The sequence below is a fragment of the Patella vulgata genome, chromosome 6 (assembly GCF_932274485.2).
Source record: "Patella vulgata chromosome 6, xgPatVulg1.2, whole genome shotgun sequence".
Classification (NCBI taxonomy): Eukaryota; Metazoa; Mollusca; class Gastropoda; family Patellidae; genus Patella; species Patella vulgata.
In genome coordinates, this window is record NC_065884.2 from 5,766,224 (window position 1) to 5,838,312 (window position 72,089).

The window sequence follows — 72,089 nt, forward strand, 5'->3', positions numbered from 1 at the left end:
CCCGAAGAAACACCAATTTTAAAATCAAAGACGTTAAGCGATTGTTCCTGGAGGCCAAGGCTAGTGTGACAACTGGAGACTGGGCTAAGGTATGTCAACACGTCATAGACAAGGTGGAGGATCGGTTTTGGGAAGTGGGAAGATTGAATGAGGAAGTACCACCAGTCGTGATTTGGTTCGGGAGTAACAACGAGTAGGAGAGTGAGGATTAGGGCGACAATGTCAGTGGAGAGAGTGATAGTGAAAATGTTGCTGAGAATATGGATGGCGGTGGTGTTGCGAATGAAGATTCGAGTCGAGTGATGATGAAATAAACGTGCGTAGTGTATGTGATTGTGAGAACCCACCGGAAAGTGAATCGGATGCGATTGTGGATTGGATGGGCTGTGAGTTGTGTGAAAAGTGGATGCATGTGAAAGTACTGGGAAGGAGATTGATGTAAGCGCAAGTGTGGTGAAGTGTGTAGATTGTGTGCGTAAATTGTATGATAGATAGCCAATCTGAACGACAGACTCACCCTACATGCACCATTTAATTTTCGTACGTTAATTACGTATGATAGATAGCGTGAATGTAGGCCAGGCAACTTCTGTAATATATATTGTATATAGTCGGGGCATTTTCTGTGAATTTGTGTAAATAAATGATTTATATAAAACAGTTTATTTTCCGGTTTTTTTTGTTTAAAAGGTAGACTTGCAGAAATTGAATTATGTTCAAGACGAATCAATAAGAATAAATTAAATGTAAAAAAAAACCACCCATGGTCTGAACACAAAAACGCAATTACGTGCCCTTGATCTATCAGGAGTTGACCTTGTGGGGCTACTACGCCGTTCCGTTTTCTGTCATGTTATCACTTGCCTAGGGGCATTTCACAAAATTAAAAAAAATAAATCAAACAATAAATAGAGTAGGCTATCTATAAAAATATCTTAGGAGCGCCCTCTTTTGAATTGGATTAAAACTTTTGAAAAAGAAAAAAAAACAAGAAAACTCTATCAGTATATTGCCAATTATGGTGGCACGCGAAGGTAGATATCTTTCTAAAAAGTGCCACAAGACCACGATTTGGCAGTCTGAAAATAGTATTAAAAGTCGTACAAAGCCAAATAAAATCGACAGTTATATATCTATTATCCTAAAGCCAGATAGACAATTCGTTTGGATCGTAATTTAGCCTACTTCCAAATTTCTATGACGTGTCACTACAATATTGGGTCAAACTTTCTATATAGTTTATATCAATTTCCAAAAGCCACCGGACAGGGACCGCCAATTTAATATCTAAGGCAGTGGAGTAAACAACTGTGGTCTGAAACCAAATAGCAAATTTATATTACCTCCCGTAAATAGCTCATTAAATCAAGTTACATTCTACTGGACCAAAACAACTATTTAAACATGCGAGTAGGACGAAACGACCCAAAGTCAAATCAACACCCCTGTTCGATTTGAGTTATTCCAAATAACTAGGTCAAACATGGCTGTCTTCAATACCGCAAAGTAAATAAATAACGATTTCTTAAGAGAGAAAGTTTATATAGCTTGATCTGAAATTAGTTAACGTGCGGTAGAAAGTAAAGGGGTGACAATTTCAGGTAGATCGTTAAGTTTTAATCATTTTAATTAAAAAATCGAAGAAATAACATGGGGTTTAACGTCCTACGGCTCTGCTCCATAACTGGGCGTTTCGAAATGACCTAATATATGAGTATATATAGTGCAATATGAACTGCTATACGTAAAGTGGTTTATTTGTGTTTTATATAGGATACTGTTATTACCCTATTGGTCTGGTTTTGCACGTATTTCAATTTTATTCGCCTCAATAAAGAACCTATTGAAATAAAGAACAAAATATATTTCTGTGTGTTTTATAACGACCCTGTGACATATATACAATATTCCTATAGGCTTGGCAAGCTGAACCCTAGAGGCCCTCAAGATCTGGTGGGTCTCAGACCAATCTGATGAAAATACAGTGCTATATTTCGTTTCGCTTGTTTATACTTTTGATGGACTGCACTACATGAAGATCTGACCGGTTGTAGGGGAAGGTCGTGTCAGGGGTCATACGAGCGGCTTTTGACCCTATGACGTCAGGCATTGATTATTCAATCCGCGTTGATGTTTCTAGTGGGTTAGGCACAGTAGCGTGCACTGCCCGCCAAGAATTCACGGTAACAGACCATTTCATTGGCTATATAACGCGGATTATATAGCACCTCTTCCAGATCCTAGTGTAGTTAAGACAAACAAACCGAAATTTTGAACTATAAAAACAAAACGATATAGGATCTTTGTTTTAATTAGATTGATCTCTGAAAAGGTGTCAGTTCGCTATTGCTTAGAAGAAAATTTAACCCGCAGATGTATTATGCCATCTGTATAATTTTTAATCCAAACTCAACCTATATGGAAGTGATCTCATTTCAAGTCTCCATTACTAAGTACGGCACCTGATGTATGGTGGGGGGGGGGGTACAAAGTACACGATTCTGAATTGATGCGATTGACTGGAGTTTTCTCTATGGCCTGCTTAATGATTAATAGCCATTGTTTACTACTTTATTATGTCCACGATTGATAACAGCAACTTTACAGTACATTAACGACACTTATTAATAATATCCAATAATTAACTCCCATCATTGCTTTGTATTGTTAAATTGTTTAATTGTGTTTACTTTCTCTGATGTTGTAATGATATTAAAAGAGCTGTCAGGAGGCGTTTAGATAGTTCACGTCTGTTGCATAAATTCATCCATGAGTGGCATTGTCCACTTCAGATCTCTATTATTTCCCTAATGACTAACAGCCATCGTTCAGTACTTAAATATATTTATTAATATCTATTACTTAAATGCCATTACCACATGCTATTGTGTTTGTCGTTTCTATTATAAACAAGAAGGTTTTATGGAGATTTTAATTCTACCACACTTACATTCGTATCATGGGATTGTGTCTCCTATACGACTGCAAGAACGCGTTTTACCTCTAGCATTCTTGCCCACCTCTGGCTACAAATTATTAGGAAACGTGTAATTCGGAGATCCCTGGGTAGTGACCATATTGCACTACATATTGGCAACAATAGAGAACCGAACCATCGCAAATGGACATTCTGCGTGTCGTAGGCAGATTTGGATAGCTTCGAACGAAAGTGGAAAGAGAAGGACATTTAACAGTACACTGATCAGTTTTCCGGTAACATCACCAGGGCCACAATCAAGTGACCGTATGGACGTAGCGAAATAATCATAGTACGGATGGTCTGCGGAATTTCAAAGGGCAGTAGGTGATCAGAGACGAGTTTCTCCCCTGGCGGTGCAACCCCCACCCTTCCAATACAGTGAAGTTAAGAGATTTAAACCACGCCTACTGTGCGTCTTAAAGCACATCAATAGCCGAATATCTGGTGAAAACAGTCGCAAACGCAGTAAATAATACCACCGTACTCCCGAATCGTGTACAAGGAAGAACGACTACTTCCCCAATAAGCCGAATGACTGAATTGGTGGGACAGACGGGTTTGAATGTTCACTTTTTCCTGGGTGGGTATACACGCTTCCAGGTTAGGGAGAAACCGGATACCCCATACCCGACAGTATCTCCGAGAGTGTCTGTGATCATTCACACTTTTTCACATACCTAGTTTCTGTAAAAACACAAAACCGGACTTACCATATTCCTGCCGTCCCTTACACAAGCGTTATGCAAAATTCTACAGACCCTTGTGAATGATTGGAAAAGATAATAGTATACCCTCTTATAGACCAGCACTATAGTGGATTTCGCCGAGGCAGCTCTACTTTCGAGCACATCGTCAGACTACACCAAGCCATGTCATGAGCTCTGATTATCGTCATTTCCTGTGCATATTATTTGTAGGCCTGTCAAAAGCGTTCGATTTTGTCTGGACATCAGGATTGTTGTGCAAACTGTCCTTGGTACAAATTGATCAATAGTTGCTAATTGTCTAATAGGCAAATCGAAACCTTAATTGGCAATTATCTTAAAATGGGCGCTGCCTAAACAACAAAACTCCCCAAGGTTCGGACAAAAAAGTTTCACAATTATTTGTGAAGGACATGAACAATTAAATTAAGTAAACCGGGAACGCCATGACACTAGATACGTTTGCAGACGATAGGCACCCTTTGGAACACGGGGAAGTGTTGCTGGAGCGTATGCAAGAGGCTTCCAAGTATCCACTCCAACAGGTGCCGGTCAGTCGTCAGAACATTCCAACGATATGGAAAAATTTGACCGACAAATGACATCATGGACGTATATCAACGCTGTAATCGCACGCATCCAGGCGGCGATAAATAAGGCGAATCACAGGCAAGATATCGATCTTAAATAGAGAGAGAGAGAAATGGGGTTTCGGGTTCAATTTATTTCAATAATTCGCGGTGGGAGGAAACCGGAGGACTCGGAGAAATCCCAAGAGGTTGGACAGGCGACCCTACTCCTTGTCAGGTACATGCAGGGAATCGAGGGTCTCAAACACGATAGGTATTTAACTGTGGTTGCCTAATAAATTTACGTCATAAGCCTAGATACCATACAATACTTAACAACCATAATATTTGTATTTACACCAGTTGGGTTCGAAGCTCATTTACAGTTACATGAGGTATGGGCGTTTCGTTTCTATCAGCATTATTATACATGATGATTAGCATCGTTTAATTTTCCAGGAACCAGAGCCAACATTAAATCTTAAATTCTCCCTTTAATGTTAAGTTCAGTTCATGTTCGGGAAGATTAATTTTCTTATAAATTTCATTATTGACTTTCGCATATTACTATACTATTCAAAAAAAGTAGGGGATATTTGATTTTGGGGGCATAATACTAAAATATGCAAATGACTACGAAAAAAGTCACTATAGAACCTAACAGAAGAAACATTTCCAGTTACATGTGACGCCCAAACGCACCAATAGCTACCGCATGGAATGCAGGTGATGCTTGGGATCATCATGGGGGTCCAACCCAAGATTTGCACGACTCTGACTTTGAATGTTACAGTCATTGTGGCATTGAATTCCAGGGTGGAAACATCAGTTTAATTGTTTTAGTGACCAGAAAACAAATTTAGATATGCGTCGGCTTACCCAAAATGAAAGGTTACGTGCCCTTGGCATGCTACAGATCGGCACAACACAGGCGGTTGTGGCGCGGACGATGAATGTTTCTCAGTCTGTCATAAGCAGGCTATGGTCCAGATACCGTGATACACAATCTGTACAGGACAGACCACGCTCAGGTCGACCAAGGGCGACAACTCAAGCCCAGGATCGATTTATCCGTACCTTGGCCTTGAGAAATCGTGTCATCACAGCAAATCAGATCAGCGCTCGTCTTCAAACAGACACTGGTGTGAGAGTGAGTGGCTAGACGATTCGGAATCGACTGCATAGGGGTCACCTTCGCGCCCGACGTCCTCGCGTGATCCCTTGTTTGAGAGATCATCACATTCAGGCAAGACGTCGTTGGTGTAGGGATCGTCAACACTGGGATAATCGACGCTGGAGCAATGTGATGTTTTCAGATGAGTCAAGGTTCACTGTTGATTTTTTTGACAGACGTAGGAGGGTGTGGCGTCGTCGAAACGAGCGCTTCCAAGACGTTAACGTCATCAGACATGATCGATTTGGGGGTGGTTCTGTTATGGTGTGGGGAGGCATCACATGTTGTTGCAGGGCGTGTTACAGGCCAGTACTACCGGGACAACATCTTGGCAGTCCATGTTGTGCCGTTCGCACGACGTCATGGCCGCCGTTTCATCTTCCAGGATGACAACGCAAGATGTCACAGGGCCAGGATCGTTACAGGTTACCTCCAACAACAGAACATCACCACATTACCTTGACCAGCACTGAGTCCCGACCTCTCCCCCATCGAGCATGTCCGGGACATGCTTGGACAGAGGTTACGTCAACGTCAACAACGTCCTGCCAATGTCCAAGAACTTGCTGCTGCGTTGCAACAGGAATGGGACAATCTGGACCAAAATGACTTTAGACGTCTCATTAGGAGTATGCCACGTCGGATCAATGCTTGTTTGGCAAACAGAGGAGGATTTACCCGTTACTGACTTGGTTGTGATGCTGTGGTAACTTTGCTGTTTGACCCCGGGTATCATTTTACCCTTATAATGGTCAGTCTGTGCCTTACTTAGTCTAACGATCATTTGGAATAAATCGATGAATGTGAACTTCATTTCATTTTGTCATTTGTTTCTTCGTCAGTTTCATTAGGTGACTTTAATAACACTTAAAAATCAAATATCCCCTACTTTTTTTGAATAGTATATATCTATTTCATTGTCAAATAAATAACTATGTGTATAATTGACTGATAAAGATGTCTAGGCAACACACTAATCGCTTTTTGCTTCTGTGTAAAAAAAACAAAACGATCTATTTTGTTTTTCAACAGACCGTTATTTATATTTCATAAAACTTTAATATCATATTGGTTCTTTTGTCAAGTAAACTGTGGGTTTTAATTGACTGATACAGCAATCAATAAATTTCTTTGCACGTTTCGTCATTCGGATGAGAATCAAGATATTTAGTTTTCCTTACAGATTTTATATTAATGTTTTTCATGTGTCACAATTTCACATCTCTGTTGTCCATTTATCAAGTAAATTGTTTTCCAATTATAATAAGGATGCTTTAGCAGTAAAAAAAACCCTGTCTTTCCTGAATGATGAATCACGAAACAGCTTGTTCTTCGTAATTCGGTAAACAAGTTTAGACGAGTAGTAACAAACCAGGCGCCTGTTTCACGAAATTTTAACTAAGATAAAATCCAAATTTTAGTAATTTGATTGGATAATATTAGATTGATTTTAGTGCTAAGCCAGTCAAAATTGAAGTATCTACTAAAATTTGGATTTTTCCTTAGTTAAAATTTCGTGAAACAGGGCCCTGATCGTTATAAACCACATTTAAATGAAATGAAATGAAATGGGGTTTAACGTCCTATTGTGCTGGTCCGACTGGGATAATGAGGACGGGCATATGCCAAACAGTGTGTTATGTGGGAAATTTTGCCAGGGCAGTGGCACCTAACGATGCAGATATTTTAAATCAAAACATTGATGTAAATAACAGAAAAGATTTAGTTTTCGCTGGATGACAAACGAGAAGGTTCTCATTCTGTGACCGAAATGAACGCGGGGGAGTGTAAGGTGTAATAATTTCTTGAAGATATTTAGGAGAGTCAATATTATTCAACGTATTATGTGCAATAACATGTATCTTATATATTATCCTCTCTCTAACCGAGAGCTTGCATAGCTGTTTAAGCACAGGAGAAATATGTTCACATAGTTAAGTTTCAGTTACGATCCGAGCTGATTTGCAAGTCAGGTAAATTGAACAGAGTATTACAGTAATCCAAATTACAGTAAAACAAAGGCATTGATCAGGGTTTTAGCAGTGTCGATGTCAATAAATGGTCGTAGTTTTCCAATATTATATAAGTGATGATTTAATATGAGTATAAATATAAGTATTGAATTGAAAGTTACTGACAACCAAGACTCCTAAATTCTCTACAGGTTAAGTCAGTTTTACTTTAACAGCACCAATAGAAATATGATCAGTTTTGACGGACTCCCGAATTTTATTGTTGCCTTTGATTATGGCTTCTGTTTTGTCGTCATTCAATTTTAAACAATTAAATTTCATCCAATGTCGTATATTCACAACATATGACTCAATTCTTTCGATTTCAGTATTCACATTGGATTTACTTAATGCCAAATAAAGTTGTGTATCATCTGCGTATAACCGATAATTGCAGTGTAGAGACTGAAAATGCTTGGACGAGAATGCTTGACGCGAACAGAACAACGAGTGGGTTTATTTACAACTTCAAAATGATGTTTAATACGAATCATAATTTCCAGTACAACAACTGACTTCCACTTTTCAGCCATATTAAGGTCAACTAAATACGATGGACTTGTTTTTGTCGTTCCGTTTTTACCTGAAATTGATTGTTCCACAAAACGCTTATACGATTTGCTATCAGACGGCGCCATTAACTGGGGTTCATTGAAAAAGTGACTTAGATCGTTCTTCCCCGGGGCTCTTCATTTATTTTAACTGATTACGTACGGCCTGACAGGTAAAGATGTAAACCATTTGAGAGCAGAGCCTTGGATTCCAAATCTTCATACCAAACGGTTAATCAGAAGGGACTGGTCAATAGTATCGAAAGTTGCACTTAGATCGAGGAGTATTAGAACTGTCGACCGTTAGTATCTATAGTGGTAAACATGTCGTTGTGGACACGAAGCAATACTTTCTCTGTGCTATTAAAGGATTTAATTGCGGAATTCTGTATCTAAATTATTTACTGATAGGTGTTCGTTCTTTCAGGCGGGCATCAACCACTTTTTCGATGATCATAGAAAGAAACGATAAGTTAGACACAGGTCTAAAAAATTTAACATATTCCGATCAAGATTTCAGGAGGGGGTTGGCTTATGCAGACTTTAAGACAAATCGCCAAGTTTAAGAGATGTATTAGCAGTATTAGCAATCGCAGGCACAAGCTCACCAATACAGTGTTTAATTAACGAGGTCGGAATAGGATCAGTGAGGATTTTAGCATCAGATTTTTAATTTCTTTATATGATGCTAGGGGGGGGGGGGGGGTGTCATTTAGAGTAGTATCATTCAAGATGTTCTCATCCGAATGATTATTTGGTCTGTCCCTAAGAAGCCCAGATCGAATTTTTCTATTTAATATTTGAATTAAAATCTAAAAACCTTTCAGTAAGCTCGGCATTTGACAGTCGATTTTGGCAGATTTTCATCATTAGGGTTGCTCCTGTTTTCGAGCAGGCAACTTTTGTAGAAATCACGCTTACTGTTTCTAATAAGATTATTTGTCTTATTTCTAAGGCATTTGTACATCTGGCGATGGACCTCAAGCTTTGATCAGCGCCACTGTTTTTTCAGCTGACCGTTGTTCCTGTTTAGCTTCATGGATTTTATATTACTGAACCACTACTTGTTCGGTCGAATCATAATGTTTCTAGCTTGGGCTAGGTCATCTGATGATGGACATGAAGCTTTGATCAGCGCCACTGTTTTTCAGTTGACTGTTGTTCCTGTTTAGCTTCACGGATTTTATATTACTATGTTTCTTGTAACTGCTGGGGCTAGGCCATCTAGGACAGATATCAAAGTTTCATTGAAGATCATAATTTGATTATTTCGATATGAAACAAATCAATAAAATACTTTATTTCCTAGGGTAATTAAAATGTTATGAATTATCACATATTTAGAATTAATACATATTCTGAGTCCATTATTTCCATCATATTTTGTGCCCGCATCCAGTAGTGTCTCACCTACTATTTTTTAGATTTTTTTGAATATTTTGATCCCTTATTTCTCCAAGGTGAGAAAAGTTAGAAAATTCCGAATGACATAGTTCAAGTTGAATCGATTAAATATACTCGTCAAATTCGTCTCAACTTCCGGGACGAAATCATAGCGACTAATTTTCGGAATTCGAAAATCAGAAATTGCAGGTGGAATGAATTTGGCAGGGTACTCGAAGAAAAAAGTATTAGTAAAATAAGTAAAACAAAACAATGTTAAGACTATGAATTTTTAATTTTTTCGTTCGTTGGATTTGTAAAACGTTTTGAAAATATTTTTATTCCACAGACATCAGCCATTCTTGAGTGGGCGGGGCAAAGTTTCTGAGAAAATCCTATGGTTAGATTCTCAGATATAAGCATTATGGAAAAAGAACAAATACAACCTTTAACAAAAACAATAGGTTTTCATATGAAACCTTAATAACAATACTTCATCAGCTTCTTGCTCATTAGAAGTCTAACCCATGTTATTAACACTTCACTCGAAACTGATTTCCTTCCTGATAATTTATATTATCAGTTGTAGATTTTTCGTTCATTAAGCAAACTAATTTTGATCCTAACGAACTGATCAAATCTATCATACATTTCCAAATTTGGAGGGGGGGGGGGAGCGAATGGTTAGCGTGTTTGCGTTGTACTATAAGATCTGTCATTAAGTCAACTGGCGTGATTTCGATTCCTCGGCTGTAGTGACGAGTAGTAGGGTCGTCTGTCTAACCTCGTGGGTTTTCTCCGGGACTTCCGATTTCCTCCCACTGCTAAAGACCCTGTGCGCAAGCGAATTATTGAAATAAAATTGAAACATATGTTAGTCCCGAAATGGCATAGTTTGTGTCGAATGGACGTTAACACCCCAGTCCTCCCCACCACCAAATTAATGAAAAGGGTTGTTTCCGATAGGCTTAAAGGAAATGCTGTCCAGTACAGGGATCAGGGTTTGCAACCTGTTCTTCTTCCGTTTATGCAGAGACATGGGCCTGGACTAACGTTTCAACAAGACAATGCTCGACCCCATACAGCAATTGCTACCCAGAATTTTTTAAGAAATGCCGGTGTCCAAGTCCTGGATTGGCCGTCGCTTAGCCCCGACCTTAATCCTATTGAACACATCTGGCACGAACTGGGTCGACGTGTTCGTCAGCAAGTGAATCCACCACTGACGTTGCAGGACCTTCAACCAGCTCTTGCTGGGCAGTGGCGACGTCTTCCTCGGGTAGTGTTTACTAATGTTCTGAGATCCATGAGAAGATGTTGTGTGGCAGTACGAGACTCTAGAGGAGGCCACAACCGTTACTAAACACTTTATTCCGATTGTTCTCCAAGTCTGTGAATTTCATTTTGGGGGGTACTGTGACATCACGAACGTTATCAATGTCAAGGACTTTCGGCGAGACGTATTCTTGCTTTCTGTTGATGTAAAGGTCGTCTGTGCACAACATAACACTAAAATAGTTGCCTTAAACCAAATATTAAAAATCTAGTTCCAAAAATCCCGAGTGTCAAGTTTTTAATTTGGCTGAGTATATCTTTAAAGGGGATCATGTTCCTGAAGCAACGACTGCGAGTTTTACAACATCTGGACTTTGCTAGATTACTTCACAATTCCCGAACTTATAGCTACGTAATCTACAGACACGTGAACAGTAGCACCCAATCAGAGGTTGTGACATCGCGACCTCCACGGAAACCTTGACATCGAACGAACCTTGAACTTTGCAACTCGATTATCACACCTAGACATTTTAGTTTGAAAGCGCGAGACTTGGTATTCGCGGCGACCGAGGAAACTGATAGACTCACAGGCTGGGCGTGTACCCAATCGAAATTAGTGCCGAAATATGCAGGGTATTACGTGAAGGCCTTGATAAGATGTACGTTGTTAAAGCGAGATCATGCCTTCTATTTACGATGAAAGGGGATATGACCTACACTACATGAAGATATGATCGGTTGTACTGGAGGGTCGCATCAGGAGTCGTACGAGCGGCTTTTGACCTATGGCGTCAGACATTGATTAATCTAATCAATCAGCGTTGACGTTTCTAGTGGTTTACACGCAGTTCCTTGCATCGCACACCAAGAACTCGCCGTAACAGACTGTTTTATTGGCATATCCCTCAATTCAACCCGAACGCCGTTAATATAACAACTCTTCTAGATCCTAATGTAGTAAAGACAAGTTAAAACGAAACTTTGAACTATAAAAAACAAAACGAATTAGGACCTTTGTTTGTCGAAATATTTTATTGTTTTAAACTAGATTTGACATAAATTTTGTATTTTGGAAATGTTCTCTTTAATTGTTAAAACAATTGGAGGGTCGAGTTCCTTATACCGCATTTAGTAACTGAACATATGACATAAAACACAAATTTATATGGAAAACAATCACTGGGTTTATTTCACACTACGTTTCAACAAGTTCCTCTTGTCGTTCTCAAGTAAGTAATTAATTGGGATCACGTGGCTAACTGGGTAAGACGCTGGCTCGCTAGCCTTGAGGTCGGGTGTTCGATCCCTACATTGGCCGAGAAAGTTCATCCCGATTTTCCGGCGTGGTTTCCCCTTGTCAGTGATGCAGGACGGATTGTTTTCCATATAAATTTGTGTTTTATATCATATGGCCGAGTTGTTAAACACATACGCGTTAGATCATAAATGCTGTCATTGAGTCAAGTAGTGTGGTTTTGATTCGCCTCTTGTACGTGACAAGTAATATGAAGCCTGTGGGTTTTTTCCGGGTCGTCCGATTTCCACCTACTCCTAAATACCCTCTAAGCGCAAGCGAATTATCGAAATAAAATTTTATCATATCTTAGTTCTAAAATGACCACCTAGTTTGTGTCGAATGGATGTTAATTTAAAAGTCCCATAGAAAGGTAACATTTAAAAATAATGATTTTTAAATATTTTCGTATAGACGTTTAGGCAATTTGTTTTTCACGCTCTTGTTCTGGTTGTAATCTTTCATTAACCTCTGACAATGTGCGGTTGGACGTCTTCATTGTATTAAAGGTATCTTCGAGCGCCTCGCCACGTGTTTCCGGTAAGGTTAGAATAGAACACGTGTCTATCGCCATTAGAATGCAGATAATAATATACTGTACATAACCACCTTTAACAGCCTGTAAATATACAGAAACGGTGTATTAATACAAGTGTGATAATATAAGAAATGGTGTATTAATACAAGTATGATAATATACAGAAACGGTGTACTAATACAGGTATGATAATATACAGAATCGGTGTATTAATACAGGTATGATAATATACAGAAACGGTGTACTAATACAGGTATGATAATATACAGAAATGGTGTATTAATACAGGTATGATAATATACAGAAACGGTGTATTTATAGTATGATAATATACAGAATCCGTGTATTAATACAAGTATGATAATATACAGAAATGGTATATTAATACAAGTATGATAATATACAGAAATGATGTATTAATACAGATATGATGATATACACAAATGGTGTATTAATACAGGTATGATAATATACAGAAATGGTGTATTAATACAAGCATGGCAAGCCAATAGTGAGGTCGATGTCCTCAGCCGAAATCCCAAAATATTTTATGGTACAATAGAGAGAAATTATGTATTAATACCAGTTTGATAATAGTGGGATAAATGTGTGGTATAACTATTGAACCACCAACAAACAAAACTGATTATACTTTTCAGATACACCATCATAGCAGGATCTTTTTAGTAAATTAGTTCATGAAATGCAAAACTACAATTGCTATAATACTGGATTAGAGTATACTCGGAAATAGGACGATGGCAGTTTACGGAGTAAGATTGGTGTGGCAAAGCTACTTTCTTTGTGTTAGTATTGTTTTATTTATAGTCTGTAGACACATAAACACCTATAATTAGATTTAGGTCACTCTTGTTATATGGACACAGGTCACCAATTATTCCTACGCTGGTTACGAAACATGTGCCAAAACTATTCACCCCTCTCCCCCATTGTGCATGTGCATGGCGATCTTTATTGACTTTTTGTTGTAGAATCGAAGAAAAGGGTTTAATTATGCATTTTCTGCAGGTTTTGGTGAATTGTCATGATTTTGAGACGGAGGGATACGAGAGTTAATAGGTTAATTAGGGTTGAAATGTAAGGCGGAAAGTTGCATGTTTTCTGTCTCTACTTCCAGTTTGTGCTTCTCAAGTTTTCCATGATGAACCTCATACGTGCTTTTAAGGAAGAGGTTGCCACATGTTGCTCCATCTGTGGTAGAAAGCGTTCTACCCAACGAAAATTTGGGAAAAAGATACAGCCCGTCTAAATGACGAGAATTAAAGATACATTATGGGAGATTAGATAAAGAGCTGGCAGTTCTCACTATAATAGTTAAAAACTAGATAATGTAAAGGGAATTTGCTGAAAATTTCACTCAAATTAAATTGATCCAATCTGAACCAAGATTCTAGCGACTGAATTTTCGGCCTAGCCTCGATGAACATTACTACAGTCGGTACGATAAAAAAACATAGTCTCGATTATCCAACTCATGATTAAATTACTTGGTCATCATTACTAAAGTCAGTACGATAAACAGCATAGTCTCGATTATCCATTTAATCGTTAAATCATGAAGGAAAGTTATGCAGTAAATCGGCTCATAATCCAGTAAAGATCGCAGGCTAGCGATGCCATCTTGAGTTGATTATGGTCTGGATAGGTTAATTAATGTCTAATTAATAATTTAGATAACATTTCAGGCCTAAAAAAGACCTTTAAGGAATGACTGATGCTGGGACATTTCGCCTCTTTTTAAATAGTATAAAAGAGTTTTCATAGTCCATCTAAACGCACTTTGTTTAATGCATGGTAAAACTTCATATCTTTCTACAGTTTTGTTCTGTTTATCTAGTCTGTCCGCTCCTCTGAGGAAGCTCTACAAGAAGCTCTTGTGATAGGCCGATAGTTCACTAGTGGCAGAGAAATTACCGGGTGTGGGTCCTGAGAAACAAGTGCCGCAGGATTCCCCACTCTACCAAACCGCTACGCCATCTCGTGACGAAAAACAGTAGTGGCGACTGTAGTTCACGGGGTAAGGTATGGTGCTGTCAACTGTAGTTCACGGGGTAGCGTATGGTGGTGACGGCTATAGGTCAAGGGGTAAGGTATGCTGTTAGTATGCTGGTAAACATACGGGCCTCCTTCGTACCCCCATCCCCCCCGGACCCTACCCTTTTTCTTATTTACTCACCAATGCTATAACTTGTGAGCCGAAGATCATCCCCAACTTAGTAGCGGTCGATGCACTGCCATAACCAAGATTTCTACAATAAACAAAGATTCTCATTTGTTTAATGTTTAGTTTCATTAGTTTCATAGCACACTCTATGGCGTATGCCCGTCTTCAGTAGCCCAGTATAGAAGCAGAACAGTAGGACGTTAAACCCCATTTCATTCCATTATAAAAAAAATTGTATATATCAATACGGGAGAAATAAAACATAAACATGATAAGAGATAGAAAAAGGTACACCACTGAAATGTGGGTGTATACAACTGTGTATACCTGTCCACTGATCAGATAGATTACATCAATTATTAATAAAAAAAAGGGGTCTTATTCAATGAATCACCGTGGAATTTTAGGTACTGAGTAATTTTAGAGTATAAAATATGAAGGAGGATAATCGAGTCTACTAAGTATAAAATATGAAAGAGGATAATCGAGTCTACTAACCGTATAATTGTGGGATATAATTCAGCAGTAAATGGGGACAAACATGACCAACCACATGAGGAACAAAAATTGGCTATCATGGCACATATACTGACATAATACGCCCTGTTGTCCGGTGGTGCTGAAAGGAGAACAAACCTTTAATTTCTCTTTCGCTGGGCTAAAAGAAGTATAAATGCAAGATGTCCCAGTATGCATCATTCAAATTTACGACTATATACAACATCATTCAAATGATGCTTTTCTATATAAATATAAACTACAAGAATGTTTGAAATGATGCTTCTCTATATAAATATAAACTACAAGAATGTTAGAAATGATGCTTCTCTATATACATATCTATACTAATATTTGTAACTGTCGTTTTTCTGTCTGTTTGTCTGTCTGTCTGTCTGTCTGTTCGGGGTTGGCGGTTACACTAGGTCTGCCCCGAGTCTGAAATTAGGGGTATAGGGGTAGCTCGGACCGGGGAGTAACATAGGCCACTTCCGGTTTATAAAACTATAAATTTCAACTTCAAGATGATTTCACTCTGTAAAGATGAAGAATCACCACAGTGATAAAGTTACCTACAGAATCAAATAAGAGAGAGTGAAAGTGGGGTTTAACGTCCACTCAACACAGATTAGGTCATTTCGGAACTAACATATGGTTCAATTTTATTTTCATAATTCGCATGCGCGTAGGGGTCTTTAACATTGGGCGGAAACCGGGGAGCCCGGAGAATACACACGAGGTTAGACAGGCGAACCTACTCCTTGCAACGAACAGCCGGAGAATCGAAACCACACCAGTTGACTTATTGACAGACCTTATGATGCAATCCGCAAGCGCTATCCATTCGGCCATTCAACCCCCCCAGAATCAAATGAAATGTAAAAGTAGGACGAGAACTGTTCTACACATCTACTTACCGATCAAAGACGCCAAGATGGCCCCAAGCGCCCCTAGAGATACGCCCATATTACACATGGCTATTGACCATCTTCTTCCAAAACGTTTTCTAAATAAAAGAAAAAAATACAAATTTTGGGAATATGAACATGAAGGGTTACAGCATTGTGACGTGCGCCTAACAGAGCCGAAGACGCCAAACCTGAACATGGTCGGTTACAGCAGCGGGCCGTAAGTAGCTCTGAGGAACGAGGGGGCGGGGAGTGTTCTCAGGGGTGCTATAAAACTGACGGACAATGTATATCTATTGTTTTTATGGTCGACAATTTTTTCACGGGGGTGGGGTGGAGCGGAACTTTTTGCAGGGGGGGGGGGGGCTCCACCTCCCTAGTTACGGACCTGTTACATCATGGTAGTACACATCGTGGTTGTAAGGTTGAATACACTTTTCCCATCCCCGTAAATTGCAAATTAAGAATATTATATTTTCGATTATGTGCTAGGTTATTGTTTCTATTATTTGACATCCCGGTTCTACAATCGGGTGACTAAATGGAAGCATGAACTTGAAACTACCTAACCTGTTAACGAAGAGTAGAACTATTAAGGATGCTGGAATCTCCACGATAGATACTTGAAAAAAGTTGAGATAGAAATTGCCCGACATGTTTTGTATTCCTAGTATAAGGCACCAGTAACACACAGCGGCAGTAAACCTGTTCATTTAAAAAAAGATATACATATAAAACATTTCAATATATAGATGACGGAATTAAAGAAACCGATCATTTCACTATATAAATAGGACGGAATTAAAGAAACCGATCATTTCACTTTATAAATAGGACGGAATTAAAGAAACCGATCATTTCACTATATAAATAGGACGGAATTAAAAAAAACGATCATTTCACTATATAAATAGGACGGAATTAAAGAAACCGATCATTTCACTATATAAATAGGACGGAATTAAAAAAAAACGATCATTTCACTATATAAATAGGACGGAATTAAAGAAACCGATCATTTCACTATATAAATAGGTCGGAATTAACGAGATAGATCATTTCACTATATAAATAGGACGGAATTAAAGAAACCGATCATTTCACTATATAAATAGGACGGAATTTAAGAAACCGACCATTTCACTATATAAATAGGACGGAATTAAAGAAACCGATCATTTCACTATATAAATAGGACGGAATTAAAGAAACCGATCATTTCACTATATAAATAGGACGGAATTAAAGAAACCGATCATTTCACTATATAAATAGGACGGAATTAAAGAAACCGATCATTTCACTATATAAATAGGACGGAATTAAAGAAACCGATCATTTCACTATATAAATAGGTCGGAATTAACGAGATAGATCATTTCACTATATAAATAGGTCGGAATTAAAGATACATTATGGGAGATTAAATAAAGAGTTGGTAGTTCTCAGTATAATAGTTAACAACTAGAAAATGTAAAGAGAATTTGACGAAAATGTCAGTCAAATTGATCCACTCGGAACCGAAATTTTAGCGATTGAATTTCCGGCCTAGCCTCGATCATCATTACTAAAGTTGGTGCGATAAAAATATAGTGTCAATTATCCATTTCATGATTAAATCAAGAATGAAAGTGGAGCAGCAAATGGTATCCTAATCCAGTGAACATCGCGGGTTAGCGTTGACATCGAGAGTTGATTATGGTCTGCATAAGTTAATTAATGTCTAATTAATAATTTAGATAACATTTCAGGCCTAATTAATAATTTAGATAACATTTCAGGCCTAATGAAAGACCTGCAATAGGCAGATTTATCTCTTGCATACTGTATGTTTAACTAAACAGTTCATTTCCCTATATAAATAGGTCAGAATTAAAGAAACCGATCGCCCAATCTTATTAGGTTTGAATAGACATAATACCAACGGAAATTCTCTTTTAAATCTGCAAGAAAGTTCATCGAGTTTTTCCGACGTGACTTTCCCTTGTCATTGGTCAAGGACAGCTGTCTAGTCGTTCAGATACAACGAAAAACCGAGGACCTGTGTATACATTGGCGTGCACGTAAAAGATCCATTGGCAGTTGGAATTCGATATAAAAGTAGGCCATAGTGCGCTGCTTTGGCGCAATATCCCTCATAGCACACTGTATGACGTATGCCCGACTTCATTAGCCCAGTCGGAGCAGAACAGTAGGACGTTAAACCTATTTCATTTCATTTCGTTTAAATCTGCATTTAACCAAGCCACAAACGTAACTCGCTGTTCTGGATAGATCAGAAATACTTTCGGTTCTTGCCTATGTTTGGTTCAGCACCAATGATTCCTGATTTTTAATTTAAACCATGCATTATTAACCAATAGTTTCCAGGAGAGCTTTTCGCCTAACTTCTAAATTTCCACATTGGCAGTATAAAGCGTTTATGAATGTATACAGGTGAATATAGATTCTGATTACGTCCTACTTACCAAGAAAACCAGAGACGTAAAGTTACCAAAGCAATTCGCTTGTCACGAAACAAATCCAAATGCGTATAAGACGAATATGTTTTGTTGGTCAGTTTTTCTTCCTTGGCTACCAGTTCCAAGATGGTGGTATCAGGTTCAGGTTTTTTGTTTCTTCTGGCGATATTTCGTGCCACAGCCGCGGCTTCCTCTATTTTTCCTTTTACAGTTAACCATCTCATACTTTCTGGTACGAAACTTGATGAATAAAGTTAAAAAGTTATCAAACACTTTAATTAATATTACACTAACAGTCATAAATATCGTTTTTATTTTTAGTGTAGTAATACTGGAATTCTTGGTTAAGTTTCTTTTGTGTTCGTAAATACAACTACAGGTTAGTTCTTTCTTACAACTTTATTATTAAAACCGCTTTGCACTAATGTTCCTCGTCCTCAAATGCAATAACTTGTATATAGCATTTGGTGACTGCTTTGAAAATCTGGGTGAGCTCTGATAAATTTCGCTCAACCTCCTAATTTCTTTACGTCATAAACTGACCTTGGCGTTAATTTCCTTCCCAAATATGGAATAAACATCCCAATGCATTACCTTGTTTGGTCTACCAAACACATGTCATAAACAAGATAGTATTTGGTGGTTATTTTGACAATGGTAAGAACTTTACCAAAATATCACTGGGTTTTTTTATATATAAACACATCACTCAATTTAATTTTGAATACATGAGATCTGATTTACTTTATAGGCCTAGATAAAACATAACGTTCTATCAAAGATAAGAATTCAGTAAAAAAAACAACTTACAAGAAACCTAAGCAAATAGGAAAAGCGATGATGCAGACGATGATTTCAAAATGGCGCCAATTCGGGAACAACCAGGTGATCAGTGGTAGAAATGGTGCTGTCCCAGACCAGACGGGATAGGCACCAAGCAACGCTCTCCACCTCTTTCCCACAAACTCAATGGATGCCAGAAGACTCACAACAATCGTGGCACCCGCTGTCAATCCAATACCAAATCTCATGGCCGCGAATACATGCCAAGACGGCGACGCCGCACAGATACCAAGAAAGATGAGATGGAGAAACTGCATGCCATAAAGTGCTCTGCGTCTACCGCATCTGTCTCCGATGTAGCTTACAACAATAGCTCCAACTAACGCGCCTGACATTTGAACGGTTGTTATTGTAAATCTTATCCACCTGTTTTCACATACTAGGTCCCACTGTAAAAATTAAAAAGATAAATGAAATGAAATGGATGTTTAACTACACATAAAGCCATTTTGAGATAAAAAGTCATTTTCACAAAATGTACTCCATTTAGACGGGGCAAGTTAATCTCAAAAGTGGAGTGAACCCAAACAAACTGCAAAAGAACCCAATGCAGTTTGGTTCAAGCATACTTATATTAAACAAAATCATCCTCAAATTCGGCCGATGTCTGCCAAGGCGAAATTAATTAATTAACATAATTCAATATGGCGGCCTCCAAAAAGTTTCTGAGGGTGATATCTCGTAACAGTGCGTTTTAGTGGTGGGTCAATAAATAGTAAGTGGAAATGAAATGAAATAAAATGGGGTTTAACGTCTTACTGTTCTGCTCCGAACTGGGCTAATGAAGACGGGCATACGCCGTACAGTGTGCTATGAGGGAAATTTTGCACAGACAGCGGCACTCCGTCCTACCCTTATATCGAATTCCAACTGTAAAGGGATCTTTTAAGTGCACGCCGATGTGTACACGGGACTTCGGTTTTTTCGTCCCATCCGAACGACTAGACAGCTTTCCTTGTCAGGCCCCCCGTCATGCATTACCGGAAAATCTGGAAAAACCTGCTCGGCCAATGTTTAGCGTTCCTTTTTTAAATGCAAGTTTCTTTATTTGGCATGTCTTTGCACTATCTTCACCGGGGTTAAAAGTTGTTTTGATACGTCTAGTTGTTAAAAATTTGCGGACTAATATTAGGTCAGAAATGGTTACGCGATCCGTATTTACAGACCTTGTAGTATCAATTCCAGGGATGGGCTAGTTAATGTCCTTGCTTAGTTTACGGCACGCTGTTAGTCGTGAATAATTTACGTTGGTTTTGATGAATTGTTAAGAATGCCACACATCAAATATAAACATAAGCTACAAACACCATGATATACTATAGAAAGTACCATTTACATATAGTTTTTCTAAAACACTTCGCGCACGCTTGAAGGGAACTCCCTCACCCACAGTGTGGGAACCACTAACTGAGCAAGGGTCATGACCCCTAGTCCGCCCATGGTATCTTATACACCGATAGTAACCACAGGTTCATTTAAGAAAATACACATTTAAACAACATTTAAATGTGGTAGGCCATATTTAAATGTTGTTTAAATGCACTCCCCCCACCCCTTCCCGACCTAAAAATAAATTGTTTATTGGAATTTTTGATGAAACGGAAACCTTTGTTCCGCATATGAATTAGCCGAGAAGCGACAAATACAATTTGTATAACCAGATATTTGATATAAGTGAACTCATTTGTTTCCAGGGCACCTGTTTATACAAAATCTTACTTCTATCCAGGCGGGCCCTCCATATAATAATCTATCTGCATACAAAGTTTACGAAAATACACATTTAAACAACATTTATATATGCTCTACCACCTGTAGCAATTTCCCTTCAGCCTAAACATAAATTTTTGATTGTAATCTTTCTTGTATCTGTAAAATTCTCGACTAATATATCAGTTGTTAATTAACGCCATATCTTTCTACGCGAATTAACAATAAATTGTTCATTGTTTTTATACCTGTACATTAACGCCATATCTTTCTATGCGAATTAACAATAAATTGTTCATTGGTTTTATACCTGTAAAATCATATACCTAATATAATATACCAGTTAAAGATACATTATAGGAGATTAGATAAAGAGCTGGCAGTTCTCACTATAATAGTTATGGAAATTTGTAACTCGTTTCAACACCATATCTTTCTACACGACTTAACAATAAATTGTTCATTGGATAAAACGGAAACAGTTTTGTTGTATACATTAATTATCATTTTATACGGCGTATTTTACTGATAATTAAAGTAATCAAGAAATGCGGAAATTTGCAACACGCTTTAACATCATATCTTTCCCTTAACATTTCCGGAATGAGCTGGAAAAGTGTACGGTAGTTTCATGGCTCCCTTAACTAATTATGAATTTACGCCGTTTTTGGTGAATTGTTAAGATATATGCATAAGCTTAAAATTCCAGGATATATTCAAGAAAGCACCATTTACAGTCCGTTTTTTGTCAAAAGAAATTTCGAGCCTGAATGGCGAGAACCCCATCGTTCCCCTCACGGAGCAAAGATCAACCCGGCCCCTTTATTTATATGTATTATCTAGTGTCCATTGCTGGCAAAAAACAGTATTATCGTGGCAATTGCAAGAACTTGTAGTGAAATGAATAACAGACAGAAATTACCTGTGTTTACTATCGGTCTAGATGATATCAGAGACAGCCCGGGGACCGAAAGGTTCCTGAAAGGTTCCGGTGTGGTTCTCTCCTCCAATGCGCGAAATTTCTTTTGAAGAATTATACACGGTTAAAAATAACAAGGTAGTTTAAACCAATTCGGGTGTAAACTAGTTGCCACCTAAATAGGGGTAACATCCTAGCCTTTAGTGGTGTAAACGAATAACACCCATCTCGTGTAGAACATTATACCTATCAAATGGAAACTAGTGGCCATTTAAAGTAGTCTCGAGAATGTTTTGTAACTTACACTTCCATTTTAATCATTACGCCCACGCGGGTGTAATTTGTTTTGTTGGATATATATTTCAAGCCAACGAATTCTAATTACTTTTTGGTTGAAGAATAGAACACACTGGGTACGAGATATCGCTCTCCGAAACTTCCTGAAGACCACCATATTGAGTGACGTTAACAGGTTATTTCGCCTTGGCCGAATTCGAGCGAATTTGAGTATGATGCTGTCTGACATATGTATCATTGAACCAAACTGCATAGATTTCTTTTGAAATTTGTTTTGGGTAATACGTTATCCCTCCTCGGCTATCAACTCCATAGGCGAAATCAATTTTATTAAAGTAGCTAAGTCTCTAACTCAATATCATTCAAAATCTTCAACATTGAAAACACGATTTATTTGTCAAATTAAATCAACATTGATGTTGTGATCTTACCGGGAAAAGATGGACTTTTGATATCCAATATGTAAGACAAAATAAACATTTTACCATTCGTACACGAATCATGTACCATAATGCGCTTCAGCCCCAGTTGTAACGAGAGACGAGGCTAGACACATTGCACCAAATCAAACGGCGTATGAAGACTGGAATAACCAGACGCTAGAAATTTGCACTCGATTGAGACTGCTGGCTTATTTCGCCCAACATAACTGATTTGAAATTGGAGTAAAAACGGAAACCATTGAATGTAGATCAGTTTATATACATTCATATTACAGTATTAGATGCGTTGCGACCCACTTTTGTCAATATCTAGGTCCCAAAAGTTAGCGATTTAGCTCCTTTAAACCATACTAAATAAGCACCTTCTAAAATTATCCCTTTACGATGCTACACTGTTCTGTCCATTTACCGTGTGCCTTTAGAACAAAGTAACTTATATAATCCCCAAAAATAATCAGATTTGGTTGAAAGTCATCAATCTGTTTAGAAGAAGAAATGTCAAATTCAGTGTTCCTGTCGCGTGTCTATTGGATCAAGTAACACCATTTGAAAGGTTCTCTATATGCAGGAATTATGCAAAATATCTATCAATAAAGACAAGAAATCTAACTCCTTTGTGTGCCTGTGACACGCGCCATTTTGTACAAAGTAATCGTTTTTGAACAAATTCAGCCAATCATCACCCAAATGTCGTTAAAATCCATCAAACGGCTTTTATTGAAGTCGAAAACGGTGATTTTTTTCCTGTCGAAAATCACATAAGGAAAATGTAACATTTCATGGCGCCTAAAGCGGCGTTTTCACGATAATCCGAATCCATACAACAGTCGGATGCGACATATTTGACGACTGCTAACACGATACGTTGGTTACATTCGCTGTATGGCAACATGTTCCTTTATGGTCACGGAACAAAATTGCTTTAAGGCGACACTTCTCATCCCCATCTTCGTGTAGGTTTAATGCCACGGATTCTACCAAGTCCATGCTTCCTGTACAGAGTCATTACATTATGGCGTATTCAGTCGCGGACGTCATAGTACTCGAAGCAACGGAAGAAGACATTTTTAATCAAGAATTCTGGTTGCCAACTCAGATATGACGTCATGCACCGTATGATGTATAATTTAACGGATGAGGATAGAACCTGTCCGATGAGTTGGTCGGGCGCGACCGTAGGGTTCGACGCTTGTATGGATTGGTTGTATCGTGTAAACGCCGCTTTAGTGGTGAAAATAATCAAATATACATTTACCTCATTCACGATGGTTCGTTTGCTCAAATCAAATTCTCGTGTACAATTATTTGTTGCGTTGCCGGAGCCAAAACATTGGTTCAAACTACTGGTGTTGCCACTGATGAATGTGCTGTTGTCATAGGCTACGAGATCTGATGTTGTCGTGGAATCACACCACCAATCAGGGATAAGCCCAGCAAAAGCCATTTCTAACATGGTGAACGCTACAGGAATCTTCGTCGACAGGTAACATGCCACGATGGTGATTTGGTACCAACCAAAGTCACCTATGTCGATCATCAATTCGTCTAGATGCATAATGTCGATTTTAACCAAGGCACCGGGTTTAATATAATAAATGCTTCTTGTCTGTAACGACGGGATACTGATCTGGGACACAAATAAACGGATTACATCCAAAGCCTGAAACGTTAAATACAATGGAGAGAAAGAAAGAAATGGGATTTAACGTCCATTCCACACAAACTAGGTCATGGCGGGACTAACACATGGTTCAATTATATTTCAATAATTTGCTTGCGCGTAGGGGTCTTTAATAGTGGGAGGAAACCGGAGGACCCGGAGAAAACACGCGAGCTTGGAAGGTGACCCTACTCCTTGTCACGTACAGCTGGGGAATCGATTCCACGCCAGTTGACCCAATGACAGACCTTATGATACACCGCGCACGTGCTAACCATTCGGCCATCTACCCCCCACCCCTGTTAAATACAATGGAAATGACAAAGTTAATGCTGTCTAAGATTCCTATTACTTTCTATAAATTTCACAGTAACATCATTATTGCTTTTACCTCGCCGATTTCCGGCTGTGGGATAAACCTTCGTTATCCATGATTCGTCTTATATTACTATGTTAACAGAACACCGTTCAAGTCTGATGCAATGCTTAAAAATGGAAACAAAACATAATTATGAATCTTTTTACCTTAATGACGTACTTATATCATTCTCTTCCCGTCTTCTCGGTTCGACATTGAAAAACAGTTGAAAACTCTGCAGAAAATGATCGGAATTATCACGTTTTCCACCACGTTGACGATTTCGCGCGCTTCGTTAATTATGTAAAACATGTACGCTGAATTGTTTAGTCAACTACATCTTTAATAGAGAGCTTAAAGGGGGGGGGAATGGGGTTTAACGTCCACTCGACACAAACTAGGTCATTTAGGGACTAACACATGGTTCAATTATATTTCAATAATTCGCTTGCGCGTAGGGGTCTTTATTAGCTGTGTGAGGAAACCGGAAAACCCGGAGAAAACCCACGAGGTTGGACAGGCGACCCTACTCCTTGTCACGTACAACTGGGGAATCGAAACCACACCAGTTAATTCTATGACAGACCTTATGATACAGCGCGCACGTGCTAACCATTCAGGTACTCCCCCCACTCCTTCGTAACTTGGTATTGAAACAAGCTTAGACGAGTAAGCCACATTTAAAATACAAATTCAACAATAAGATGCATAGGCGTAGGGGCTCGATGACAGTTAGGGGGGCAGAACCCGAAATGCCCGAAAAAATTTCGGGTTTACAGACAGCAGCGACCTTGTATACCCCCCCCCCCCCCCCAAAGACAATTTTGGAATATTTGACGGCTGCAAACACGTTTTCCTGCTATTGCAGCCGTTGAACAAAGCAACTTCAAAGTGGTCTAATATAGCCTAATTAAGGTGGCTGACTCGGAATTCCAATCAATCGTTTACAGTCCTCGAAGACGGGACCGTTAGGAGTAAATTTTGAAAATTTAACTGCCGCAAACGCGTTTTCCCGATATTTCAGCCAGTGAACAAAGCAACTTCAAGCGGTCTAATATAGCCTAATAAGGTGGCTGACTCGGAATTCCAATCAATCGTTTGCAGTCCTCGAAGACGGGACCGTTAGGAGAAAATTTTGAAAATTTAACTGTCGCAAACGCGTTTTCCTGCTATTTCAGCCGGTGAACAAAGCAACTTCAAAGTGGTCGAATATATATTATAGCCTTATTAAGGTGGCTGACTCGAATTCCAATCAATCGTTTACAGTCAACGAAGACGGGACCGTTGGGAGAAAATTTTGAAAATGTAACTGCCGCAAACGCGTTTTCCTGTATTTCTAGTCTTTGAATACAACAACTTCAATTTGGTCCAATATAGCCTACCTGGCTGACCCGAATTCCAAACAACCAATCAATCGTCGCGCGGTATATGGAGGCCTCACCCTCCCGGAGAAAAATTTGAAAATTTAATCACCGTAAATGCGTTTTCTGCTATTCTAGCCCGTGTAAGCAACTCCAAAAGTATCCAATGGTTTTGTAACTGAAATCCCACTCTGAATTCTAACCATCCAATCAGACTGTTGCATCTGAATTCACAAATAATAATCGATGCCTGAAAAATGTCGCACAAAGTAGAGTGGCTCCAGACAAAATGTTTTAATCCATAGTCAATTCAGTACAAATTCGTGATATTCAATTACAAGAAAAGTAAAATTAGTGTTTTATTAGGGCTCGATGACAGTTAGGGAAGCAAAACTAGAAATGCCCGAAAAATTTCGGATTTATAGACAGCGGCGCCGGTTTTCTTTGAGAGGCGAATGACCCGCCAAGAAATTTTTGGAATATTTGACGGTCGCAAACGCGTTTTACTGCTAGTTTCCTCTGCCGCTTTCCGGCCCGATGCCCGTTTTTCGGGCAATACCTATTTTCGGGCAATACCGTTTTTTCGGGCATACCTATCATAAGATAGCTTCGGGCATATTTTCGGGCATATGCAGTGGACAAGAAAAAGACGAGAAAATACTTTTCGGGCAGTGTGGATCTCATAGAGATAAGTTAGTTATATTTTTTTCTAAACGTTAATAGAACAAAAAGGTCGTCGAATTTTTCATTTTCCGAAAATAGGCTAATTAGGTACCCCGGCCATCTGGTATAGTACAGATTAGCCCATGGTTTTAAAAAATAAGGTTAACGTAACTGGGTGCTCGAATGAAACACTTAACCAAATATGGTAGTGGTCGGCCCTAATAGCTTACGCACTTAAGCTTTTTATATAAATTAGACCAGCACGATTAAGATTATTTTTGACATAATACAAGGATGGGGGGGGGGGGGGTCATCAAGCAGCGTCCGCGGAGAGAAGGCGAGAACATCGTACAGCGTTCCTAGAGTGATGTACAGCCACCCGGGTTTATAGGCCTGGATAGAGACACTGTATGGTGTTTCGGCCGTTAGGTCTGAGTTGTAGGGAGAGCGAAAGAGAGGGAGACAGATGAGGTTTAACGTCCACTCGACACAAATATGTCATTTCGGGACTAACACATAGTTCAATTTTATTTCAATAATTCGCATGCGCGTAGGCTTTTTTAACAGTGGGAGGAAACCGAAGGACCTAGAGAAAACCACGAAGTTGTTCAGGCGACCCTACTCCTTGTCACGTCTGAGTTGTAGGACCGTAGATACTATAATAACTCATAGTATTACAATTGTGGATGTTGTACAATTCTATATTTCGTATATAAACAAGGACCTTATATAACAACACAGAACAAACCGATTATGGCGATCTCGCTGAATCTTTCTGAGAAAATTTCCCTGACACAATCTGTAACATTAGAAGAGATTTGGAACATCTGCGAAGAAACTAACTTGAATAGTCTACTTCATCAGCTTCTTGCTCATTAGATCCATTATATTAACTCTTGGTCTACTATTGCTATAAGTGTTTTTTAGTTCACTGATAGCTGGTGACCGGCATAGTTCCCCCTTTGTGTAAGACGGAGGGACTGACAAGAGACATTGTAAAGTCGTTCGGGGATCTCGTGTACACATTCGTGTGCACGTACAAGAACCTTGACAGTTGGAATTCGAATTAAGAGTAGGCCGTAGTGCTGCAGTCCGAGCCCTTCGTCATTAGCGCAATCATTTTAGTTCAATGATAGGTCGTATAAGGGAAATAATAATTTGATGTATATGTGTTGTTTAGTTAATTACTAATAACTACTGGCTAAATACATTAAAGATAATTATCAACAGCAGGTAATTTAACTCTCACTATCACTTCATGTTTGAGAGAGAGAGAGAGAGAGAGAGAGAGAGAGATGGGGTTTAACGTCCACTCGACACAAACTAGATCATTTCGGGACTAACGCAAGGTTCAATTTTATTTCAATAATTCGCTTGGGCGAAGGGGTGTTTAGCAGTGGGAGGAAACCGAAAACCCCGGAGAAAACGCACGAGGTTTGACAGGCGACCCCACTCCTTTTCACGTACAACCGGGGAATCGAAACCACGCCAATACACTGTTCAAGTCCCGGGTTACTTTTGTGTTAAGGTTGCGTTGTAGTGGTGTGTAACCATAGGCGTAGGAGCCGGGGGGGGGGCAATGAAAAATTCGACGACCTTTTTTTTCTATTAACGTTTAGAGAAAAAATATAACTAACTTATTTCTATGAGATCCACACTGCCCGAAAAGTATTTTCTCGTCTTTTTCTTGTCTACTGCATATGCCCGAAAATATGCCCGAAGCTCTCTTATGATAGGTATGCCCGAAAAAACGGTATTGCCCGAAAATAGGTATTGCCCGAAAAACGGGCATCGGGCCGGAAAGCGGCAGAGGAAACTAGCAGTAAAACGCGTTTGCGACCGTCAAATATTCTAAAATTTTCTTGGCGGGTCATTCGCCTCTCAAAGAAAACCGGCGCCGCTGTCTATAAATCCGAAATTTTTCGGGCATTTCTAGTTTTGCTTTCCTAACTGTTATCGAGCCCTAATAAAACACTAATTTTACTTTTCTTGTAATTGAATATCACGAATTTGTACTGAATTGACTATGGATTAAAACATTTTGTCTGGAGCCACTCTACTTTGTGCGACATTTTTCAGGCATCGACTATTATTTGTGAATGCAGATGCAACAGTCTGATTGGATGGTTAGAATTCAGAGTGGGATTTCAGTTACAAAACCATTGGATACTTTTGGAGTTGCTTACACGGGCTAGAATAGCAGAAAACGCATTTACGGTGATTAAATTTTCAAATTTTTCTCCGGGAGGGTGAGGCCTCCATATACCGCGCGACGATTGATTGGTTGTTTGGAATTCGGGTCAGCCAGGTAGGCTATATTGGACCAAATTGAAGTTGTTGTATTCACAGACTGGAATAACAGGAAAACGCGTTTGCGGCAGTTACATTTTCAAAATTTTCTCCCAACGGTCCCGTCTTCGTTGACTGTAAACGATTGATTGGAATTCGAGTCAGCCACCTTAATAAGGCTATAATATATATTCGACCACTTTGAAGTTGCTTTGTTCACCGGCTAAAATAGCAGGAAAACGCGTTTGCGACAGTTAAATTTTCAAAATTTTCTCCTAACGGTCCCGTCTTCGAGGACTGTAAACGATTGATTGGAATTCCGAGTCAGCCACCTTAAATAGGCTATATTAGACCGCTTGAAGTTGCTTTGTTCACTGGCTGAAATATCGGGGAAAACGCGTTTGCGGCAGTTAAATTTTCAAAATTTACTCCTAACGGTCTCGTCTTCGAGGACTGTAAACGATTGATTGGAATTCCGAGTCAGCCACCTTAATTAGGCTATATTAGACCACTTTGAAGTTGCTTTGTTCAACGGCTGCAATAGCAGGAAAACGTGTTTGCAGCCGTCAAATATTCCAAAATTGTCTTGGGGGGGGGGGGGGGGCGGGGGGTATACAAGGTCGCTGCTGTCTGTAAACACGACATTTTTTCGGGCATTTCGGGTTCTGCCCCCCTAACTGTCATCGACCCCCTACGCCTATGTGTGTAACTGGTGTTCTTTTTAGTGCCTTAACCTGTGCCCCTCGATTTGGCACTAGTGTTTACACCAGTGTCTCTTTTCTGCCCTTATGCATGCCCAGTTTCGATGATATTTTGGTCTAGAATAGACGAAGAGGGTTTGAAATGCTATAACTAGCTGAACTACAACGGTGAAATTTAATGGTGGTCTGCCTCCCATTAATTTGTCAAGAGTTACCTCCCATTAATCGTACAAATTCCCCCCCCCCGCCGATTTCCTGGTATTGAATTTACAAATGATGAAATACATAATAATATTGTTTTATTATTAAATCTAAATACAGGATAGGGACATTTCCTTATTATTTTATCTAAATGGTTTATTTCTAAATACAGACATTATATGTAGGGTATTTTGCGTGTAAACTATCGCAGATACAGAAAATCGATTCTTTTCGTAAGGTTAGGCAACATGAAATTAAATGGGGCTTGGCGTCCTACATTGCTGCATCGATGGGGCTAATAAAGCCCTTTACACGTCATAGAGTATGGAAGAGGGAAATTTTGCCCCGACAGCGGCGGTGTGGCGCTGACAAGGGGAGAAACCATGCTAGCAAATTTGTTCTAACAGCTGCGCTACGACCTAGTCTTCTTTCGAATTTCAACTGTCAAGCGTTCTTTTGCGTACCATGCCCTCCGTCCTGCACCACTACCAAAGGGAGACTACATTTGAAAATCTCTAAGAACTTTCTCGGGCAAATGTTGCCCAGATAGCGGCGCTGCAGCCTGCTCTTTTTTCAAATTCCAACTGTCAAGGGTGTTTCTACACGCACGCCTACGAGTACGCGGGACCTCGGTTTTTCATCCCACCTGTACCTAAATACTAGACCCTTTCCTTACCATGCCCCCTTATTGCACCACTGACAAGGGGAAATCACGCTATAAAATACATGAATACTTTCTCTGTCTATAAAATGAAATGAAATCGAGTTTAACGTCCTATTTTCTACTCCGAACTGGGCTAATAAAGACGGGCATACGCCATACAGTGTGCTATGAGGAAAATTTTGCCCGGACAGCGGCACTACGGCCTACTCTTATATCGAATTCCAACTGTCAAGGGATCTTTTACGTGCACGCCAATGTGTATACGGGACCTCGGTTTTTCGTCCCATCCGGACAGCGGCACTACGGCCTACTCTTATATCGAATTCCAACTGTCAAGGGATCTTTTACGTGCACGCCAATGTGTATACGGGACCTCGGTTTTTCGTCCCATCCGAACGACTAGACAGCTGTCCTTGTTAGCACACAAATTGGGCACTCCCCAAAGTAAATAGTTGCAAACCTTGTGGTATAAAAATATTCCATTTGCGGCCCGTAGACGACAAACACAAAATTGGAATTGACTCTGCCTATCGGGATTGTTGGACATGCACCAATATAAGTAGGTTATTAACATGAATTATCACGTCGAATGAGAACAAAATCTGTTCATAATTGCCACCTGTAGAGTATTTACAGACAAAATATTAACAAAATGTGGGTATGTGACACCACCCCTAGGAGTCGTTTATCCCCCCAACAGAACCATTGACCTGCACTTGCGACACGCAATAGTGCGCCATACACGTGGGAGGGGTTGATCATTGTCAAATTTGACACTTCAAGGAAGGGTTGATGAAAACTTCCGCTCGCTGGTTTATCCTATCCATGTTTGCTGTCTTATCGGTTCTTGCATAAGATTTACTGTTTAGCGTATCTTTGCTTTAGTGTGTTACGTTTAATTTGATCGGGAGACGTGTTCGTCGACGTCAACCGACAACACTGCAAGAATTGGCCGTGGCACTGCAAGAGGAGTGGGTCAGATTTCCCCAAATTGTGATTGGACGGTAATTAGAAGGATGCCTCGAAGAATTTCTGAATGTCTGGGGATTGGTGGAGCAATTACTCATTATTAAGACAAAAATCAAAAATGTCCATTTTCACTTTTGACAGTGTATCTCTTTGCGAGTGAAATGGGGTCGTCAGATAAGCCGCCCATTTGAACTGTTTATGTTCATGTGTAGGCAACTGGTCTGTTATTAACATACACTGGATACCTCTAATAAAAACTGCAGTGCATTTCCGCAGTTTTGTATTGTTTCTGAATATCCCCTACTTTTTTGAAGGGTATACAAGAGTGAAGTCGTCCACTTAAAGATACGTTTCGGCAGACAAACTGGCTGATTTGATGATGTGTTTGGACTAAAAACATATTCAAAATAATTAATCTATCAAAATGATGTTCGAATCCTTCTCAAAACATTGTTTTCGAGAGGGAATACACCTGCTACAAAACAACCTAGTAAAAGAAGTCATGTTTGTGTCACATGACTTAGCTGACACACTACCTAGCAACGGGTGCGAAGCCGGGAGAAAAACTCATTGCATTCACAAAACAATGTTTTCTTTAATCGCTATCCATTGATCATAAATATCGAAGCCTAATTAAATTCTTGGATTATCCACTACACGCGTCTTTCTTTGTTGTTTTTATCTCAGAAAGTGCTGTTGATTTAACTCTTCATTAAGTTTTTCGGAGAATCCGGTATTTTTCTAGTAAGATTGGATATTTCTACTTTCCATATATACCCAAATTGCCATACTCTTCATGGAAATAACCACCCGATAAACACTTTTTTTCGAAAGTATCTTTAAGGGCTCCTTATCAATCCACAAGTCACAATTTCTTTCAATTAAAATTTAATTTGGTAACCATGCTTTAGAAGACACAACACAGCCAATACAACCAAGGGGAACATTTAAGTTTGAGGTCGAGTAATTCTTTATGAATTTTATATATTTCTTGTACGGTATTTCGATGGCCTGTAATAATATTTCTGTAGGCGCAACCCGTAGTTGTTGGTTTTTCAACATAGAAACCCGAATCATGTATTCGTGGGATTTTTGCTCTTCTTGCGCACAGTCCTGTTATATAAATATCTTCCAACCAAAAGAGTTTTGTCTTTAGTGATGTCTTATAAAGTTCGGGAACAGCTTTAACGCTCATTAAATATGTCGTTCCGGAAGTATAGCTTGGATATGTTTTTTCAGTAAAATCTTTAACAGGGGTGTACCATTTTGATTTCTTATCTTGAACGGGATGTTCATTAACAAATAGATGGCCCAAAATAAATTTTTCAATGGTCTGTTTTTTTACTGCTTTTAGTAAATTAGGAACATTAACATACATATCGTCATCTATTTTTAAAGCGTATTTGGCTGTTAAACAAAATGAGTTAATCCATTTGAGCATGGCCTGTGATTTGATACTTAAATTCCGGTAACTGTCTGTAAACCTTTCTTGAATGATATCCCTATAAAGATTGCTTTCATTGAAAATTTGTTTTTGAACATCTTCTGAACTACCACTTCCAACCAAAAACAGTAGAGTGATATTGGAGTTGATATCTCCTCCCACTGCTCCCCAGGTATTCCTGATGGCTTCACGTTCTCCAAAATTGTTCATACTTGTGCACACGATCATGATTAGTACTGTGTTTGTATTACACGCCTCAGGCCGATTTAAAATATAAGAATAATTATGAGGATTGACAATTGTCTCTGTCGTATCTATCCATTCGGGTTTTCCTGTTTTTGTGTCTGAGTTCAGTAGGTATAAAATGCCATTAATAAACAAACACAAGCCACATACACCAAATAAATAATACCGAACCCAAGACAAGGGTGACAAAGCACACCTGAAATCAAAAAGAAACCATAAATTAAACTTTATATCTTTAAACAACCACTTAGATACTGTACCTATAATTTTGTAAAATAAAAGAATTGAATGAGAACTTTTACACGTCAGTGTCACATCAAATTCTTTTAAATTTAATTTTTTATATATTCCTAGTTTTGCTTATATAGAGAATCTCCTACGAGTCTTTTTTGATATAAAGAGACGAGTAGGAGATTTTATTTATCACCAATCCTTTCTTACAGCCATAAATAAATAAAAATGATACTTTGCTATAGATTTCGGACAGCTGTCTAGTCGTTCGGATGGGACGAAAAACCGAGGTCCCGTGTACACATTGGCGTGCACGTAAAAGATCCCTTGGCAGTTGGAATTCGATATAAGAGTAGGGAGTAGCGCCGCTGTCCGGGCAAAATTTACCTCATAGCACACTGTATGGCGTATGCCCTTCTTCATTAGCACAGGTTAGGAGCAGAACAGTAGAGCGTTCAACACCAGTTCATTTCATTTCATTGCTATTAATGTTGCTTTTACTGAACTGATTAAATTACCACGTAGTGATACATCATTTTTGACAGCCATTCAACCATTGCAAAGTCCTTTATATTGACCCAGTATTTCCACCAAGGTCAATGAACTAAAAATAGTTCAATTTTAATAAGAAAGAAGTTACTTTTAATAACAAATGAACTGTACATTGTTTGAAAATAAAAAAAGTAGTTCCTTTTTGATTGACCAATCGGATTCATATATAAAGCGATATCGCAGTAGATTATGAAATTTATCACACAAGCGATATCTACTGTAGAATGTATTATTTCTACTGTAGAATGTATTATTTCTACTGTAGAATGTATTTCTACTGTAGAATGTATTATTTCTACTGTAGAATGTATTATTTGGGTGATAATTATTCTTGTATTAGAGACCGTTTAATTGTGTGTTACGCATGCGTGTCATTCAAAAGGATATGCAGTAATGTTTTCGTCGCGTTAGGGGCCCTCCAATTCTAGTTAGGCCAAGGACCCCGCTCCGGTTAAGATGGGATTTGTACTTTATACTTACCAAGATAAAATCTTCATAATAATTATATTGTTTTGAATATTGTTGTAGGATGACCGTACTTTATACCTATCTAAGTTGTAAGACAACAGTACTTTACATCAACCTAAATAAGACATGATTGTAACATTAATAGATAGAACGTTAAACCCCATTTCATTTTATTTCATTTATTTAGACATCAGTATGGAGATGTGGCAGTCAAAGTCATGTATCAATCTTACTTTCGTAATGGGATGCCGATATAGTATTAAAAATAATATTTAATGCAATGTTGGGAAATGGTAGGAACAATATTGTCTTATTTTTATACAATCATTTTATACGTTTTTTAATTGGCATTCAGTAATTGAACTGGAATAAACAAGTCACAATTCTATGGAATAAGCAGTAATTGTATTCCATCGAACTGTTTATTCCAGTTCAATTATTAAATGCCATTAAAACAATTTATCAGACATCAGTATTGAGATGTGGCAGTCAAACTTGTCGATCAAATGCGAAGAACAGAAGGAAAATATTTACATGTATGTAACAATCTTACTTTCTTAATGCGATACAGGGATGCCGATATAGTACCCAAGGGTCTACACGTAAAGGTATCCCTGGTTGATAGCATTAACCAAGTATTATGTACATGTATATATTGTCTTGTTATATTTTCATAGTTTATCATTGCTTGATAATGACTAGAGAAGCTTAGTCGAAACGTTGCTCAAAAATAAGCAGTAATTGTGACCGGTTTATTCTTTAGGTGTATTCCCACGAAGGCGCAGTTACAGAGCGTGACCAAAATTAATCCTTCCCACGAAGGCGCAGATATCGACTTGTCGGCTTTCGTTTGAAGAGAGGCATATTGTTATTAGGACCCAATTAACGGTGTTAAAGATTTTATGAATTTATGTTCACTCTGAATTTTATTCACCAATTGGCAACTAATGGTTAAAATCATCAAATTATCCAAGTATTCAATATGAATCTTAATCACCAATTGAATGATGAATATCATCAAATCACTCTCAATCAGTGTCATTTTTAAAGATGTATAAAATTCCGTTACACTATCCGAAATTCAGCTTTGTACCTACAAGTCGCGGAGGACGATATCAGTGGGACCACTACGACACAGAGGAGCACAGAATCAACAGCACTATGGAAGGATGGCATGCGAGAATCAAGAAGCTAATAGGAAAAGCCCATCCGAATGTTTTTGAAATGATCACATTTTTACAACAAGAACAAAATAATAATGAGATTAGAATCGTTCAGTATGCTGGGGGACAGGAACCCCCAAGGAAGAGATCTAAATATGATCAAATCCAAAGCCAGCTTCAGAAATTAAAAGGAAGACACGAGAAAGAGGAATTGATTTTAGTCGAGTATTTAGACAGGGTGTCATATTTGGCGAAATTAAATTAATTTTTGTTATAGTGTAGTTATATTTTTATTTCTTATTCCAAAAACGATGCTAAAATCTTGGTTAATTAGTTACATTGGGTATTATGAAAGTGTAAATTCTTATCATAACAATAAGACCATTGTTACGTTTTTAATCCATTTGAATCCCTAGGAGCTGGATTCCCACGAAGGCGTCGAAAATGACCTCGTTTAATCCGTTACGGTCAATAACTGCGCCTTCGTGGGAATAAACCAAACGGTACTTTATACTTCCCTAATTACCTAGATACAGATCTTTTAATGGTTTAACCTCACTTTCCCCACATTTGATTGTTTTGATAAAGGATTAGGAAGTTAGTAGACCGTGGGTGTAGGACTATAGTCTGTTTTAATTAATTAGTATGACTGGTGTAAACTTCTCACTCTAATTATTGTTACTGGTGAACACTTCCCACTATCAGTAGATTGGGCAAATTAGTGAAATCAGTTTACTAATAAATTTACATTGTGAGCTGTTTTGATGTAATAATTAATTTGAAATAAAAACAAATAAAGTACTGATATTTAATCACAGCTTATCAGTTGATATATATAGCTCCTCTGAATCGCAAATGGTCATTCCAAAATGGCGAACGCTCTGGTTAACTTTAAATACATTGCTAATACTTGAACAGGAAGATGTAGAACTAACCATCAGACAAATAGAATCTGGGCGCAGACTTGCTCCCAAAAGAAGAATGTACCGCCGCCTTGATGAGAGAATCGTAGAAGAGAAGAATTTATTAATAACTGGTGCCAAGACCCCCATTGAATACCTGAACACTGTTACGAATTTTGATGGACTGTGAATTGTCATGTTTATCAAACTGTTTATAAATATTTATACTATAAAATGTATTTATTGAATATATGTATTTATTTATTTTAGTTTATATATGCATATATAATTATTTATTATATATTTGTACTTATTATATATCAAACTGTTTATAAATATGTATACTATAAAAATGTATTTATTTATGTATTTACTATGTTTAAGTGTCACAAACTTGTTACAGACTATACTTTAAATCCCCTTAAACCCCCTTTGTTGGTTAATAACATAATAACATATTGTTTTGAATATAGTTGTAAGATAACAGTACGGAGTGATGATAAAAAATCTGAAATATAGTCATGACCCCTGCCATTATTAATGCAGTGCCAAGTCACTGTTGCTATGTCGATAACATTATAAAAAAAAGATGAAAATAAAAAAAAAATAAGTTGGAATATTATCGCAAAATAATGGCCTCCCATACTATGAAGACTTACTCAGCAAAAACAATCAAAATTGTTCTTTGTCATTAAACATCGAAACCTTCAAAATAAAGCTTATTTAAAGCTGAACTCCGATTACAAAACTACAGAAATAATCAAATAAAAAGAATTAACACCCTAAATAATCGCCATACTTATTTTCAAGTTGTAGAACAATCATGACGATTGTACGGCATACAAAAGCAGAGGCAGGCCACGCCCACACCCAGTTCACTCCTTGTCAACCACACTAACTACAGATTAGTTCGTTCTTACAACTTTATTATTAAAACCGCTTTGCACTAATGTTCCTCGTCCTCAAATGCAATAACTTGTATATAGCATTTGGTGACTGCTTTGAAAATCTGGGTGAGCTCTGATGAATTTCGCTCAACCTCCTAATTTCTTTACGTCATAAACTGACATTGGCGCTTATTTCCTTCCCAAATATGGAATAAACACCCCAAAACATTACCTTGTTTGGTCTACCAAACACATGTCATAAACAAGATAGTATTTGGTGGTTATTTTGACAATGGTAAAAACTTTACCAAAAATTTAATTTTGAGTACATGAGATCTGAGTAGTTAATGATACAGACTAAAATGAAATGGGGTTTAACGTCCTACTGTTCCAGCTGGGCTAATGAATACTTGCATACGTCATACGGTGTGCAATAGCGGCAATTTTGTCCTTGCAGCGGCATTTTGGCTTACTCTTATATCGAATTCCAACTGTCAAGGGATATTTTACATGCACATTAATGTATACACGGGACCTCGGTTTTACGTGCCACCCGAACGACTAGACAGCTGTCCTTGTACGGCCTCAATCCTGCACAACTCATAAGGGAAACCACACCGGAAAATCCCGATAAACTTTCTCGCCAATGCAGGGAGCGAACATGCGACCTCCAGACTCTTACCCACTTAGCCACCGTGGCTCCCAGTGAAAAATACAATATGGTCGCAAAGACCATATTTTTACAAATGAGAGATACATAGTTTCAGTTATCAGGTGGTATGTTCAACCGTTGTGATTCAGTAACTGTTATTAAAGATACATTCCTACGAAAGGTATATATGATAAATATTGATCGAGCAGTTATTATGACAATTGGTATATATGGAAAGTATTTATAGGCTAGTTATTTTCCATAAACGTATGGCAGTTTTGGTATAATCGAAAGTAGAGACAACCAATTTTACTAGACAAATACATGCAATAGATTCCAATGGGACGCGCCAAAGATAACAGAGCAACCCGATTCTTCCAGTGACGCAAGTAGAGTTTAAAGGACAATATTGGTGTCAGTCATAATAAAATATGTGATAGAGCTCGTTAAATACATCCAAAATATAATTTTAACACAGAGATGATTGCTAAGGGAGACTTGTAACAAGCACGTGAAGAAACGGGAAGTGACGTCAAACATGACAAACATGAGTTGTCCTTCTATATAACTGACTGAAGTAACGAGCGGTAACAGACAAACGATCGAATTTCATTTCACTGATAATTCCGTTGAAGATGAAAAGCTATGAGACGATGAGAGGATATCTGACAATTCAAAAAAAAAATTGACTGTCAGTAGATAAAAGATAACGAACAAATTAGAAAAAGTCCGTGCATTACCATGTTTTTATTAAGAACAGAATGAATAAAAACGGGGGAATGCACGGGATTTTTCTACTTTTTCTCGTGTCCCTTATCTAGTGACAGCCAATTCTATTTTTGAATTGTGAGATACCCTCTCACCGTCCCATATAATAACTTTTCAACTTCAACGAAGTGAAATGAAATTCGATCGTTTGTCTGTTACCGCTCGTTACTTCAGTATGTTATATAGAAGGACAACTAGAAAAATGTCCTCGACCAATGTTTAGCGTTCCTTTTTTAAATGCAATTTTCTTTATTTGGTATGTCTTTGTACTATCTTCACCGGGGTTAAAAGTTGTTTTGATACGTCTAGTTGTTAAAAATTTCCGGTCTAATATTAGGTCAGAAATGGTTATGCGATCCGTGTTTACAGACCTTTTGGTATCAATTCCAGGGATGAGCTAGTTAATTTTCTTTGCTTAGTTTACGGCACGCTGTTAGTCGTGAATAATTTACGTTGGTTTTGATGAATTGTTAAGAATGCCACACATCAAATATGTGCATAAGCTAGAAACACCATGATATACTATAGAAAGTACCATTTACATATAGTTTTTCTAAAACACTTCGCGCACGCTTGAAGGGAACTCCCTCACCCATAGTGTTGGAACCACTAACTGAGCAAGGGTCAGGACCCTAGTCCGCCTCTGGTATCTTATACACCGATAGTAACCACAGGTTCAGTTAAGAAAATACACATTTAAACAACAATTAAATGTGGTAGGCCATATTTAAATGTTGTTTAAATGCACTCCCCCAACCCCTTCCCGACCTAAAAATAAATTGTTCCGCATATGAATTAGCCTCTGGTATCTTATACACCGATAGTAACCACAGGTTCAGTTAAGAAAATACACATTTAAACAACAATTAAATGTGGTAGGCCATATTTAAATGCTGTTTAAATGCACTCCCCCAACCCCTTCCCGACCTAAAAATAAATTGTTCCGCATATGAATTAGCTGAGAAGCGACAAATACAATTTGTATAACCAGATATTTGATATAAGTGAACTCAGGGCACCTGTTTCCAGGGCACCTGTTTATACAAAATCTTATTTTCTATCCAGGTGGACCTTCCATATAACAATCTATCTGCATACAAAGTTTACGAAAATACACATTTAAACAACATTTATATATGCTCTACCACCTGTAACAATTTCCCTTCAACCTAAACATAAATTGTTGATTGTAATCTTTCTTGTATCTGTAAAATTCTCGACTAATATATCAGTTGTTAATTAACGCCATATCTTTCTACGCGAATTAACAATAAATTGTTCATTGTTTTATAATAATCTATCTGCATACAAAGTTTACGAAAATACACATTTAAACAGCATTTAATATGGTCTACCACCTGTAGCAATTTCCCTTCAACCTAAATATAAATTTTATTGTTGATTGTAATCTTTCTTGTATCTGTAAAATAATATACATAATATAATATACCAGTTAAAAAAGCTGGCAGTTCTCACTATAATAGTTATGGAAATTTGTAACTCGTTTCAACACCATATCTTTCTACACGACTTAACAATAAATTGTTCATTGGATAAAACGGAAACAGTTTTGTTGTATACATTAATTATCATTTTATACGGCGTATTTTACTGATAATTAAAGTATTCTTTAAATGCGGAAATTTGCAACACGCTTTAAAATCCTATCTTTCCCGTAACATTTCCGGAATGGGCTGGAAAAGTGTACGGTAGTTTCATGGGTCCCTTAGCTAATTATTGTTTTTGCGTAATTATGAATTTACGCCGTTTTTGGTGAATTGTTAAGATATATGCATCAGCTTAAAATTCCAGGATATATTCAAGAAAGCACCATTTACAGTCAGTTTTTTTCAAAAGAAATTTCGAGTCTGAATGGCGAGAACCCCATCGTTCCCCTCACGGAGCAAAGATCAACCCGGCCCCCTTATTTATATGTATTAGCTAGTGTCCATTGCTGGCAAAAAACAGTATGACCGTGGCAATTGCAAGAACTTGTCGTGAAATGGATAACAGACAGAAATTACCTATGTTACGATATCAGAGACAGGCCGGGGGGCCGAAAGGTTCCTGAAAGGTTCCGGTGTGGTTCTCTCCTCCAATGCGCGAAATTTCTTTTGAAGAATTATACACGGTTAAAAATAATAAGGTAGTTTAAACCAATTCGGGTGGAAACTAGTTGCCGCCTAAATAGAGGTAACATCCTAGCCTTTAGTGGTGTAAGCGGATAAAACTCATCTCGTGTAGAACATTACACCAATCAAATGGAAAATAGTGGCCACTTAAAGTAATCTCGAGAATGTTTTGTAAATTACACTTCTATTTTAATTATTACACCAACGCGGGTGTAATTTGGTTTTGTTGGATATATATTTCAAGCCAACGATTTCTAAGTTCAGAAACTTGAAATTGGATATAGGCGTCTATCATAATTAGAATAAGGCGTTTAGCCCGACCCAGATTACATAAAGATACTTCATTTTACAACGACATTAAATTGACAAATATCCATCAGACTGATTCAAATTCAACTGCTGTTGCCAAAGTATACGACCTATATAAATTTGCAATGAATATAAATCATGAGGAAAAATCAATACACATATCCTTACAACTTAGCTGAATAATGTGGTTTATTCATTTATGAACCTCATCTGAATTAAGAATAATTAATTAAGATACAATACTTGGTAATATTTTGGAACATTTACACGTCTTTAAGTGTATACAAGCTAAAATAATCTATACTTGAGGCATTATGAAAAATTATTAAGATTATTATACATGATTATATTCTGGAAGTCGTACATTAGTTAAACACTTTGAAATAAGTTATACCTGTGTTGCTAATGCAATTAACGCCATATTTTACAAAAACACCTAAATAGGAGTCCACAAACACTTGTGTGACGCACGATACGGTGTAAAATTAACACCTTATTCGGGAGAATGTTTCCCTAATAATAATTACACCTTTGGTGTATATGCAATAAAACGCTTGTAGAGGTGTAACTCATACAAAAACCATTTATTGCCTACAATGGCACCCAGCCTGGTGTTCAATACTCATGAATATCGATTACACTTTTGCTACCCAATAAACGGTGTAAACTTAACACTGTTGTAGGATTTATTCCCCGATAATAGTAACACCCTTTCCTGTAAATGTAGTATAACACTGGTGGTGGTGTAGCTTATCCAAAACACGCCACAATTATACCTATTCAGGTGTTCAGTAGCCATGACAATCGGTTACATGTGTTAGGTGTAGCTCTTTTAGTTGGTTACCCTTGCAAAAGTATTACATTTTCAAAACGCTAGCTGTGATGTATTCTCGAAATTCATGTTAGAAGTCATTCATATCCAACAGGAATATACGGCGATTAACTTAAAATCCGTCTTTTTGGATTCCATTTTGGCTGCCATTTTGAATTGCTGTGAAACTATCTGTAAATTCAAAGACATCGAAAACCATATAAATGACACAGTATAGAGTGTGTAAATAGTGTTTAATTACATCAAAAATGCGTTGAAGACGAAATTCATTTTCTAATTGTTTGTCCATTATATAATCATTTGATACTAGAATTATTGCCTAAATTAAATAATTTTGATCAGAATAATATGTTTATAAGTTTAATGATGGACAGGATTGTAATAAACTAGCTAAGTTTCTATATAATGGAATGAGATTAAGATGTAAATACCATAAAAAATTAAAGCGGAAATTTCATATTTTTACGTTATATTTTTAAAATTTATTAAAACAACGCCGAGAGGGTATCCATAAACAGTCCTACCTTGTTAAAGAATAATCCTATTAATCCTATAATTCACTATTGCCAGCTGAGAAATTGGCAAAAATATCATTTTCAACTTCAAATTCCAACGTTGAGGAAATGGCTGAGCATTGTTTTCTATAGGAAAACAAGGGAGGTAATTATGTTGTTATTTCCTGTGTAAATGAGTTTTAAGTGTGAGAATGACACCTATGATCGTATAATAGTGAGTTGATAACCTATTGAGCAAAAGACATAGAAATAATTATGTTTTGACTTTCTTAGAAAATATGAAATTCTCGCTTTAACAGTCTAATACAGTTTTGAATAAAAGAAATAACTTCTAAATGTCATGTCTTTGATAAAGATGATTTGAGATTTGTATATATTACTGTCATAATTTGAAATATGATTTAAATTATTATTTTTGTTATTATAATATTAATTGAAAATTACAATTGTAAATATATATTTTTTGAACACAATGTACTATGGGCCGGAGACCTTGAATACTGAATAAAGTTATTATTATTATTATTATTATATAAAAGTCACATCTTATAAGATTTTCGCTGGTTACATGGGGAAAAAAATTTATTAGACGTTCATGTTAACAATATATATTTTTTTTTTTTTGGCTTTTTATCTACAAATGTGTTTATTTGGCACATTTCACCTATATAACTACTTTTTGTTTGAAGAATTAATAGAACCAAATTTTAGCATGATGCTGTCTGACTGCATAGATTTCTTTTGAAATTTGTTTTGGGTAATACGTTATCCCTCCTCGGCTATTAACGCCATAGGCGAAATCAATTTTATTAAAGGGCCAATCCCGATAATTTTTTTGAGAATAAAACTGCTTAATTTTGTGTTAAAATGCCTTAAAACCCTCTACCTACGGGCCGAGCAAGTAACTCAATATTTGTGATACGTTTGCAAACAACTTAAACCCGTCAAACCCCTACCTGGAAATGGAGACTGGTGTCCCAAACTGTATTATACGGTGTCTGGATAAAACCAGACCTTTTTATTATAAAAATAATGTGTAAATGAAATTTACCGTCCGCTATCAAGTACAGCACATGGGTCATTTACTGTATAGACCTCTCAAGAAACGGGAATCGATTATCAGGTCACCCAACGAAAAAATTGACCCGAAATCTTAAAAGAGTTACGTGTCCGGATAAGCAGTTTTGACGTTCAAGTCCAAACGACTCAATATTTTGAGCTGAAATTTTGAGACAAGGTCAATACACCATTCCTATATATTTTGGTGCTTAAATTTCATACGTACTCGGACTTTAATTTTTGAGACTCTGTTCTAATCGGGATAGTCCCTTTAAACCATACTAAATAAGTACCTTCTAAAATTATCCCTTTACGGTGCTCCTGGTCTGTCCATTTACCGTGTGCCTTTAGAACAAAGTAACTTATATACTCCCCAAACATAATCAGATTTGGTTGAAATTCATCAATTCAGTGTTCCTGTCGCGTGTCAATTGGATCAAGTAACACCATTTGAAAGGTTCTCTATATGCAGGAATCATGCAAAATATCTATCAATAAAGATAAGAAATCTAACTCCTTGGTGTGCCTGTGACACGCGCCTTTTTGTACAAAGTAATCGTTTTTGAACACATTCAGCCAATCATCACCCAAATGTCGTTAAAATCCATCAATCGGCTTTTATTGAAGTCTTAACTTTTCATGACGTCTAAAGCGGCGTTTCCATGATACATCCGAATCCATACAACAGCCGGATACGATATACTTGACGACTGCTAACACGATACATTGGTTACATTCGCTATATGGCAACATGTTCCTTTATGGTCACTTAACAAAATTGCTTTAAGGCGACACTTCTCATCCCCATCTTCGTGTAGTTTTAATGCCACGGATTCTACCATTATGGCGTATTCAGTCGCGGATAGCTTTAGATCCATTTTAGAGAATGTCATAGTACTCGAAGCAACGGAAGAAGACATTTTTAATCAGCAATTCTGGTTGCCAACTCAGATATGACGTCATACACCGTATGATGTTGTATAATATAACGGATGAGGATAGAACCTGTCCGATGAGTTGGTCGGGCGCGACCGTTGGGTTCGACGCTTGTATGGATTGGTTGTATCGTGTAAACGCCGCTTTAGTGGTGAAAACAATCAAATATACATTTACCTCATTCACGATGGTTCGTTTGTTCAAATCAAACTCTCGTGTACAATTATTTGTTGCGTTGCCGGAGCCAAAACATTGGTTCAAAATACTGGTGTTGCCACTGATAACCGTGCTGTTGTCATAGGCTACAAGATCTGATGTTGTCGTGGAATCACACCACCAATCAAGGATGAACCCAGTAGAAGCCATTTCCAACATGGTGAACGCCACAGGAATCTTCGTAGACAGGTAACATGCCACGATGGCGATTTGGTACCAACCAAAGTCACCTATGTCGACGGGTTTAATATAATAAAATTTTCTTGTCTGTAACGACGGGATACTGGTCTGGGACACAAATAAACGGATTACATCCAAAGCCTGAACGTTACAATGGAGAGAGAGAAAGAAATGGGATTTAACTAGGTCATTTCGGGACTAACACATGGTTCAATTTTATTTCAATAATTCGCTTGCGCGTATGTGTCTTTAACAGTGGGAGGAAACCGGAGGACCCGGAGAAAACACTCGAGCTTGGAAGGTGACCCTACTCCTTGTCACGTATAGCTGGGGAATCGAAACCACGCCAGTTGACTCAATGACAGACCTTATGATACAGCGCGCACGTGCTAACCATTCGGCCATCTACCCCCCTGTTAAATACAATGGAAATGACAAAGTGTTTCATTAAATGAAAACATGTTTCATTGCTAAAATAGCAAATGGTGGTTATTTTATTTATGTAAATTGCAAAACAAAACAAAAACCCACCCTAAGTTAATGCTGTCTACGATTCCCATTACTTTCTATAAATTTCACAGTAACATCATTATTGCCGTTGCATCGCCGATTTCCGGCTGTAGGATAAACCATCGTTATCCATGGTTCGTCTTATATTACTATGTTAACAGAACACCGTTCAAATCTTAAACAATGGTGAAAAATGGAAACAAAACGAATAATTATGAATCAGTTTACCTTAATGACGTACTTCTATCATCCTCGTAACGTCCTCTCAGTTCATCAGCGAAATTGAAAAACAGTTGAAAACTCTGCAGAAAATGATCGGAATTATCACGTTTCCACCACGTTGACGATTTCGCACGCTTCGTTAATTATGTAAAATATGTACGCTGAATTGTTTAGTCAACTACATCTTTAATAGAGAGAGAGAGGGAGAGAGAGAGAGAGAGAGAAATGGGGTTTAACGTCCACTCGACACAAACTAGGTCATTTCGGGACTAACACATGGTTCAATTCTATTTCAATAATTCGCTTGCGCGTAGGGGTCTTTAGTAGCAAATATAAATTTATTTTACCAGCAACAACATTAAAATCAATTTGTAACTAAAAAGGAATGAACAAGACGATCTGCATTCTTTAGGATGAAAAATAATATATATCTCGTATCTGAAACTTGGGTTTAATTTATATAGCTTGGTTGTTAAGACACTAATCTCCAGTAGTCTAAGTTTTAGTTAGTTACCCAATAATAGATCATTAAACTGTTTCCCTTAAAGACAATGGATATGGGCATAGAAGGGCTTTGGTTAAAGGACAATATTGGTGCCAGTCATTATCACATATGTGTTAGAGCTGGTTAAACACATTCCAAATATATTTTTAACACAGAGATCATTGCTACGATAGCTGAGTAATACAGGTTTCCCGTATCGGAAGTGACGAACGCCAAAGGAAAACACGAGTCACCGCTCAATATAACTGACTGAAGCGACGAGTGATAACAGATACACGGTCGAATTTATGCTCACTAATAATTCGGTTATGCTGGGGAAGAAAGACTTCAGAAAAAACCCTCGACAGAAAATCTTCGGCCAACCGGCCTCGGTTTTTCTTTCTCTCGGGTTATTTTCTTCAGTCTTTCTTTCCCCAGCATAACCTCAGTCTCGTGCTTTATTTTATACATAACCACTGGTTAACTCCATTAACGATAATGATCAACAGCAGATAATTTATTTTTCATTATCACTTAATGATCTACTGATGTAAGCTCAACTTCACTTCAGTTTGCTATTGTTTACTAATGCGTAGCTCCCGCTGCGGAATATTAGTCGATGATGTTGAAATAAACAAATTTTCTCCCAAGGGGTCCCGATGCTCCGGATGATTTTGGCCCGCAAAACGGAGCAGTCCAATGAGAAATGACACTTATTAGGTATCGGGGATGATCCGGTGAACGTTCACTGATGCTTCGGCGATGGTCACAAAGCTCCTGGGAATGTTCCCTGAACAATTGCTGTGATTAATTTGGCATGGTTCCCGATAATCGGGAACGCTTCAGTGTACCTTCGCCGATCATCAACATCATTGGGTGAATAATCGTGCTGGGAAATCCAAGTCTCTTGTATGGTGGCATATCGGCGGCACTTTATATGTCCCACTTAGCATTTTTTGCAGTTGGAATTCGATATAATAGCAGGCCTTGGCGCCGCTGTCCGTGCCAAATTTCCTTATATCACGCTGTATGGCGTATGCCCGTCTTCATTAGCCCAGTCGGATCAGAACAGTAGGTCGTTAAACCCCATTTCATTTCATTTCTGCTTTATTTAAAATAATCAAATAGTCTACAGGTTTTGACCTACTTTAATTTGACAAGAGTTACCTCCCATTACCCGAACATCACCCCCCCCCCCCCTAATTTCCTGGTGGTTAATTTATAAATGATAAAATGCATAACAGAGATATTGGTTTATCATTAAATCTAAATATGATAGAGATATTTGTTTATTATATCTAAATAAATATTAAAGATATTGTTTTATTATATCTAAATACATAATAGATATTTGTTCATCATTAAACACAGAATAGAGATATAGTTTCATTATTAAATCAAGTATAAATTCACAAACAAACATGTATACAACATCTACGCCTTAAAATCGAAAACATCAATTCGTCAACAAGCTATAATGATTCAAAACACTTTTTTTATCCTCTAGCTATAAACCATCAGCTGTGAATTGGTTGTTCAACTGTCGAGGGTCCATTACACAGACTTGAAGATACTCGGTTGGTTTAAAGGGACAATAACACTCTTGCTGGCTTGACAGCTCCAGAAAATAAAAAATAGCCTTATTCTAAGTACTAGATGTGTTAGTATCCTACCTGTTGTGTAAATTATCCATTAAATCATATTTTACTTGTCCAGAGGGTTCAAAGATATTTTTAAATCCAAGTCACATTTGAAAAGCTTTACGTCAGGCTTTTCAAATCATTAAGTTCAATTTTTCTAATTTTTTAAATTAGGTGTGTTAAGATGAAATATGTATCATCAATTAATTAGAATATTGTAAAATAGTACAATTTGTTGACCAGAATAAAGATTGGGACATATTATTCAGTTACAACAAGAGTGGTATTGAGCCTTTAACGTATCCGAAATGTAGTGACAATCGAGCGAAAAGGTTGATTTCCGGCTACAGCGCATGCATCTACTGCATATAGACTAGCTCTCAAACAGGTGTACGTGTTCGACAAGCACGGGTTCTAAGGTTTGGTAGCTCGCAGACCAGCTGCATGAATCCAGGTGACAATTTTGTTTGTGCAGTACCAAACGTCTCTCTACGGCCAGTCTGTGATCTTCTACGGTGCCGAACATGCGCAAGTAATTACTCACGGATTTACTAACATTTCACCCGTAAACTGTCCGTACTAGCACATACAGCTCCTATGGCTTGTTGTAATTCTGGCTTTCAATATCAACTTGATGCCAAAAACTTTCGTCTGTGTAAAGGATGGTATTTTTCTCCGACTTTAATGTTTCCGAAACGTATTTTAAAGATACACCAACGCGCTCACATGATATTCTTTGAACTATAGATTTTGATGGAGTGTAATTAGAATTTAGTCCCGCAATAGTCAAACATGCAGTTATAACCGCTGCTACGTTACCATTCAAAACGTTTAGATTTTTAAGTTCCATCACCAAATTATGGCATTTTGCTGTGTATGTTTGATTTTCGACATCATACAAAATTACTTCGTTCTTCCTAAAAGGTTTCATTATTAGACTTCGTACGAATCATTTGTTGTTTAGTCTTCCGAAGTCGATTTTTTAACTGGGCGATTGTGCTTTTATAACACTTTGACAATCGCCGCAAATACTTATTTTTCCTATTTAAATCAGTCAAGGTCGCATCGGCAGATGTCTGAGTCTCTCTATTTATTAAATTAATTTCACTGGATGGAGTCCCGTCCACTATCCCGGGAAACAATGGGGTGTCAAGAAAATCGTCGTATGATTTCATACATTTATTGGACTTGGCCTTACTTTTACCCAGCTTCCTAGTCTTTGTCTTCAGTCTGACCAGTCTATTGTGAATGTAATTGTCACCAAACGTCACACAGTCGACATGTAAAGCTGTTATGATAGATGCTCCGTAGTTGTCGTAAATTACAAAATTAAAAATTATTCTACAAAATCTATGTTTTAATATTTGAATTATTTTTTCGATACGTTTTTGTCTGTGTATATATCAACTTGATGTCAATAACTATTTGTATCTAATATATTAAATGCTTAATCATCTATATCATCTTGTTCATTTGACTTTAAATTCATTTGATCTCTTAAATACGCTATCTTTTCATATGACTTATTGTATGATTCGTTGCAATAATCTAGAGCCGTTTTATCATCTGTATTCTTAGCGTGTACGTCTATACGTAATGTTTCAACTATATATTGTATTGTAGATGACGGAGCATCATGCAAGCATGCACTGTGTAGAATTGTATCATTGCAACTCGCCTTCACATGTACATCCATGTCTAATTCATCAACTAGATATTTTATTACATTAACAGTACTAAACCTACATGCCCAGTGAAGTACGGTAGTATTATACATGTCCATAGCGTTAATATCAGCCTGTTGACTGACAAGATATTTTATTTTATCTATAGCACTAATACTTGATTGACAACAATTAAATAGCGGTGTACATTTTAGATAACCTTCTATATTAACATCCATACATAAACTATCAACAAGATATTGTACAGTTGATAAAGTACCATACCGGCATGCCACGTGTAGGATGGTGTCATTAAAACTGTCTTTCATATGAATATTAGCCCTTTTTTGGATCATATATTGTATTTTCTTAACGGGGCTAACATCTGATTTACAGCAGTAGAATAACGGTGTTCGGTCTAGGCAGTCTCCTTCGTTAACATCATATTTTTTCGCTATTCTTTTTATATCATACAATGTACCATCTAGGCAAGCATTAAATACTTGTTTCAGGGGGGTATCTGTAATATATAACATGTTATAATATAAATCGTTTATCAAGTGGTGTTTAAAGCTACATTCCCGCGTACAAACTGGGTGATTTAATGGTATATATGGACTAAAAACATATTCAATCTAATTAATTTGTCATAATTTTGCTTCAAACCCTTCTCAAACATTGTAATTGCGAGGGAATGCCCTGCTTTAAAAATTAGATCAAACCAGGTCATGTTTACGGCACGTGACTTACCTCTCTTGAAAGTCCGAGGAGAATTCACTGCATACATAAGACGTTGTTGTCTTTAATCGCTTACTATTTATTACAAATATCGAATCCTAATTAAATTCTCGGATTATCCCACACCCGCGTCTTTTTCCGTCATTTTTATCTCAGAAAGTGTGGTACGTCTAACTCTTCATAATGGTTATCGACTTGTACATCAAGCGCTCAATATTCGCGTGTGACCCTTGACATGCGTGCAGAAATTCCTAATCGTCGGGCTGTTGACTAGGGGAACCCTTACATTTTTGTCCTGTATACGCTCCATGAGTGTTTTTCGGGGAATCCAGTATTTTTCTAGTAAGATTGGATATCTCTACTTTCCATATATACCAAAATTGCCCTACTTTTATTGGAAATAACCACCCGATAAATACTTTTCTGGGAACCCATCCTTAATATTTCTTCATCTAACGTGTCCAGGGGGGGGGGGGGGTGTATGGTCGAGTGGCTAGCACGTGCGCGCTGTATCATAAGGCCTGTCATTGAGTCAACTGGTGTGGTTTCGAATCCCCGGTTGTACGTGACAAGGAGTAGAGTCGCTTGTCCAACATCGTGGGTTTTCCCCGGGTCCTCCGGTTTCCTCCCACTGCATAAGACCCCTACGCACAAGCGAATTATTGAAATAAAATTAACCCACATGTTAGTCCCGAAATGACCTAGTTTGTGTCGGGTGGACCTTAACCCCCCCCCCTCTCTCTCTCTCTCTCTCTCTCTAAAGTGTCTATAGGTTAATAATCAATCCTTGTTGGATGTTATATTATATATTAGAATAACCTTACAGTTTGCTATACGTATTCTGAAGTAAATATCAACCTACCTTCCTCATCCGAGGTATCACATGCATCAGACGAGGTATCATCTGATAATATATCTGTAATATATAACATGTTATACTTTATATAGTAATGAGAATAAAATAAAACCAAGTACGAACAATCCAAACCATTAGACAAAATTCAAAGTCCTCACACAATGGTATAGGCAAACTAGTGTAATCAGCAATAGACTGTTCACTGTGTACAAAATACACGACGAACAGTGGTAACAGGACGTGTCCAGAAGAGTAAGCTGCATCCAAATAATTAGACACAATCTCGGTAAAATATACAGCAACATGGTTGATATCAATATAACATGTTATACTATATACAGTAACATGTGGCAGATATCAATATAACATGTTATACATATTGTTGATATACAATATAACATGTTATACTATATACAATAACATATTGTTGATATACAATATAACATGTTATACAATAACATATTGTTGATATACAATATAACATGTTATACTATATCCAATAACATATTGTTGATATACAATATAACATGTTATACTATATACAATAACATATTGTTGATATACAATATAACATGTTATACTATATACAATAACATATTGTTGATATACAATATAGTTATACTATTATATATATATAGTAACATATTGTTGATGTACAATATAACATGTTATACTATATACAGTAAGATATGGTTGTTATACTATATATAGTAACATATCCTTGATCTGTATAATATAACATGTTATGATATACATAGTAACATGTTATACTATCTGAATTTTTTTAAATTACCTTCTTTATTCAAGTACAGGGTTTTAATACATGTCTCCAAACCGTCAATTGTTTCCTTTGTCCGAGCTGCTTTCTCTTCAGATTCTTTTTTGTATGTTTCTAGTTCACTTTCTCTCTTTTCGATGTTTTCCAACATCCGTTGGGAATCCTCATCTTGCTTTGTTTTCAGTGTTGCCACCTGTTTCCTCAGTTTCTCTAATTCATGTTTAGTAAGGTCGTGATCTTTATGTAAATCTTCTAGCTGATGTCTTATCTTGTCTTGTTCTGTCATCAGATTGGTTTTATTTTTACCTGTATGATACAATAATATTACATGGATGACACAAACTATGAGCCAATAATAGGGTGCCCCACCAATAATAAACATCTACAAATATCTCAAAATATTTCGACAATTATACCACAATATGTATATGAAAAGCCCCGGGGAAGAACGATCTAAGTCACTTTTTCAACGAACCCCAGTTAATGGCGCCATCTGGTAGCAAATTGTATAATCTTTCTGTGGAACAATCAATTTCAGGTAAATACGATGGGAGACTCATCAAACCAAGGCCCTTCTGAAATGGCCTCCAGGACAATTACAAGTCCATCGTATTTATTTGACCTTTATTTGGCTGAAAAGTGGAAGTCAGTTGTTGTACTGGTAATTATGATTCGTATTAAACATCATTTTAAAGTTGTAATTCAACCCACTTGTTGTTCTGTTCGCATCAAGCATTTTCGTCCAAAAGTCTGTTTTGCCTTTTATGCGAAAAGACAAAAATGTGACTTAGATCGTTCTTCCCATGGACTCTTCATATATATAACAAGTCGGAACTTATTAACATTTCACATTTATAGTCCCTAAATAAACGGTCTTGTATTGAATAAGTTATTACCATTTAAACATCAGTAAAATTAGTGACTGAAAAAGTCGAAGCCATTACATCCGGGCATTTTTGATTGCAAACTAGGTTACATGCCCTTGATTAAAAATGAGTCCCCCGTTACCAGTCTAACGACCGTTCTCCGACTGATTGACAGGCCGGTATAATCAGGACTATTTTCTACAAAACATTCAAGAAACCTAGATCAATAAATCTAATTTAGTAACACGTACGTTAGACAACTCAACGGTTGTTTTGAGAAGCGCGTAAAAGCAAAAGGAAAATACTACTAGTATTCTATTCTTGACTTACCAGCGAGCTTTGGAGATATTAATTTTACTAATTACCAACAGTATAGTTCATAAAAAACACGAACGTAATTTTTTAAAGCTGTTGTAACAACAAAAAAAGCCCAATATTACTGTGATTCAGAATCGTTAACACTATATTTTTTTACCGTTTAAAGCTCGGTTCATACTACATCCGTATCCATAAACGTTTCCGCATCCGTATCCGCATCATTATCCGCGTTTTGCCGTTCAAAAAGAAAGCGCGAAAACGTCCGGCTTTCAAGGCTGAATTGTATGTCAGGGATTGAGTTTCTATTTGGGGAGATGATGTAATAAGGGGAAAGTACTCGCTGATTGGCTAAAGCTCGGCTTACTAGCCGAAATGCCGGACGCACTTTACAAAAATACGCTCTGGGAGCAATCAATTAGGCTTAATGGACGCACTTGTTTTTGTGCACAATACGTGCCGGATTCTATTTCAACCCTTTCTCTAAAGAGTTATGAAGGAATTGCTACTATATAAAGATATAAAGTATAAATAGAGTCATTATGAAATTGTAATATAGTTATTATACAGATATAAAATAAGAGTTATTATGAAGGAGTTGCTACTATATAAAGAGTTATTATGAAGGAGTTGCTACTATATAAAGATATAAAGTATTTATAGAGTTATTATGAAATTGGTATATAGTTATTATACAGATACAAACTAAAGGTTATTATGAAAGTGTTTCTACTACATAAAATATTATCATATAAAATAATATCATCTGTACCTGTCAATATTTAACTGTTCTTGTAGTTGAAGCAAACAGTAACTGCAGATTGAAAGCTGTATAATTCCGGCTTTCTGGATAGCTTTTGTCGTGACTTGGTCCAGATCTAGGTCTATACTGGTCACCACTAATAATAGTGTAAACCCTTATTTCAGTTAAACAAATAAGGCGTGTTATAACCACCGTCCTATACAATGAGTTTCTATTTGGGGAGATGATGTAATAAGGGGAAAGTACTCGCTGATTGGCTAAAGCTCGGCTTACTAGCCGAAATGCCGGACGCACTTTACAAAAATACGCTCTGGGAGCAATCAATCAGGCTTAACGGACGCACTTGTTTTTGTGCGCAATACGTGCCGGATTCTATTTCAACCCTTTCTCTAAAAGTAACTAAAGTATACCAGTACGTATTCACGCACGTATTTACAGATACGGATACGGATGTATATTGAACGGACCTTTAATCGTTAATAGACATAGAGAAGAGGATTCTCGTGATCTGTGTCGAGGCAGAAACCAGTTCAAGACTCGTCACTGAAGCCTGCACATGCGCTGCGGTGGGTTAAACTTTTAATAGAAATGAAATGAAATGAAATCGGGTTTAACGTCCTACTGTTCTGCTCCTATACTGGGCTAATGAAGACGGGCATACGCCATACAGTGTACTATGAGGGAAATTTTGCCCGGACAGCGGCACTATGGCCTACTCTTATATCGAATTCCAACTGTCAAGGGATCTTTTACATGCATTACCATGTATACACGGGACCTCGGTTTTTCGTATCATCCGAAGGACTAGACAGCTGTCCTTGTCAGGCCCTCCGTCCTGTATCACTGACAAGTGGGAACCACACCGGAAAATCTGGATGAACTTTCTCGGCCAATGCAGGGATCGAACACCCGACCTCCAGACTAGCGAGCATCTTACCCACTTAGCCACGTGATCCCCACTTTTAATAAAGAAAATTTTGACTGCGTGGGGCACACGACCAGTAATAATATGTATTATGAATGAAGAAATTCCTAAGCTATATAAAGATATAAAATATTGTTAGAGTTAGTATAACGATGTGAAATACAACTGGAGTTATTATGAAGGAATTCCTAAGTTATGTAAAGAGTTATCATGAAATTGTAATATAGTTATTATACAGATATAAATTAAGAGTTATTATGAAGGAATTGCTACTATATAAAGAGTTATCATGAAATTGTAATATAGTTATTATACAGATATAAATTAGGAGTTATTATGAAGGAGTTGCTACTATATAAAGAGTTATGAAGGAATTGCTACTATATAAAGATATAAAGTATAAATAGAGTCATTATGAAATTGTAATATAGTTATTATACAGATATAAAATAAGAGTTATTATGAAGGAGTTGCTACTATATAAAGAGTTATTATGAAGGAGTTGCTACTATATAAAGATATAAAGTATTTATAGAGTTATTATGAAATTGGTATATAGTTATTATACAGATACAAACTAAAGGTTATTATGAAAGTGTTTCTACTACATAAAATATTATCATATAAAATAATATCATCTGTACCTGTCAATATTTAACTGTTCTTGTAGTTGAAGCAAACAGTAACTGCAGATTGAAAGCTGTATAATTCCGGCTTTCTGGATAGCTTTTGTCGTGACTTGGTCCAGATCTAGGTCTATACTGGTCACCACTAGTAATAGTGCAAACCCTTATTTCAGTTAAACAAATAAGGCGTGTTATAACCACCGTCCTATACAATGATTGGTGGATAATTACAATCTTCCTATAATTATCCCCAACTCTTATATATTGAACTAGCTTAAGCCATATGAAACATAATATCCCCCCCACCACCACACACTATCCGATCAATATCTTATAACCAAACATGTGATACAATCTGATATACTGATTATTTTTAATATATATTCTAGAGATTAAACTTTGATATCAAGTTTAATATTTAACTGATACGGTGTCATCAAAATGACTATCATATCGTGAACTAGCTTAGAGGGACGATACCACTCTTGCTGTAACTAAATATAATTTCCCTATCTTCATTCTGATCGACAAATTCTACTATTATACAATATTCCGATTTCTTAACAAACCAGTTTTTAAAAAATTGTAAAAATTCAGGTAGGGCAGCGGCGTTCTCCCAAATTTCACTTTCAATGAGACTTGTAAAACATTCTATAAACCGGAAAAAGGGGAATCCCATTGTAGCGCATGAGCAAAGCGTCAACTACATTGTTGACATCTCGCTTCTCGCTATGATAGATATGAATGACTGTTTTAGAAGGAATACATTGCTACGATTCATCCCAAACAATGCTTCATTACGATTTTCACTTATACTCTCATGGCGTCAAACTCGGGAACGAGTTGTGCAGTGAATGATTGGAAGTTGAATACCCGTTGTCATTGTTGATCTTACTCGTAACGCCCCTCTTTAACTTAACATACCATCTGCTACCCTTTTAAACTACGATACAATCTGCCCTCTTTAATTTGGAACCAGTTTAACCAGTTCTATCACATATGTATGGACGCGTATAGGGTCAATAGCGCGATAAATACCGCAATATTAAGTTGGTAATATGTTAACATATTGTAATTGTTATGAAGATTTTATCTCTGAAAAGACAATTTTTGCCGAGTTAATTAAATAACTCGCTATGATGTATGTCGTCATTTCGTTTTAAATGCACACGCCGACATAGCTCATTGCAATATTTCGCGAAAATGTCGACATATACTACGACGAAATGGAATATGTCGACAAAGCTTCAGAATAGCAATATCGTAACGCAAACGGGCCCATTTAAATGAAAATGGAGACATTTAACATGCGCGTTGCTCATTCAACTCGACAAAAATTGTCTTTTCAGAGATAGAATCATTAGAACAATCACAATATGTTAACATATTACCAACTTAATATTGCGGTATTTATCGCGCTATTGACCCCTATACGCTTCCATACACATGTGATAATGACTGGCACCCATATTTTCCTTTAAACCAAAATATAATCTGCTACCTTACTACGATATAATCTGCCCTCTTTAAACTAAAATATAATCTGATATTCGTTATACACCTCTTTAAACTAACATACAATCTGCTACACGTGACATCCCCCTTTGAACTAAATGTGGATGCTCGATTGTCGGTCTGGAATATCCCAAATTGACAGAATTGCAATCGATTGACGCAATTCAGTGCTGTCACAGTGCTGTCGGTTCCGACAAAGGAGGTGGTGTGGGACGAATCGTGATGTAATTAAGCACCACTCATCTATTTCAGCTGACCTGGTTGGTTGAGATATTTTTTTATGCAATCCACACATGCGTTGTAGTCCGAAAGCCCCGATTTCAGTCGATTGTCATTATTTCTGGAATTCGGATAATTCAATTTCGGAACGTTCAATCGAGTATTCCCTAATGTATTACTCTTGCCTAAACATATTTGACAATCGTGAACTCGCTCTTTAAACTTTTATAATCTTCCAATCTTGCGTAAATAATTAGACTTTGTCAAGTATATGATAAATTATTATCTTAGTGATTTTTACAGTGCGATTGTTACTATATTTCAATAAAGCAACTTTGAACATTATTTTATCTTATTAACAAATAATTGCACAATATATTATCTGGATTATTTCTATCATACCCACTATCGTCGTATCATCATATTGAAATTTTGTCAATCGTTTGTTCTGACTTTTCGTAATTACGACATTCCATTTTTCCTGTCATCGGTAAGATCTGGTGTTTTTTATATTATTTAAATCTGGCACTCCACCTTTTGCCAGTTTGACAGTTTAATACGCAGTCTCTTGGTTGTCAATTTTACAATCAAGCCAAAGAAAAGTGGCGTTTTGAACACTCCAGGAAATCCGGAGTAGGTATTTGGGCCTAAAATTGTTTGAAATAAATCTGATACGCTAACGGTTGCTAGTTCTATATTTTGTTATCCGAATGTAGATCAATACAAATTTCTCGAACTTTACCCAAAAGCTTATTTATTGCGTAAATTTCAAATGGCAACTCCCGAATTTTTGCGGGAAATATTTGAGACTGCCCCCCCCCCCCCATGCAAAATGAATCAACCACACTAAATATTATTCCGCCCATATCAAAACAGTACAATTTGAATCTGGGTTGGAAAATTCAAAATGGCGGGAAAATTCTGAAATTTTGTATTGATCATTTGGGGCATTACTGGAAACGTATGACACATAGTCAGGTTGAATTATTCATAAAAGTTAAAAAAAAAATGATTAGCTTAATCAGTACGTTTCTCTATAAGTAATTTTGTTTTCGAATAAATGCTTTCGACCCAGCTAGTTTTTTAGGTTTTGTGTTAGAATTTCGAACCAGTGTGCATACTCTTCGGGCTAGACCATATGGAATATTTCGTTTCAGTGTGTGAAGGGGTACGGGACGAGAAATCAGGATAAGATATTGGTGCGTACAATAAAGGCCAGTTTCCTCCGAAGCCCCTTAAGTGCACGATTCTACTCTAATATTACTTTTTTCGTACATGATTCCACTCCGATATAATTATTTCGTTTAAACGAAATAATGATTTGTGTGTGTGGGTGTGTGTGTGTGTGTGTGTGTGAGAGAGAGAGAGAGAGAGAGAGAGAGAGAGAGAGATGGGGTTTAACGTCCACTCGACACACACTAGGTCATTTCGGGACTAACATAAGGTTTAATTTAATTTCAATTATTCGCTTGGGGGTAGGGGTCTTTAGCAGCGGGGAGAAACCGGAGGATCCAGAGAAAACCCGCGAGGTTGGACAGGCGACCCTACTCCTTGTCACGTACAACCGGAGATTCGAAACCACGCCAGTGTTGATTCAATGACTGGCTTTATGATACAACCCCCCAAGTTCAAGTCGGAGGTCATGTTGCACAGTTGAAACGACATAACAATATACAACATAGTGCGTTGATAATATCAACTTGAGTATGGAAGCGTATATGGGTCAATAGCGCGACAGATACCACAATATTAAGTTAGTAATATGTCAACATATTGTGATTTTCAGAGATAAAATCAGAACAACCACAATATATTGACATATTAGCAACTTAATATTGCGGTATCTAATGCGCTGTTGGCCCATATACGCTTCCATATTTGAGTGATAAAATCGTCGCAACAATCACAATATGTAGACATATTAATATCGTGACATCGTTCGCACTATTAACCTCTATAATGATGTATTTTGAACGTGCAGCATATTTAAGAAATTGCCTGCAAGCATTATTTACTTCGTGACGTCTCTTCAAGGTCTTATGTTAATGTATATCATTAGGATCATGATATTTTTGTGTGGTTTTTTTTCTATGATTAATGTGTTTTATATAATATGACATAATCTGTATTGTTCTCATAAACACTGTCAAATCGTAACCGTCTGTCAGTATAACCGATAGTCGTTTTAAATGGGTATGAACACTTTTGACAGAGAGAGGCAGAAACAGATTTAATTCACTATTTGAATGTTGTCTGCAATATGACATAGGGCCTAAATCCCTAGTAGAAGTAGAACTTTGGGGATCGTTGAAAATATTAAAACGGGAGTATGTTAAAACGTTAATCCCAGTTGCTTACCATATTTGGAAGTACATGTAGATGAATGACGTTACGGCTATACAGGGGCCTATATGGGCTTAAACAGAGCATGGGAATAAATTCAAGTCGGTATATCGAGCTAGGGTCAATTTTAGATATTAAACAGGCGCTTGTTCTCAACTGGTTGAATATGGATAAATCTAGGGGGGCGGTGGGGGGGGGGGGGGTAGTTGATCGTCTGGGTAAGTTGAGTCACCAACTCTTCAGCATGTATGAGTCAAAATGCACGAAATGAAATGAAATGAAATGAAATGAAATGAAATGGGGTTTAACGTCCTACTGTTTTGCTCCGAACTGGGCTAATGAAGACGGGCATACGCCATACAGTGTGCTATGAGGGAAATTTTGCCCGGACAGCGGCACTACGGCCTACTCTTATATCGAATTCCAACTGTCAAGGGATCTTTTACGTGCACGCCAATGTGTACACGGGACCTCGGTTTTTCGTCCCATCCGAACGACTAGACAGCTGTCCTTGTCAGCCCCTCCGTCCTGCAAAATGCACGAATGGTGGTGTCATCTATCAAATAGTCTAATACATGATAGCTATTAGTTTAAGGGACAAGAAGGGACAAGTAAATGTCATCAAGAACAAAATAGATACGAACAAAAATCAGAATTTTTAACCCTAAAATGGATTTCTTGAAAACAGGTGTCTTGTTTTCTATTTCACCAAGACCAAAATAGATACGAACAAAAAATCAGAATTTTGAACCCTAAAGTGGATTTCTTGAAAACATGGTTCTCGTTTTCTATTTCATTAACCATGTAGACTCTCTTGAGAGTGAAATTGGCATTTGTTAACCTCTATATCTAGCTGTAATTCTAGCATGTTTGCTTTGTTTGGTTTTGATGTGTGAAGATGCTGAGGCGTACTTAATTTTAAAGTTCACCTCGAGGCAAGTTGTGCAATTTTCGAAGGGACAAGTTGATCCATTTCAGAACTTATCCCATATAAAGTGGTATCGTGTATCGAGTAGTGACAATTAAACACAATAGGTCTATAACGAAGCACTTGAGACAAACTGACATCGGGCTAACGGTCCTTAGCTTATACAACCTGTACAATGAATATCTGGATACGATATGCTTCTGTTTATGTGGTTGTTCTTAGTGTTTAACGTCCGCTTCCACCGAGGGTGATATCGCAGACAAGTTTATTATCTTAGCGCACGCGCAGGGGTCTTTGCTGTGGGAGGAAACCGGAGTACCCGAAGTAAACCCACGAGGTTGAGGTGGCGCCCCTATTTCCAAGCCACATACGCTCACACCAGGAATCGAAACCACGAGCGCAAGCCAGAGGTGACCGACCAGCGGGAGCTCGACACTCTAGACCCCCCCCCCCCAACCCCCTCGTCTGTTTAGAAGTCGATATGCTGATATCCTCATCAGCAGTTTAATATACAAAACATAAAATAATATATGTTTATCAATTCTATTTTATACAATAGTTTTGCACAATGCGTTCATTTTCAATATTTACAATGCTCCAATAACGACGATTCAGTTCTGCTGAATCTACAGCCTATTCATTCATTTTTAGTGGGTGCTCTTATATTGAATAAAATGGAAAACTGCATGTGAATGTTATCATATATGTATAATTAATTGGAATTTCCTATCATCGATTGGAACAACAACATGAAAAAAACATTTATATTTTTGTGAAATATATCAATACTTCTTGATTACATTGACTCGGCTCAACTTACCCCACATGGTGAAACAACTTACCCCACATGGTGAAACAACTTACCCCACATGGTGAAACAACTTACCCCACATGGTGGAACAACTTACCACACATGGTGAAACAACTTACCCCACGCCTCGGGGTAAATTGTGCCATTTGACCAACTTGTTTGGGACCACCATTTCATTTCGACATCGAAATTTTGCTGGATTATGAACAACTTCTGCAACTATGTAGGGTAACCAATTTTGACAGGAAATTATTGATACTTTGGACTCTCCCCTAAGGCACCACCTTAGTAGAGGCGGTACTGAGTATGGCGTCATCGCAGCCATTTTGGAATTCGGACGTCACATCGCAGCAAAAATCAGAGTCCATCCATCGATACGCAATTGACAAAGGAACAAGCGTGCTTACTTTCATTTCGACCGTCCATGAAAGAAAGGTGAAGCATTGGGCTTTAATCGAGGTGCATCAGCTCATGAACAACAAGGCACGATACCAGATGAGCAGCGTTTAGGGACCAGGTGCTGGCCCTCAAAAATATGTATTAAATTCCCTCATTAAGTTTCTTTAATCTTGTCTCAAGTTCATTTAATTACTAAAGCATTAAATCATTGATTGGTTTCCACCAAGCACAATATTTATCAATCATTGTAAGACAAAGGAAAAACGAAATATCACTATCCGTGCATCATAATATAAGTTCTTTTATTTTTTAAATGCCAATCAAGAATATTTGAACTACATTTATCAATCATTTTGGGACAAAGATAAAAATAAATATCGTTATCCATACATACATTATATAAATTCTTTTTTTTTAAATGCCAATAAAGGATATTTCAACTACATTAATCATTTTATTTTATATAATTCCTTTTTTTTGGACCAAAAACGTATAAATATCAGAATAATATTTAGATTTCGGCATTTAAAGCTGATCGTGATAGGAATTCAACGGCACGATGGCTTCTATCAAGTTGATGTTTCTTTTCCTTTTCGCTGTGGTACTGGCTGTAGCGTATTCTACTCCATCGAAATATGCCAACCGTTTGGTTTCTTTGGTGAAAAGATCAAACCGTACTCCACGACCTTGGGAACTACGATGTTATGAAGACGACGATGATAGGGGTGATTGTGATGATGACTGCAGACGTGGTCGTCGAAGAAGATGCTGTGGTGACGACGATGATGACGATGATGATTGCGATGATGGATGTCGCCGACGTCGTCGCTACCGGTGCTGTAATGATGATGATGGAGATGATTGCGATGGTAACTGTCGTCGAAATCGTCGTCAATATTGTTGTGACGATGATGATGGTGATGATGGTTGTGATGATGATGATGGTAACTGTCATCGTCGACGCCGATTCTGTAAAAGAGATGATTAAGACAACATGGCTGACATTTATTTACCTCTACATGATAAAAATGCGCCACAAAAATAAAACCTGGAATTCTTTTAAAATTCAATTCCACATTGGAAGACTGGCGATTGTCATTAACTGATTAACTGAACTGGTTCCAGAGACAGTTTCTAAAATGGTCCACGGGAATCAAATTAAATCCTGTGCTATTAACATCGACTCATCAAAACTGTTGTTAATTGTTTGTTAACATGTAGATGGTTAACGTGTTTGTTTCAAGCGTTGGTGAAAAAGAAGACCATTCCAGCTGTTGATTAGAGAGGTAATTGTTTTTAATAACGTCCAATACACCACAGGAACAGCTTGGTGGAGGTGAACACCATTCCAGCTGTTGATTAGGGGGGTATTGGTTTTTAACAACGTCCAATACACCACAGGAACAGCTTGGTGGGTGTGAACACCATTCCAGCTGTTGATTAGAGAGGTATTGGTTTTTAACAACGTCCAATACACCACAGGAGATGAGAGAGGTATTGGTTTATAACAACGTTCATCTCGCCACGAGTATCCGTACATTTGTAATTCTGATCATAGTTTTATTTGTTGCTGATAAATATTTTCAGACATCTTGTACATCAATTTTATTTCACCATTTGTCTCGTTGTAAAGGTAAATAAACAAATTCATCCAATGTTAGAAATTTATTAAAATTATCTTAGTTTAAACTTTCATCTTCTGAGAACCAGGTTTGCCTTTTCGATCGTTCCAGTGGCTTAACGCGTCCAGGAATCTTGCCAGTGACCAGTCCAGCACTAGCTGGGAATTGAGGGGCGAGAAAGGGAATTTGTGCTTTTTGAGACGCAACGTGTAAGAGTTGCCAAGCAACCGGAAAGACTGAATATTTCATTTGCTCCCCCCCCCCCGTGCATGCCTATATATTGAAATATCATAAAAACAGGTTATTGTTGAATAGTGTTACGGTGCTCTTCGGCATAACTTATTTTTACCTTTTCTTAAGAACTTGGAGACGTAACGAAGTTCTTCTACGAATACGTATAGAATATTCATCAAGGGTGTCTTATATGAAGCAAGCCCCACAACAGGGTTTCAAGTGCCCAGAGACTGGATATAAAGCAGATATGAGGAGTTATTCTGTTTTTTGTTGACGTTAGCCAAAAAAGCCCATAGGGCGTGGTCCCCTCTAGTAAGTAGTGCAGGACCGGAGTATATATGCCGTAGCCCAGTCGGAATTGAAATGTAGGACGGAAGATCCCATTTCATTTCATTTTCATGACGTTAGCCAAGAAAGCCCACAGGGCGTGGTCCCTTCTAGTAAGTAGTGCAGGACAGGAGTAGAAATGTAGGACGGAAGATCCCATTTCATTTCATTTTCATGACGTTAGCCAAGAAAGCCCACAGGGCGTGGTCCCCTCTAGTAAGTAGTGCAGGACCGGAGTATATATGCCGTAGTCCAGTCGGAATTGAAATGTAGGACGGAAGATCCCATTTCATTTCATTTTCATTTCTATTTTCATTTCATGTCTATTTTAAAAACTGATTGACTAAAATATCTCTGGTTAAACCGTCCATCCGACATTTTGATATATTACAATAAAAGTCATACTATTATATCCTCACTAGGATTAAACGTTGCATGCGAGTCACAAATTATAGGTGATATTAATTTATGCATTTGTGGTATTTAACAAAAGATGTCCGATACCAATACCCAGGAATGGTCTTCTATGCTAAATTCTAGTGAATCATTAAATGAATATAAGTTGTTTAAGGTAAATATTTGTCAATAACAATATCTGGATTATAGTTTTGATATAGTTTCTTCAAAAAAAGAAACGCATAGTGACACTTCGTCGTCGGTATAACCTCGTTGCAATAGGAACCGCAACTCTTCGCTAAACCAAACTGTTCTTCAACGTTGCTGTGGCCATACCCCGAGTGTCTGATCCCATTGAAGTCGGATTTGACGGTGTCGGCGTATTTCAAAACAACAGCTCTTACGGGACGTCTAGCTCGTAATCTGGTTTCACGTAGGCGTCTATGTACTGTCTAGTCTGAGATCCTACGCCATCCAGGAATTACTGCTGCAGTAGAGGTCGCTGCTGTGAACCGTTGCCGCTAATGACGTAACCGGATGTGATAATCAAGTGCAGGTGGGGTCACTCTTGAACTTCGGTGTCGGTACCTATCCCAAAGGCGAGTTATGGTACTCTAGGAAACATTCAGCAGCCTGGCTACATCTGTCTGGGATTCACCTGCTTGTAACCGATCGATAGCTTTGTTGTGTTGGTCTTCGTTCAGATGTGGCATCACTTGGCTCGTTAAGTGTTTATATGTGCAACTGATTTTGAAACCGAGAACCCCGGGATTTTAAAGGCCTTAGATTTGGATCTTATTCGAAAAGCTTGCCTTGGTGCAATCAAGCGAAAACAAATTTCCGCAAAAAGTATAACCAGCCACAATTAGTGATCCCACATTTAAAGCCAATAATAAATTTCTTTTATCCTAACATAATGACATTAAAAACTATTCAGATTTATGGAATCAACGACCCCGTTCAAATAAAAAATAAATTATGCAAAATGGGCTGTGCTTTTCTTTTTTTGAAGAGTACATTTTAAACGAAATATCACTCTATTCCATTGAGTCGACTGGCGTGTTTTCGAATCCCCGGTTGTACGTGACAAGGAGTAGGGTCGCCTGTCCAACCTCGTGGGTTTTCTCCGGGTCCTCCGGTTTCCTCTCACTGCTAAAAATCATATGTTAGTCCCGAAATGACCTAGTTTGTGTCGAGTGGACGTTAAACCCCCATTTCTCTCTCTCTCTCTATCACTCAACTCTGGTTGGATTTGTTACAATTAAACTCTATTCTATGTAGAAGGAAGTCTAATATTGACCGCGCTTGTCCTCTGTGTAAATCAGAAATTGAAACATTTTACCATTGTCTGTTTAGGTGTCCACACTTGAGCAATATACGATATCTGTACATTCCAGATATTTAATAGAAACACTCTCTGTCTTCTATTGCTTGCTCCAACCAATCTATTGCTAAGTGGGTGAGACGCTGGCTCGCTAGTCTGGAGGTCAGGTGTTCGATCCCTGCATTGACCGAGAAATTCATCCAGATGTTCCGGCAGGGTTCCCCCTTGTCAGTGATGCAGGACGAAGGATTGACAAGAACAGCTGTTTAGTCGTTCGGATGGGACAAAAAACCGAGGTCCCGTCATTAGCGTGCACGTAAAAGATCCCATGACAGTAGTTGGAAGTCGATATAAGAGTAGGCCATAGTGCCGCGTTCCGGGCAAAATTTCCCTCATAGCACACTGTATGGCGTATGCCCGTCGTCATTAGCCCAGTTCGGAGCAGAACAGTGGGACGTTAAACCCCATTTCATTTCATTTCTAATCCCAATTTGCACGTTAAATGACATCGGATTATCGAAATCTGTGTCCAAGTATATTAATATCGCATTACGAATTATCACATCGAAAACAAGTAATTTAATGGAATGAATTACCATATTGTTATCATTAATTGTAGAATTTATCCACGCTTGTCGGCGCTCATCTCTTTAAACGTTTTGTTAAATTGTACTTTATTATTATTTATAATAAAAGTCAAATATTTTCATAAAGATATCCAGATGACAGATGTGCATTATTAGATAAGTTAAGGAGACATGAATAGTTATTAATAAACTGTGTAGACCAGTAAAATCCAATTTAGGATACCAGACGTCAGTCAGATATAATAACGAAATGAAATGGGGTTTAACGTCCTAACCCGGCATAAACATATCCAGATGACAGTTGTACATTAATAGCTAAGATAAGGAGACATTAATAGTTGTTAATAAACTGTTTAGACCAGTAAAATCACCAGACGTCAGTCAGATATAATAAAGAAATGAAATGGGTTTTAACGTCCTAACCCGACATCAATCAGACTAAAGCATATATCGGATAAGTCGTGCAGTGTAGTATGGGGTAAATTCTGTCAGGACGCCAATTGCATTTCAACTATCAACGGTTCTTTTACGTGCACGCATGGAATTACAGAAGTTTTGAAACTTAAATTACCTCTTAGTGTAGACGAAGTTGCGTAGAGGTTACATAAAACATTTTTCTTAAAAACAATATATAAATATACCATCTGATCCTTCAAAAAACGCCGCACAATAATTGTTACATTCTTTGTCTGTTTTCATCAAGATTCTGTGAAAACGCTGAGAGAGAGAGAGAGAGAGAGAGAGAGAGAGAGAGAGCATATGTTCAATAATTTTTAATTAATAATTTGTTTGTGCGTGGGTGTCTTGAGCAGTGGGAGTTAACCGGGGGACCCGGAAAAAACACACGAGGCTGAACAGCCTATATGTAAAAGATATTTGTTTTTAAAATCCCCACTTTTTATTATTTGAAGGAAATTATCCGTATTATCACAGAAATATCTGTGATTTGAGATGAATAACTCGTATTGTTACCATAAAATCTGTTGTTTAATTTGCATTTCTTTATTTGGACAGAAACGTCTGTATTTTTACACACTTTTCAGTATATTAACTGATAGAAACTGTTTATTACCAATATAAATCGTATCATTAATCAAAAGACCTGTAATATTCCAGAATAACTTGTATATTAACGGCACTGTTCTGTTTATTGACAAAGTTATTTTGTTGGATTCAGTTAATGCATGCGCGTCGCAGAATTAACTTATGGCGGTGAATGTTCGAATGTGCGATGACGATGCAGAATAAAGAACAGAGGGAAATCAACAATAAGATGTGAAGGTAAGTCTTCCTAATCATATGTATCTGTGACGGAAAATCTACAGCAAAGGTAGATACCGAGTATGTTATTGGATTTGAAGACACAGCCTCTGTACTGTCTGTTCAGTTTGCTGCATGTTTATGTTTAGAATCTATGATCAATACACATAGTGTCCATGTATGTTGTATTGTGATTTTGAAATTGACCATGTAAACAATATTGAAGTGTAAGAAACGTGATGGTTTAGAGAATATGGAGCTACCCGTGGTTATTTTGCAACTTGCCTTTCCTTGTCAGTGGATGGAGCAAACTGTAATTTGTCCAGTTTGGACTAACAACTGGGTCCCTGTGTGCTATTGACCGTACATGTTAAAGAACCTTAAGTCCTAAACAGTTATCTCCGCTGCCTTGGCAAAATGTCGCCGAGAGGATACTCCATAACATATGCAGGAAGGTTAACACCCGTATGTGCTTCATCATTTTATTTCAGGTTTGTATTAAAGGTAATAAAATATTTGCAAGAAGACGAAGAGAACGTAGTAAATCTGGCCTTCAGAAATCACAAAATTTAAAACCATTCAAGATTTCTTGCTCTTAATTTTTGTTAATTTTTAAATATTTCTGTACATTCATGACTGAAAAATTACATTTACAGAAAATAAATTATTATTTAAAATGATTTTGTTTTACATTTAGCCAAAATAATTATGTTAAAGAAGAGAAAATTTCTGACAGAAGCCCTATTTTAACAAGGAATAATTCTGTAAACCAACAGAAAATGTTCTGGCAGCTGGTTTACCAGATTTTTTTCTCTGTATATTCTCTGTTTAAAGAAAAAACAGAATAAAAGTAACAGAAAAAAAATCCAGGTAAACCAGCTGCCAGAACTTGTTCTGCTTTCTAACATTATTATTTCTTAGTGTACCCACACTCCTTAAGTCTTGTACAATCCGATAATCTAAACCACGAGACCTTACTCAATGTAAGACCGTATGAGCTAACGCACCATTGGGCCAACACCCCCCCCCCCCCCATAAGATAGCTCTTATGTAATTCAGCACTAACTTGCCTTTGCAATGCATAAATATAAACAAGCATAATGTATAAATTTAGACATATCTAGTCCTTTGGGTAGGATGGTAAACCAGCGTGGTTCAGTACACGAACCCTTGACAGATGCTGATCTGTAATACTATAAATATATGTGGGTATAGTTTTTTTTATGATTTACAATAGCGCGTTCTGTGCAAAGTCTAAACTGGACAACAAGATTTGATTTAAATCCATATAAAGGCATGGTGTTGGAAACCAGGGTGATTTATTTGCCCGTGAACAATCAAGATAACGCGTGCCTGGTCCAGAGCGAGGATGAACCTTTAAACGCATTAGTAATCTCGTTGGTTTAAATCATTTGATCGTCGCCACCCTAAGCACGTTCTTGGTATAGTGTATCCACATATATCCATATTCAGGCTGTAAGTTTCTTGATTAGCTCCCAAATTTGAAACGGAAAAGGGTTTAAAAGTGTCAAAAACATACTTTTGGTCTATTGATATACTGTGCAATCTTCTTAAAGTAGCTAAGTCTCTAACTCAATATTATCCAAAGACTTATACATGGAAAACACGGATTATTTGTCAATTTAAATCAACATTGATGTTGTGATCTTACCGAGAAAAGATAGGCTTCTGATATTCAATATTTAAGACAAAAAAAACATTTAAGCATTGGTACACGAATCGTGTACCATAATACGTTTCAATGCCATTTGTAACAAGGGACTCGATGAACGAGGCAAGACATATTCCATAAATCCTGTCAAACAGTGACGCCATATTCTTATCTGGAGAGCAAATGCTGCGTAATAAATACTATCGGTGTAGACTGGAATAAACAGAGGCTAGAGATTGCCATTCGATTGAGACTTCTGGCGTATTTCGCGGATGATAACTGATTAGAAATTACAGTAAACACGGAAACAATTGAATGTAAATCAGTTTATATACATTCATATTACATTATTATATGCGTTGCGACCCATTTGTATCAAATTCTAGATCCCAAATATTAGCGAATTAGCTCCTTTAATCTACGTCCTCGTTGGGATAGGACGAAACATGTAGCTGCTTTAAGCAGAACTTGACAGCGCCACTATATTTTTAAAGGCATGAAAATGTGTACACGGGACCTTGGTTTTTCGTCCCATACGAACGACTATACGTTATTCCTTTCCAGGGAATCGGTCCAGCACCACTGACACGAAGGCGCTAAACCGGCAATTCCCGATGAACGTTCTCGGTTAATACGCTGATTGAACATCGGATCTCCAGCCCCAGTATAGCGAGCCAACTATAGGCTACCATGACTCCTAACTATTAACAAAGATACATTTGAAGTTTTATTATCATTATTAAGCTTTCATATTACATATGAAAGCTTATTGTTTCTGTTAAGATTATTATTGTTATTTTTTTTTTGTGTTTTGTCCACAAATCGGATTTCTCAGAATCTAACCATAGGATCGTTCTGAAACTTTTACCTATCCCCCCAAAAATGGGTGGTGGCTGTTGATTAAATATATTTTCAAAACGTTTTACGAATCCGAGATCACCGAATTTTACGAAGGAATGCATTTGACCTACAATGCTGTAACTTTGTGACTATTTGACCTATTTTACTAATTCTTTTTTCTTTGAGTATCTTGAAACATTTACTTCAAATCTGCAATTTCGGATTTTGGCATTTCGAAAATTCGTCGCTGTCATTTCGAACCGGAAGTTATTACCAATTTGACAACTTCTTTAATAGTTGTGCGATTTCGTGAAATTTAGAATGTTAGTAGATCTTGCCAATGCGACTTCAATGATGTCCTTGGAAATTTTCTAAATTATCTCCCCTTGGTGAAATTAAGGATCAAAGTTTTCAAAAAAATCGTCGAAATATAGGTCAGAATGACCTAAAAAAAACAATTCGATACTAGACAAGTAATTACTGATTCGTACACAAAATATGGAGTTTGTCGATCGAACCGGAAGTGCCACCATCTTTAAACGTGAAAAATCAAAAAGGCTTTTTTGCTATTTTACTTACAAGGAATGCCTAAAAATCTATCGGATCAGAATTTTGATTTCGGTCACGTGATGGTCACCATTTTGAATTGAAAATGAAAAATAGAAGCAATTTGAAGGGCCGGGACTTTGGAACACAAGAACTCTCCTTCTAATTAAGCTAGAATGTTCAAACTTGGTGTAGGCGTTCACTAGGTCAATATCATGATTGAGTTCAAAGATGAGCATTTTTTGCCTAGGGTAAGCAGAGATAAGCAAGCTGATTTGTTGATTCTTTAGGGCACGATGACATTGGTTATAATGAATGGAGGGCGATGAAACTCTTGTCAATCGAGAGGCTAATAGCTGGCCTGTTGTGTGAAATCATTGTATCATTTTTTGAAAATGTCCGGGGTAGCCGAAAAAAGGAGATCGAAATCCAAAAAGTCGTATTTTTACGATTTGGGGCATTTTTAGAGGTCGTGTAAAGTAAAATAAAGCATGCATATACATATATTATTGATATTAAATATATCATATAAAAAACTAAACAATGAATCAGCTGTCATTGACAGATTTTATATTATAAGCATGGTCAGTGGAAGGTCAGCGTATTGTCTAACTTGAACTCACTGACTCCGTAACATTATTGTGGGTATGGTATAAGCTGAATTTGATGAGATGCACATATCTCGTATGACTATTTGGTACTTACAGTGTTAGACTTTGTCGTAACGTTACGGTCTCCATTCATCAAATCGTCGTTGGGGCTATAATACGATTTTGAATCAAGTTATTTATCACTGAGGGACTCAAAATTAGGTTTGATGTAGCTCTGCTCATTTACAGTGGCGAATTTAAGGGGCTCGTGGGTTCCAGCTCCCTCCTCTAGAAATTTCACAGCACCCGCATGGATTGTGGCTAATTTTGTGGCAGAATTTTATTTTTCTGGGGGAGGTATTTCTAAATGGCTCCGACACAAGTGCCTGAAATGCCATGAAATCACGTTTTCGGCCTCCAATCAAAATTTCTTAGCGGGAGAACCCCCTGACCCGAACCCTTGCGGGGCTTCACGGTCACCACCACCATGGTTAATCCGGCGTTGATGTTCCCTCTTGTGCAGCTGCAAAAGAATGTACAAGTTCATTGCCTCATTGTCAAAGATCCCACTTTTCTACCCCAGTTCGGGTAATGAGGTCGAGCGTATATTGTATAGGGGATATTAAACAAGCTGATGTCTCCCGCCAAAACCCCAAAGTAAAAGATGACACATTAATTAATCGCACTTTCATATTTTTTTCAAAAGTATCGAGCAATCAAACTATACTGTAAATTTCATCACTCTCTGTCAGATAGAAATCAAGGTTATCTTGTCCCAAAGCATCGACCAATGAAATTGCCAAGCTGTAGCTCAAAATGTTCAGTCAAGACCTGATGAACATCTACACCAAGTTTAAACATTCTAGCTCAATTAAAAGCTGGGTTGTTATGTTCCAGTACTTCATTATAACCAAAGTTATCATACCCCAAAGCATCAACCAATTCAAAGTCCCGGCCAATCAAGTTGCTTTGCTTATCCCGAC

At 37.5% G+C, this 72,089-nt stretch overlaps 1 protein-coding gene across 1 annotated transcript; it reads right to left on the minus strand.

Moving 5' to 3' along the window:
• Positions 1–32,716: 32,716 nt before the first annotated feature.
• LOC126824201 (lactosylceramide 1,3-N-acetyl-beta-D-glucosaminyltransferase-like) lies at positions 32,717–33,367 on the minus strand (the record flags this gene model as incomplete). The annotated part of the gene is made up of 2 exons (XM_056101681.1): positions 32,960–33,367; positions 32,717–32,779 (listed from the first exon to the last, which is right to left on the minus strand). Coding segments are annotated over exons 1-2 (390 nt in total), but the record flags the coding sequence as incomplete, so codon positions are not given.
• Positions 33,368–72,089: the final 38,722 nt, after the last annotated feature.